Source organism: Sorex fumeus, unplaced genomic scaffold (assembly GCF_029834395.1).
Source record: "Sorex fumeus unplaced genomic scaffold, SorFum_2.1 ptg000128l, whole genome shotgun sequence".
Lineage (NCBI taxonomy): Eukaryota > Metazoa > Chordata > Mammalia > Eulipotyphla > Soricidae > Sorex > Sorex fumeus.
The window spans coordinates 13,144,267-13,215,528 of NW_026606185.1; the positions used below are offsets into that span (position 1 = coordinate 13,144,267).

At 50.9% G+C, this 71,262-nt stretch overlaps 1 protein-coding gene across 1 annotated transcript; it reads right to left on the reverse strand.

Moving 5' to 3' along the window:
* Positions 1-7,048: 7,048 nt before the first annotated feature.
* Positions 7,049-51,929, reverse strand: IMPA2 (inositol monophosphatase 2). The gene is made up of 8 exons (XM_056138202.1): positions 51,773-51,929; positions 34,525-34,658; positions 27,778-27,882; positions 25,557-25,602; positions 22,727-22,835; positions 9,590-9,698; positions 8,850-9,001; positions 7,049-7,451 (listed from the first exon to the last, which is right to left on the reverse strand). The coding sequence occupies exons 1-8, from the start codon at positions 51,860-51,862 to the stop codon at positions 7,336-7,338; spliced, it is 861 nt and encodes a 286-aa protein (XP_055994177.1). The 5' UTR covers positions 51,863-51,929; the 3' UTR covers positions 7,049-7,335.
* Positions 51,930-71,262: the final 19,333 nt, after the last annotated feature.

Sequence of the window (71,262 nt, forward strand, 5' to 3'; positions counted from 1 at the left end):
GGCCTGGTTATAAGTCAACCCTGCTGATTCTGGACGTCATATTTGTAGTGGATTACTTGCTTTTCTATTTCCCCTATAACCTTTTCATATTTAACTATAGAGCAATGTTCTTTGCTTAAAACAGAAAGACTGTTAATGCTATACTGTTAATATTTGGGAGTTGCTTGGCTCTGAAATACATCCATTCCTGGGCCTCTGTCATAACTACTTGACTCAGGCTTTGGTTGTCTAACACTTCAAAAGGTGGAGAGTGGGGGTCCTGCCGTGGGCCTTGGATGGACCCGGGGTGAGCAGCAAAGCTAGCCTGGTATTGAAATGGGACAGTCTAGAAAGCATAAAAGCACAGTCTTGATGAAGCTGTTATGACTTAAGAGACAGGACCCTGTGGGGAAGGACAAGCTGAACTGGCCTAAGGATTTAGTCTGGGATTTACGGTAAAAGCCTTGCTTGCTCTCAGAGCCCAGAGAAGCAAGTTTTGGGACTGCTATCTCTTACTGTGTTTGCCCAAATAACTGCAAGTATTAATAAAAAGTAAACTTAATTGTTTAGTTACTTGTAGCTAGGGAAAGAAAAAAGCAATATAATGCTTGTTGCCCCTGGAAGAATCTCTCTGTATAGACCCTGGGACACAGTGTCCCCTTGAGTTAATCCCATCGGGAGAGTTGTCTCCGTCGAAATTCTTTCCCTCTGTAAATGATCAGTCATGCCTACATGCAGTCCTATACCTCATGCCCCCTCAGATGTTCTATAAGAATGCTAGCAGCTCTGCACTAAATGGGCCAAGTGGACCATCATCCTGTGGTCCCACGTCTCTTTGTTCCTCTGCGTGGAAGGCCAGGGAGGCAGTTCTCGGTCACTGAATGCACTGCGCACCCAAATTTTGAATTCACACCATTAGATTAAAATACTTTGTAAATTAAAAAAAATTTTTTTTGCCACACCTAATGGCGCTCAGGCTTCAGGGACCACTCCTGGCAGGACTTGGGATGCTGGAGATCAAACCTGAGTGCAAGGCAAGTGCTTTACCTGCTGTACTGAATCTGGCCCAACTGTGTAAAATTCTTAAGGATGGGGACTATATTTTATTTTGGGAGGGGGGAATAGAGTGAACTATGCTCAGGGTTTATGCTTGGCTCCAGGCTCAGGGATCACTCCTGGTGGTACTCAGGGGACCACACAAGGTGCTGGAGATTGAATCAAAGTTAGACCCTCTTCTATCTTCTCCAGTCCCAGGAATTACATTTTATTATATATAGCTCCAGAACTTACTCAGCATCACTATAGAAATTTAAAATGGAACCAAATGTCCAGGAATGGTGCTACGAGCATTCCACGTATATCTTATGCCTTACTCCACGGGAGGTGTTGGAATTATCTTTTAGAGAGGCTGAAACAAAGACACAGAAACAACAAAACAATTGCCTAAAGACTCTCATAGCTAGAAAGTGATGTTGGGGGGGGGTATCTGAATAAATGGTCTGGGGTTTGGGGTTTGTATTTTTCCACACTCTGTGATGCTCAGGGCTTACTCTGGCTCTGCACTCAGGAAATCACTCCTGGTGGTGCTCAGGGGACCATATAGAATACTGAGGATTGAACCTGGGCCAACAGCATGCAAGGCAAGTGTCTTACCTGCTGTATCACCATTCTGGCCCCTGAATAAATTGTTATCAGCATGTTGAATACCATGGAGGGAAGGTTTTTCCTAGTATTCTGGGAGGATGTTAAAAACAAATAAACACAGTGTACGGTATCTGCCATTGATTTATTTAACCGGCATCACTCTATTCCCACAAAACCAGGCATGTCCGTGTCCAGACCCGTGACTCTGCATGTTAAATATAACTAAAATACTTAAGTGGCCTTTCCAAAGTCAGCACTGAGGTCGTGGGAAACAATTAAAAACCATATTAAATTTTGGCAGAATAAATTGTTTTTTTAATCTTAAAAAAATTTTTGGGGTCACACCTAGCGATGCTAAGGGCTTACTCCTGGCTCTGCACTCAGGGGTAACTCCTGATAATTCCTGATACTACTTGGCAGACCATCTGGGATGCCAAGGATCAAACCTGGGTTGGCTGAGTGCAAGGTAAGTGCCCTTGCAAGGCAAGTGTTATGCTATCACTCTGGTCCCTTGTTTTCTTATTGAACTTCAATTTTACTTCATATCTACTTCATACCTTTACTTTGGTCTTGGTGAATGTGGGCCTTTCTTTGATTACGTGCATTATGGAAAATAATGGCATTGACTGTCATAATGGTTTAGTCCTGTTACCACATGCTCATAGATGAAGGGTTGAGAGAAGTACTCGAGCTAAATTCACCTTTCAGGGAGAACTCTAGCTCAGGATGAAATCCGGAGCCTAAATGATCTGGGAGGAAAGCCCAGCATTTGAGAGAGCCAGTTCCCCATCAACCATGCAGTTTGCCGGCATGGACAACAGGGGGCACTCTGCCTCGGGACTCAGCATTTTGTGATCCGAGTTTGGCACTTGGCTGGCATCACACGTATCGGTGCCCCATTTAGCTCTTTTTCTTCTGCAGTCGGTTGCAGGAGGGCTCTGAGGAGATGGCCACGGCCCTGTCCACCTGAGGTCTTCTCTAATAAGGAGGGGGACCTGTCGGTGAGCAGAGGCTGCAGGAGTAACTGCTGCGGCGTCTGTACACAGACCTGTTCTAGCACATTCTCTGTTCTCCTGCTGCGTTTGGAGCAGCCCTTGGCACTGCCCATTTGGGAGGGGCCCGGGCTAACCATGCCGGTAAGTCCCAGTGGCTCACCGTCACCCAGCAGGTCTGGTGTGTGTGGAGCTTTGCACAGCATTACGCTCCCAGCCTGCGGGATGCCGTGATTAGCTCCAGGCTCTGTGGTGCCTGAAAATCATCTCAGCTTTTACGCCAGGGATTTAGTTCTTTGGTTTTATTTTGAAAAATCTGTTCTGGGCTGCAGATGAGGCTCACTGGTAAAGTACGGGCCTCACAGTATGGATGAGGCCCAAATTGGTTCCCCCGTGCTACCATCAGAGGCTGGAGAAGCAGCTCAGAGGTGAGTGCAGGTTGGCATGCGGGAGCCCAAGGTCCATCCCTGGCACCACATGGTCCATGAATGCTTTTGGGAGTAACTTTTGAGCTCTGGGCTGGGAGTAGTCCCCGAGTACTGCTGCGTGTTGTCCCAAATCCCAAACAAACAAATCCAATAAGCCTCAAATCTCTTTATACCTTACACTCATGGTACAGAGTATCAGGATGTATACTTCATTTGGTTGAGTCATCGGCCCACAAACTGCTTGCAAGTTGTTCCTTAAGGCAGACAAAGCCTGTGTGAGCTGTGTTATAAATGAGGTGTCTCTCGCTTACTCCAACAGTTGAACCAGATCTTTTGGCTTGAAAATGTGTGAGTGTGTGGTGGTGGTGGTGGGGGGCGGGGTGGACATGGGAAGGGGGCATACCCAGTGATGCCTAGGAGTAACTGCTGGATCTGTACTCAGTGATTACTCCTGGGAGTGCTCGGGGAATATATAGGCTGCCAAGTATCAAACCTGGTTGACTGCGCGCAAGGCAAGCATCTTACCTGCTACACGATCATCACCTGACACCACCTGAATTTCACAGCCCGCAAGGGCAACACAGGCTCCCTGAAAAAGGTCCAAGATCAAGTGACTTTCTCAAGGTCACATGCAGCTGAACTCAGGGTCCAAACCTGAGTCCCTCTGGGCTCGATGCCAATTAGTGGTGGAAAAGGAGGAAAATCTTCCCTTTTCCTTGGAGACTCATGATAAAGCCATTGAGACCTCTTGGTCTTGGGACACAAGATGTTTCAAGTGAAAGGAGAGACAAAGGGGGCGATAAGGTGAGCCCTAGCCCGAGGAAGTCAATCAGATAGGGAATGGAGCCACCAGCCAAACGTCACTCTGTAAGGCAGTCAAGAGGAGGTGAGAGGCTTCCCAGTGTGCAGTGATGCTTGTGGCTTCTCCTGGGAGTCATGCTGTGTGGAGCTGAGGGCTGGGTCTCCACACGGCAGTGCTGGGTGGGGGCCTGCGCGACAGGGATGGTACTGGGGGTCTAGAGCGGCCCTGCATGTGCTCCGGCCTGAGCTGGCTAACTTTGCAGGCAGTGCCCTGGGGTTCTGGGGAACCATGCTCCGGTGCCAAGGGTCTCAGTCCCAGGATGGCCAGGCCCCATGCTATGGCCTGTGGCTCCAAGGTCACGACACCTCCCTTTTCTGCAAAGGAAGGAGTGACTTAGCTGAGGCCCAGTGTACCCAGGTTGGCCCCAGGCTCCATGCGATGGAGCATGGGGGAGGGGTCTCCCAGGTCACTGCTACTGTCAGGCCTTCCCGTGTGCTATTTCTCTGATGCAAACCCCCACATGTGGTAGACATGGTGGAGGCGGGGGACGACACACAAGATGAGGGGTGGACCTTCCGGTTCTGGCCAAGCGTGGAGGGTCCCAGGCCACTCCAGCAGGGTGGTCCCATCGGCTGTGGGCTGTGGAAAGGAGTCTTTCCTCGGGCAGACATGAGTAGGCTGAAGGTGGGGGGCGGGGAGGTGCTACTCCAGTGGGATTTCTGCTGTTGTTCTGGGTAACGCCAGAGATGCTCACAGCTTACCCCTGGCTCTGAGCTCAGGAATTACTCCTGGTGGGGCTCAGGGGACCACAGAGGATGCTGGGGCAGCACCTGGGATGGCTGTATGCAGGCAAGCCTCCTCCTGATGCACTATTGATGTACCATCACTCCGGCTCCTGGAGTGGGATTTCTGCAGAAACCAAGCATTCCTTTGAGGCGGCATACTGCTTTTATGTAAACAGAAACGGCAGGGGAAATAAATCAGCTTGTCTCCAGCCCTCATGCTGCTCTTCTTCCTTACATGGGTTTCTAGGTGTCCTGCAGGGCCCTGCAACTCGGGACCAGGCCTGGGGAGCTGCACTCAAGTGACCCGGACTCAGAATCACGGTGGAGGGAGTGAAGTTCTGCCACAGACGGTTCTGAAAGCCAGGTATGAGCTGACACTGCAGCCCCCAGGCCTGCCAGCCGGCTCTGCTCACACCCGCACGGAGAGGCCACGCCCGAAGCAGGCGGGAGCAAGTCGGGTCAGGCCAAGCTCTGCTGACCCAGATCCAGCAGGCCTGGGGGGGGGGGCGGGGGAACACCCCACTCCGCCCATAATCAAGGTACTCTTCTCCCCCTTCCTCTTTTGATTGACTTTATATGGGGGGGGGCACATACCTGGTGATACTCAGGGCTTACTCCTGGCTCTGCACTCATTAATCACTTCTAGTGGTTCTCGTGGGATGCTGGAGATGACCCCAGGTCAGCTGTGGACCAGGCAAGCGCCTTACCCACTGTACTACCGCTCTGTTCCTACCTTCCCCTTGGGGAAGTTAAACTCACTGCCTCATCTTTTTTGTCTTGGAGCCACACCTGACGGTGCTCAATGCCTACTCCTGGGTCTATGTTCAGGAACACTCCTGGCAGTGCTTGGAGGACCACGTGGGACGCCAGAGAGGAAACCTGGTTGGCTGTGTGCATGGCAGGTGCCCTCCCCACTGCCCTGGAGCTCCAGCCCATGCTGTTCTTCTTGAGGTCACCTGCATCCGAGCCTAAGAGTGACCTCTGCACCTCTGGGCTCTGGCTCTACTCGGCCTCAGTCCAGGTTCTCCATCCATCCCACGGCCCCGAGCATCTGACACAATGGTGGCCTGGGGAAAGGGGGATTCCCCCAAGGCTGCCACAGGAACCCCTGGGAAACTGGAGACCAAAACCAAGCTTTGTTCTGGTCCCCCCAAGCGGGAAAGCAGGGAGACCACAGTCACAGAGGTGGGATGGGATGTGCAGAACAGAGCCTGGCTTTAGGGTGCGTGGTCAAGCCACCCTCTGCAGTGTCAGCCAAGAGAACAAGTGGCTGATGGGTGGTCTGCGATGTCCACTCACGCAATCACGTGCCAAAGGAAGTGAGCGTTAAGTGGACTTTTCTCTGCTTTAACTTTCTGAACCCAAAGGTTCATGGACAATGCATCAAATAGCAATAAATGCTGAAATTCTAGATTTTAGCAAGACACTTGACAGGATCCTGGGCCAGCCTGAAGATGAGGAGGGAATGTGGACTGGCAGGGAGGTGGGCAGACCAAGATGAGCTGTTCTGAGATCCCATGGGTGGGTTCAGAAACAGCAAGAGATCTTGGGGGAGGTGGTCACAAGGGTATCTTCTACCCCCACTGCATGCTCACGGCTCTTGATTAACAGTCAAGAAACTAAGATACTTGCAGCCTGGAGCCACAGAACAGCAGGAAAGGCACTTGCGTCACATGCAGCCAGCGAGGGTCGGTCCCTGCACCACATCGGGTCCCCTGAGCTCCATCAGGAGTACTCCCCAAGTGTACGGCCAGGAGTAAGTCTTGAGCATCACTGTTGTGGCCCCCAAACCAAAAAAAAGTAAAGAAATAAAAAAGAAAATAAAGACACATGCAGAGTGCCAATGTTCAAGAAGAAAGCATCTAAACTCAATCGATTCAACCTGCCATAGCTGAGGGCGAATGGTGAGTGAGGCAAAGCACAGAATGGACAAACCAGCCTTGTGCGGGATGCCCCGGAATGATGCGCCGACAGCAGCATGGGAGGGTGCGCACAGCAGGGTCCGAGTCAGGGCCTATCCACAGAGGGTCTGCAGGACCAAAAATACTTATTGGATCAGTTGGTCTAAGGATGTTTGATGCCAGGCTGCGCGAGCACCGCCACCTTGGGGTTTTCCTGGGCAAATCTTCCTAAGCCCTGGATCCCACACTGGCAAGGACTGTGTGGCGGACGCTGTTCCTTGGATTTATTGCATTTGGGGGCAGGCCTGAGAACAAGTCCACGTCCTCGACGGTTCTAAAGCCGCATTACCTGAGAGTTCCCTTGGGGGAATGAGGGTGTGTGCGTGCAGGTGTGTACATGGGTGATGTGTGCATGTAAATGTGTTTGTGCATGGATGAGTGTGTGCATGTGTGTGCATGCACATATGTGTGTGCATATATGTGTGTGCGTGCATGTGTGTGTGTGTGTGCGTGTGTGTGTGTGTGTGTGTAGATGAGACAGCACAGTCCAAATGTCATCTGAGATTTGGGTTCGGGCCCTCACAGAACAATTTCAAACAACCTGCTGAAGGTTGTGTGAGATCACTGAGAGCAGACCCGAGAGGAAGAGTTGGCACTCCGCAGAGCCACAGACAGGAGTGCTTGGCTCTGCAGTGGGGTGGGGGGGAGCCGTGGGCACTGGGTGGGCCGTGGGTGGAGCTCGGGCTGCTCAGGCGCCTCCTGCCGCGCCCAGGTGCTCTGGCGTTTGTTCTGTCCCGTTCCCTGTCACTGGTCATCATCCCGCCCATAGTTAATCGTCTGTAGGGCCTGAGCTATGAGTGACGCCAATTCCTGGGTGCCAGCTGCCACCACTCTGCAGGACATGAGGTCGAGGGGTCCGCCTGAGGACAGAGAGGGAGGAGCAGAATGAGTCACCCCAATCATGAAAGTCCCTGGCTGCGCAGATGCTGGAGAGTCAGTGGAAGTGTTCAGTGCTGAGGGGGTGTGGGGTACTAATTTTTAAGAGCAGATTCAGGAAGTTTCTCTTGGGGCCAGAGAGACAGTACAGGAGGTTAGGATGCTTGTCTTGCACACAGTTGAGCCAGGTTCAACCAGGTTCCCCTCATATGGTCCTCTGAGCCCCCCAGGAGTAGGCCCTGAACACAGTCAGGTACGGTCCAAAAACCAAAACAACTTTTACAAAGTTTTCCTTACATCTTCTTTTTGGGAGAGGGAAGTTGTTTTGGGGCCACACCTGGCTGTGCTCAGAGCTTACTCCTGGCTCTGTGCTCAAGGATCACTCTTGGCATGCTTGGGAGTGCATCTGTGGTGTCAAGGTTCAAACCTGGGTTGGCTATCTACGAGCAAGTCCCTCCCTGCTGTACTGTCTCTCTGGTCATGGCTGGTTGCTTTTTAAGTGAATCTAGTTTCCTTTGCCTTGTCACCTAAGGGGGACACCATTATGTTATTTCATTGGTCTTGTGCTTGGGGCCACATGTGGTGTTGGGGGAATCAAACTGGGGTCAGCTGTGTACAGAAGCATGGGTTGGCCCTTGTATCACACACTTGTCCCCTGCCAGGTGTTTAGACCTTTTGCTGTTGTTTCCTAATGCAGTTAGGCCTCTTAGAGAAGGAGGAGGCAATAAGCAAATGATACACGATTTCCTGTCCATGGGAGAGCCACAGTATTTCCAAGGAAACACAGCAAGGAGAGACTAGGATCTGAGAAAGGGCCCTGGCAGGGCGAGAGTCAGCATCAGGCACGAGGCCTTGCACGAGGCCAGCCTCCAGAGGGCCCCAACCCCTCCCCCAATACAGGATTCACCCCACCTTTATGAATTCCTTCCAGGCAGCAACACTTGCTGTGCCCGTGTGCAGGATGTCCCTGGGGGCTGAGGGGTCGGGGGGGGGGGGGGTTGTGCCAGGTACACCCGCCCTTCTGTACCAGGGTCTCCTCTGCAGCACTTCCATCCCGGTGGGGACTGGGGACATTACTGAATAAAAAAAATAAACTTTTTTTTTTTGAAGAGGCGATGCTATTTCTCAAATAGCTTGGGAACCCTCTGCACCTGGTCCCTGTCAACTGGTGGTGTCACTCTTGTCTGCTGTCTGTCCTGACCCTGGCTGGGGTCTGTCTGTCAGCCTGGAGGCAGCAGCAGGTGGGAAGGATGGGAAGGGGAGCGGGCACAGACCCTCGGTGGCTCCAATGCTTTCATGTTGGCTCAGTGGGGGTATCGGTCCTGGTGGGTGACTAGGGGACTCCCCACCAAGACTGGTGGCTGAGGGCCAGAGGGGCTCACCTGAGGTGTCCATCACCACGCCGCCAGCTTCTCTGATGATGACCGTGGCGGCGGCCAGGTCCCAGCAGTGCAACCCGAACTGGTAATAGGCATCCGCTGCCCCAGAGGCCAGGAGGCAGAGCGCCAGGGTGGAGCTGCCAATCACTCGGACCCTGGGGGCGCCAGGAGGACAAAGGAGGACCGGTGACTGTGGCCTGGGAATGGTGGGTGTGGCCCTGCCCAGGCAGCCCCAGCAGCAAGCCAGGAGTGGGCTCCTCCCCAAATATAAACAAATATGGGCCTAAGTGATAGTACAGCAGGTAGGGAGTTTGCCTTGCACATAGCCGACCCAGGTTTGATCCCCGGCATCCCACATGGTCCTCTGAGCACTGCCAGGAGTAATTCCTGAGTGCAGAGCCAGGAGTAACCCCTGAACATCGCCGGGTCTGATCCAAAAAGCCAATAAAAAACAAATATGCAACCAAAAAAAAGAAAAAGTAAGCAAGGCAAACACCCTCCCCGCTGACTTATGGGGGATCCCGGACTTAGTTTTCTGAAAGTCGTCCAGACTCAAGGCTCTCAGCACTGACCCGCTGTGAGGCCGAGAGGGGCGCCTGGGAGTGAGCACATTCCCAGGCAGGTGGTGGGCCAGTGCCCCAGCAGCTGTGGGCAGATTCCAGGCTGGTGCCCCAGAACTGCACAACCTCACCCCTGGTGGTGGACGAAAGCAGTGGCTGGTACCCCCATCCCCACTGCTGTACCCGTGAGCTTTGGCGTGGAGTAACCGCTCCATGTTGCTCAGGAACAGCTTCAGAGTCGTCGGGTCACGCTTGGGACCGATTTCTGTAAGCACCAAGGCCTTTGAGAGATCTGCAAGAGAGGAAAGTCAAATTCTGATGCTAACAGATGAGTCTCAGAGTAAGCGCCACCCTCCCGCTCTCTGTTTTTTAGTTTCTCCAAGAGCCAAGCTGAAGGAGGGGTGGCCCCAAATTTGCTCCTCTTTCCAAGCTGGGGGTTTGTTTTGGGGGCCACTCCCGGTAGTGCTCAGGGATGACTCTTGGTGGTCCAGGGGACTCTGTGTGGGGCTGGGGATGGAACCCCGGCCGTGCAAGGCAAGCACCCCACCCCAGTCCCATCTCTCAGGCATTGTGACATTTGAAATCCTTCCTGGCACTAATACATGTGCTGGTGGGCACAACAGCAAGTCCCTGCCTTCAGAAGCCTGGACCACTCCTCCCCAAGGCTGAAAAGGTCAGGCACCTCCATGGGCAAACAGGGCTGTGCCCATGACAAGGGGTGTGGTGACGCCGTTGATGCGGGCAGCAAGAGAGGGGCAGGGCTGGGTGATATATTTCCCGAAGAAGTATTGAAGCCAAGATGTGATTGAAAGAAGTTGCTTTGTCACTATCCTGAATGCAGGAAGGCCTGAACTCCTGGGAAATACAAATATTAAGCTCCTCCAAAATGCAGAATATGGGGGGACTCAACCCTCAGAAAAGGAAGTGCTTCGAGAGGAAGAAGGGTGGGGGCTGGAGAGATAGTACAGCAGGCTTTCCTTGCATACGACTGACCCAGACTTGATCCCTGACACCCCAAGCACCTATCAGGAGTAATTTCTGGTTGCAGAGCCGGGAGCTGACCATCATGGGGTATGGCCCTGAAGCAAAAGACAGAAGAGGGCTGGAGATGACCAAAGGCTGCTTCTCTTCTTCCACTGACCCCCCGGCCCCCGGAGGGAATCCCAGGGGACCACTCTGTCCCGGGGAGCCACTTCCCCCATCTCCCAATAACACGGCTGAGACTCTGCTAAGCAAACCCCAGCCCCATGGGGCCCCAAACGGAGAGGGTGTGTTTCCGGGAGTTTGGTGGGGGAGACACTTCTGCAGGAAAGGGGCACAGGTGGTGCTCAGAAGACTTGGATTTCAAGATTTAAGGGTAGAATTTGTTCGTTTTTATTGGGGACACACACACACACACACACACACACACACACACACCCAGCAGTGCTCAGGGCTTACTCTTGGCTCTGTGCTCAGTGATCCCTCCTGGCAGGGCTCAGGGGACCCTATGTGATGCTAAGGTCAGAATTTAACTCCTGGAAGTATCTCTCTGGTCCTTGTGAGCAGAATGCTTGAGTTAAGCAGTTTGGTTGGATGGCCTAAGCATTTAATTGCTCTGCCCACCAGCACATTTATTAGGAAATTGTGAATTATAAATCTTTTCATTGAAACTGCTCTCTAGAGGGATGACATTGTGCAGAGGCTTGGTGGGAGGCATGACTTCCTACTACATTATACCATGTTTTAAAAAAAGAATTGGACAGTGTGCAGATTATGTTAGCCAGGGGGCACGGGGGGAGAGGGGGAGGATGAGAAGTCCCAGGAGAGGCCAGTGGTGGGGAGGGAAGCAGGGACCCTACCGCCTTCTTAGTTCCTTATTTCAGATCTTACACTCCCACTCAGAGTCACCACAGCCACTTGGGAAATAGTTTGTGGTTAATCTGTTACCTGCTCTTTTGCTTGTAATGGTGTGTCACGAACACCTTCCACTAGCTTCCATATCCTCATTGACCAACCCAACTCTCGTCCACTCAGGGAAGGGCTGTCCATAGCAGCCCCCACCCCCTACACCCCACACAAACATTTGAAGTTCCTGCTCACCCAAACAATGTGGGTTCGCTTTCCATGCAGCACTGGGCTATGGTGTTAACGTTATTTTCAGGCCAAGAACAACAGAAGTGAGCTCTCTGAATCAAGAATAAGTACATTTTTGAGAGACTCACAAATAAATCTTGGAAGAGATCAACAAGCTGCAAAGATCCCTCCAGACCCCAGGTCAGGCTGAACCTCATATCTGGGCACACCAGAGGAGGGGGGCGGGTGAGTACCCCCACCTGCCCCTCAGAGCCCCAGCAGTTGAAAACCTCCAGAACCCAATTGCCGCCATGCTCACAGCCGATCTCCACAGGCTCAGATGAGCCTCATCCATGAATGAATCTACTGAGAAACTCAGGTATGAGGGTTTTTGTGGATGAAATCTCCAGGCTCACACGGAGTTGGGAATGGGCCCCTCCCCTCCTCCTCCCTGTGCTTTAGGAGCTTGGCAGTTACGCCCACGAAGTGCCTCTGGCACCATACAAGCTCATTAACTGATATCTCATACTCTACACCACTGATGCACCAGGAGTAAGTAGCCCACGTTGGACAGGAGAGAAGGTGAAGGCAACCAATCTCAATTTAAAAAATCTTAGCACAAAAGGTTCAACCTGTAGCAACTTGTTAGTAATCTCTTATAAAAGGGCTCGATGGCTCCAGGGGTGAGATACAACAATACTCACATACTTTCTTCTAAGGAAACCCTTTTTGACCATTTTTAGAGAATTATTCATAACAACCAATACAAAATAAATTATTTAGGGCCTGCTATTGGGGCAAGCTTGGGTGGTGGTTGGGAAAATTTGAAATAATGGTGGTGGGATTGGTGTTGGAGTATTGAATGTAATAAACTATTGTGATTTATTTATTAAGATTTTTTTCTAAATTGCCCACCCAAATATGTTGTACCAGTTTTTTTTTTCTTTTTGGGGGGTGGTGGTTGGACAACCCCAGCAGTATTCAGGGCTTACTTCTGGTTCTGCACTCAGGAATCTTTCTGAAGATGATTGGGGAACTGTATGGCGTGCTGGGGACTGGGTCAGGTCTGCTGTGTGCAAGGCAAATGCAGACCCACAAACACACACTAGATATGATGCTGGACTATCGAAGTCCATAACAGGTATCCGTTTCTCCAGGATAAATACTTTCAGAGTGATTTTCTCAGACGCTTAAGGTCAAGAGAATAATCTACCTCTCCAGGACATTTCCTAGAGCCAAGATCTCAGCTGCCCTGGAGAGGTATCAGGGGGACAAACAAGGACTCCCCACAGGGGAGAGAAAGTCAGATGATTCCCATGGGAGAGAAGCACCTGCTTTCCATCCAGTTCATGAGATGGGGTCTCTTGGTCCCAGGACCAGCCCAGTTGGGCCTGTGGGAGGAATAGGGGCTGCAAGACGAGACCAGGGCGGTCTCCAAGCAGTAGCCTGGAGGAGCAGCTCAGCACTATCAATGAGAACTGCTCACCTTCAAACAGCTCATTTCTTATTTTATTTTCACATCAATAAATTACTTTAGAATAACACACTATAACAAAGGAGGGTTTAGTACTTCTGAGACTCCAGGGAAAGGTTGGTTTGGGGTCAGGGTGTGGCTCAGCAGTAGCGCACAGGCCCTGTCCGGGAGGTTCTGGTTTAATTCCTGGTCCTGCACACACATAAAAACAATCACATCAGAAACCTGTGTAACAGCCACCTAGCTTTTTGTTTGTTAGTTTTGGTTTTAAAAAGTTTTTGGCCTCCAAGCCATGGAGTAAACCTCCTGGTACTTATCTCGGCTATTCTTCGGTGTTAGTCTCCTGTTTTGTTACTTTATGTTCCCCAGATGAATGCGATCTTTCTATGTCTGTCCCTCTCTTTCTGACTCATTTCGCTTAGCATGATACTTTCCATGTAGTACCACTTGTATGTTAATTTCATGACTTCATCTTTTCTAACATAGTACTCCACTGTGTAGATGTACCAAAGAATGGGCACTGGCGGAGGGATGGGTACTCGATCATTGTATAACTGAAACCCAAGCACAAAAATTTGTAAGTCTACAACTGTACCTCAAGGTGTTTCACTAATAAAAAAAATTTTTTTTTCTTTTTGGGTCACACCTGGTGATGCACAGGGGTTACTCCCTGGTTCTGCACTCAAGAATTACTCCTGGCAGTGCTCAGAGGACCATATGATATCTGGGAACCGAACCCAGGTGGGCTGCAATGCAAGGCAAACACCCTACCCACTGTGCTATCAGCCCCTCACTAATAAAAATTTTTTTTAAAAGTTTTGGGGTATCTAGAGTGATAGCACAGAGGGTAGGGTATTTGCCTTGCATGTGGCTGACCTGGGTTCGATTCCCAGCATCCCAAATGGTCCCCACAGAACCGCCAGGAGTAATTCCTGAGTGCATAAGCCGGGAGTAATCCTTGTGTTTGGGTGTGTCCCAGGTAAAGGTAAGGTAAGGTAAAGGCCCTCCCGTTGATTGTCGATTTGCTTGAGCGGGCCCAGTAACGTCTCCATTGGAGACTTTGTTGTTACTGTGTCTGGCATATCAACTACTCTCGGTAGCTTGCCGGGCTCTCCGAGAGGGGCGGAGGAATCGAACTCGGGTTGGCCATGTTGGCCGCTTGTAAGGCGAATGCCCTACCCGCTGTGCTATCGCTCAAACAGCCAAAAAAAAAAGTTTTGGGGTCACCCCTAGTGATACTCAGAGTTCACCACTGGCTTGGAATCACTCCTGCAGTGTTTGGGAAAATGGATGGGGTGGTCCTGGGGATCGAACCTGGGTAGGCAGCGCACAAGGCAAGTTCCCTCTCTACTGTGCTATCTCTCCTGCCCCCAAAATCATCATGTTTTGAATCTCTCCAGATCTCTGAAACAAAGAGCAAAAAAACAAAATGAAGCATTCTATCCACAAGGCTCACCGACGCCAGAAACACAAGCAGACGGGGCCAGTCTCCACAGCTACAAGGCGGGCTGCACCGGGAGGCAGAGGAAAGCAGGCCGAGCATGTGGTGGAACTGAAACAGTCTTCAGATCCCCAGCGGCCACTCCCCGAGATCCGGGAGCCCAGTGTGAGGATCCACACACATTGACAGGTGGTCCCGGGCCAGTGGGGGGCTAAGCATGGGCTCAGGGACAGAACACATCTGCCTGTCTAGAACTGACCTGGTGGCCTGTTGGGGTAGGACCCTGCCGGGAAGACAAGCTACTCATGAGGAATAAATTCCAGATCCAGAATGGACAGGCATAACAGGGACAAAAGAAAAGAGACAATCAAGGAAATGGTGAAAGGGAACAGAGTTGAAAATGAAAACAACCACACAATACCCAAGGGCAAAAGCAACTTGTTGAACACATCACAGAGATGAAACAAAACAAACAACAACAAAAAAACCCAAAATAAAAAACAATGGCTCACAAAAAACACAGAAGAGGGGGCTGTAGAGGTATGAAATTACAAAAGTGGCTAGAACGTCCTTCATGCTGGCCGCTTCCCAATCATTGATCTATCTGGAGGTTGCCCAGGACAATGAGCCTTCAGGGACTCGCCAAGGCTAAAGTCTTGGCCTAGTATCAAAGAAGATGGTCCACACTGTACCAGGAAAGTCTCTTAGAATATTCCTAATTCCTCCCCTTTCAAAAACGACATATCTGTGTAAAGGCCTGACTGCCCTTACCCAGCAAAACAATATATGACAAAAGATTCAATACAGAAGTAGCTGGGAGACTCTAGTAGTCCTCTCGAGACAGGCATTAAAGGGACCTGGAGAAAATGTAAAGCTATGCTTGAAATTCTTCTTACAAGAATTTTACTTCAGAAAATAATTCTTTTCTGTGAAAATATACTGGGCCAGAGAGAGAGCTCAGTGTGCAGAGACCGTGGCTGACCCCTGACACCACACAGTCCCCTGAGCACCCCCAGGAGTAGCTCTGGAGCACCACTAGGTGTGGCCACCATAAAAACAAAACAAAAAGAATACCTTACTTGGACCTGCCTTGCAGACAGAAGGCTGGATCACAACACAGGCCCACATCCTGCAGGGGGCCAGAGGGAGCTGCCTCTGGGGCCCCGGCATAGCAGTGATGGCTGCAGCACACAAAGCACAACGACAAGGGTGTGCAGGCTCCAGGTCACATGGCTCCAGCACATGTCCTCTTGCATGTGGGAGGCGCAGGCTGGACCCCCAGCACTGCAGCTCCCATCCCCACACTGGGTGCAGCTCTGGGCCAGCGCACGGCTAAGTTCTCGGGACTGACTCCTACCTGGCCTATTCAGCTGGACTAAAGGGCTAAAGAGCACTAGGAGTGACCCACCCCCCAAGACTCCTGGGCACTCCTGGGGAGATTCCCCCACCCCAGCAAAAGCGCACAAACATCACAACCAAGCATACGACAGTGGTCATAGCAAGAACAACATGCCAAGGGGAGGGAACAATAGGAAAAACATTAATGACTTGTGGGAATATAAGAGGAGCTTTTAGCTCTTAAAGAGAAAACAATTTGAAATATCCCACTTAAACTTCTAATACAGGGTCTGGAGAAATAGCACTGTGTGTGGCATGCGGCCCACCTAGGTTTGATCCCCGGCATCCCATATGGTCCCCCAAACACCACCAAGAGCAATTCTAAATGCAGAGCCAGAAGTAAGCCCTGAGCATTGCCAAGTGAGGTCCCAAAACCTAAATAAATAAAGTTCTAATACATAAGTATCAGGGCTGGAGCGATAGCACAGCGGGTAGGGCGTTTGCCTTGGGCACGGCTGACCCGGCCGAGCCGGGTTCAATTCCTCTGCCCCTCTCAGAGAGCTCGGCAAGCTACTGAGAGTATCTCACCCACATGGCAGAGCCTGGCAAGCTACCTGTAACATATTTGATATGCCAAACACAGTAACAACAAGTCTCAGAATGGAGACGTTACTGGGCCCGCTCGAGCAAATCGATGAACAACGGGAAGACAGTGCTATAGTGCTACATAAGCATCAATAGTTGCAACATACATATAAAAGAGTTCTTCTTTCCAGAATGTCAATGAGTTGGCTCTCGGATCCCCAAATCTAAGAAACGTTCTAGTAAGAAGTGAGATTCATCAATCAAAGTGACTGGAGAAATAGGCACAAAGACCTGGTGTCTAACTAGGTGTCAAGTCTAGATTAACCAGTGGAACAAAGAATAAACTCTGAACAACGATTTCATGGTGACACAACACAGCTCGGTGGCTCTGCCAATGTACAAAACAGTCACTGAAATAAGCAGATGGTAAGGGGAAGAGGGATCTGCTAGGTAAAGCTTGCCAATTGCCTTGGAGTTACTGAGTTTAAAAAAAAAAAATATATATATATATATATTATTTCTAAATCACAGCCTGAATTATACGTAGAGAGGGAAGAAGCTAAAGCCAAGCTGAGCATTACTAATACTAGAGAACCAGTAGACAACAAATCCCCATCCCTGAAAAAAACAGAGATATCATAGAAAAAAAAGTAAATAAAAAAAAACTGGGATAATACAGCAGTTAAGGCACTTGCCTTACATGTGTCTGACCCAGATTCAATCCCCAGCATCCCATATGGTAGCCCAGTCCTGCCAGGAACAAATCCTGAATGCAGAGCCAGGAGTAAGCGCTGAGCATCAGCGAGTGTGGCCCCCAAACAAAAACAAACAAAAGAAACTCAAGTTTCCATAGAGGCTGGAGAGACAATATCATGGGTGGGGTGCTTGCCTTGTATGCCACTAGACCTGGGTTCAATTCTGGGCACCCCATGTGGTCCCCAGAGCCCACCAGGAGTCATCCCCAATGGCAGTGCCAGGAGTAATCCCTGTGCACGGCTGCATGTGGGCCAAAAACTAAAACAAACAAAAACATCAAAACAAAAACGAAAAAACCAAGAAATTCACTGATGCTGGAGAAATGTGCAGTGGGTAGGGAGATTGCCTTACACATAGCTGACTCTGGTTCCATCCCTGGTACCCTATAAGGTTCCCTGAGTCTGCCAGGATTATTTCTTGAGTGCAGAGCTGGGAATTAACCCTGAGCATCACTGGGTGTGCCAGCTGCCCCCACCCACTGCCCCACAGAATAAAAAAAAAACCTGCTGGAACATAAAATATATACCTGGTAAATTACAAAAGTTATACCAATATAGAGAATGAAAAGAAACAAAAAGTGCCTTACCTGCTGTACTGTATCTCAAGCCCCTGGAAAAATATACTTTTAAAAACATGATTGGGGCTGGAGAAATAACACAGCGGGTAGGGCATTTGCCTTGCACGCGGCCAACCCAAGTTCGATTCCCAGCATCCCATATGGTCCCCTGAGCACTGCCAGGAATAATTCCTGACTAACCCCTGTGCGTCACCAGGTGTGATCCAAAAATGCCAAGCAAAAAACAAAAAAACAAAAAAAAACAACATGATTATAAAATAACACCAGATTTTAAAAAGAAATCCTTCTAAATGAGAAAACAAAGTGAAACAGTCTATGTAAATGAGCATCTTTAGTTGATGGCAGAAGAAAGATTACACTTCATTCAGAGCCTATGGATCCTAGAGGGAATTAGTGAAGGATGAAAGAATTCCCCTAAAGTAATACAAAAATAAAACACTATCCAACTGACCAGGAGCCAATATCCACGCTACATTTGGAATTCACAGAACTCAACAGGACAACCCCTTCAGAGAGTGGGGAAAAAGGTTGGAAAGATACTTCTCCAAAGATATACCGATGGCGAACAGGCACATGGTGGGGGTGGGGCTGGGGGGAGAGCTCATAATCACTTATTCTCAGGCAAATGCAAATAAAAACAACAATGAGCTAGCACCTCACAGCTGGGAGCATGATCCCCATCAAAAGAGCCATGAACAGGCCCAATGCCCACAGCCACTGTCCTGGCAACTCTCTCAACAGCCCTGCCCTGCCCAATCCCGACCGAAACTCCCAGGAGACGTGGGAGTTTCCATAACTCTTATGGAATTGCCACCTTGTGGACTCTGGCCCAGTCAGTTCCACAGATCTGGAACTGTCTGGACCGCAAAACCACATACAATACTTCCTGAAGCGATAGAAAACGTAATAAAGTCTTAGACAAGAACTTAGCAACCCTGCAATCAGATATAACAATGTTCACATAAATTTATTTTCTAGATCTATTGATTTGAATATTGCAACTTTGTTATCTAATCAATTTTAATCCTAGAATTGTATCAACAGTTACTGCTTTTTTCTACATTAAATATAAAAACAAACAACAACCCCAAAAAAAGCCAGCAACAAGAGTTGGAGCAATAGGACAGCAAGTAGGGCACTTGCCTTACACGCAGCTGTCCCATGTTCGATCCCAGGCATCCCATATGATCCCATGAGCACTACCAGGAGTAATTTCTGAGTGCAGAGCCAAGAGTAATCCCTGAGCATCGCCAACTGTGCCCCCAAAATAAAACAAAAAAATCCAGAAACAACACATAACAAAAACCAAAACAAAATAGAAAATCCAGAAACAATATACAACAAAAAACAAAACAAAACAGAAAATCCGGAAACAACACATTTTGGTGAGGGTGCAGGGAAAGGGAGAAAATGGAAACTGGTGGAGCCTCTCTCGGAAACTGTTGGAAGAAACATAATACTTTCTCAAAGTATCAAGGCTAGACATGCCATAGGATCCAGCACACTATAACTAGAACACAGAATTGCTACTTTGGAAAGAGAAAGGCAGGGCTGGAGCAATAGTAGCGTGGTAGGGCACTTGCCTTGCATGCGGCTGACCTGGGTTCGATTCCCAGAATCCCATATGGTCCCCCAGCACCGCCAGAATTAATTCCTGAGTGCATGAACTCCTGTGCATTGCCAGGTAGGACCCAAAACGCAAAAAAAAAAAAAAAAAAGTCTAACATATTTTCTTTCTTTTTTTTTCTTTAGTTTTTGGGTCACACTGAGTGGTTCTCTGGGTTGCTCTCAGCAACACTCCTGGCTGTGCTCAGATTCGAGGAATGCAAGGCATGGAACCCAGGCCAGCTGCGTGCAAGGCAAATGCCTACCCACTGAAAGCACAACGTATTTCCTGTGACCCAGAGCCACAGACAGGTCTGGCAGACACAAGCGACTGCGAGGCCCACCTTGCGGCCTTACAAGACCATTTTCTACGAGATGAGACACTTGGAAACACAAACACTCAATGACGTTGGGAGTAATTGCTAGTTTTTGGAGAGGTGTGACATGGGTATTCTGGTTATGTTTTCTATGGGATCATCCATGTTTTTGAGACAGATACTGAATTCCTGGCTGGAAAGTGATGATGGCAGCTAGAGGCGATGGAAGCTATATTTGTACCCAGCCACTATTTGGGGCGGGAGGAGCTGGCTGAGGTGTGGGAGAGGCAGGGTTAGTTGTGGACCTGACTGGACATCACTGGGCAATGTCTTGGGACACTTCCATCTAAGCTGGACATATCTAAAACTTTGAAAAGAATTCTGGTCTTTTTCTTTAATCCTTAACTGCATCCAGTGTAGGAATGGGGTTTTTGTTTTTTTTCTTTCCATTGGGCTAGAGCTATAGCATAGCAGATAAGGCATTTGCCTTGCACGTGGCCGACCTGGGTTCGATTCCTCCATCCCTCTTGGAGAGCCCGGCAAGCTACTGAGAGTATCCCACCCGCATGGCAGAGCCTGGCAAGCTCCTCATTGACATATTCAATATGCCAAAAACAGTAAAAACAACAAGCCTCACAATGGAGACGTTACTGGTGCCCACGTGAGAAAATCGATGAACAACGGGAGGACAGTGACAGTGCTACAGTGCTTTCCACTGTGAGTTGAAAAGATTCCCAAAAAAAAGATGTAACAGGGAAAGGAAGGGAAAGGCAGAGAGAAGAGTTGGTGATGGTGAGAGGAGCTGGTGATTGTGAGAGAAGAGTTGGTGATAGCTGTTTCTCCCAGAAATGCCTGGTGGCAGGGACAGTTGGAGAGAATACAGGGACTAAGGCATTTGCCTTGCACATGACTGACATTGGTGTGATTCCCAGCTCTGCATATGGTCCCCTGAACACCAGGGCTTGAGAGGAAGCCCTGAGCACTGTCAGACAACAAAGCAGAACAGAAATGTATCCTCATTTCACCACTGGTCACAATTCATTGATCCAGTGTTAAGTCTTAGGTATAATCTTCAATAATGACCGTCATTGTGAGCCATATGGACCAGGGATGATTCTGAGACAAAATTCTGAGACAAAACTCTGATAATTCTGAGACAAAATTCCATTTCACAGTCACACGTTTCCTCGTCATCTCGTCTGATCTCACGCACGAGGCCCACAGGCTGAGGCCGAGAGCCAGGTGATGAGAGACTCAACACCAGGTCTGAAGGACAACATGGAACAACTCTCTTGCCAAAGGCTCCCTCGGTGTCCAGAGCAATTCGGTTACCCAACGAACAGAGAACAGCCAGGGGAGAAAACAAGACACGGGACTTAGAAGCCAGGATTTTTAAGAAATCACAATGAGGTTTGGAATGCGAGCAGCAAACAGAAGGCAGGGATCAGGAAGCCAGGTCCTGCCCGTGGGTGGCAAGGCAGGGGACGGCGGCCGTGAAATATGGCACGTATGTCCAGCAGGCAGCTGACCCGTGCCAGAGTGCGTGCATGTGTGTGAGTGAAGAGAGCTGAGTGTTACAATGGAGTGAATATAGAGCAAAGGTCACCAGGGCGTTAATAATATGCTCCCTCACCACTGGGTTACACAATGGGGCCACAGCATGGCTGCTGGCATGCGTGGCTGTAATTAGCGCTACTTTCCCCCCACCGGAGCTAGCCAAAGAAAACAGCAGGCGGAGGGGGCGGGGCAGTCCTAAACTGCTGGAACCTCAGGGAATCCGCAGCCTCAGCCTCTGGGAGAGCCCCTCGCGCCTCCCCTGATGCAGCTCAGCCGGCTCTGAGGTCACACCTACCTCTGTCCTTCAGATGGGGGCAGGGTCGTGTCCACCCCGCCCCCACCACCAACACACACACAACACACCCTGGTTACAGGGTTCACAGCACCTCCTGCCTCAACCCTGGGATGCTGGATGGCTCTGTCTGAGGAACCAAGAGTCACAGCTAGAGCGTTGGGCCTCGCCTGGGCCTCTCCTGGGTCTGGGTCACCTGTCCCACAGGTGTCAGAGGGGGCAGGGCACAGGGAAATGGAGACCATGAAGTGACTGCACACACTCTGGTATGAGTGAAGGGAAGAGGGAGGCTGAGGGCACGCAGAAGGGAGGGACTGACCCTCATTGAAGGAGGGACCCGGAACTGCATGCTGAAACTTGGCAGGGGCTCCTTGGCTCAGCCCCTTGCACTGCCTAGGGACTCTGGAACACCCAGCTGACTGGAGTGGGGACCTCAGGAACCTCATTTCACGCTTGCACTTTTCTAGCCCCTGTGGTACCTGTCAGTTGTGGAGCACGATAAAATATCACCAGTTGTTATTATTATTATTGTTGTTGTTGTTGTTGTTGTTTTGGGGTGGTGCTCAGGGTTACTCTGCACCCAGGAATTACTCCTGGCAGGGCTCAGGAGACCATATGTGAAGCCAGAGATGGAACCCGGTTGGCTGCATGCAAGGCAAGCGCCCTCCCTGCCGTCCTATGGTGCCAGCCCCAAGCATCATGAGGTTAATCAGTGGGCCATGAAGGCCACGGCAGCTTTGGTGAGGTCGTCCTGGCCTGGTGGCAAGGACAGCTATGATGAGGGCCAGCTCCCGAATTGGCACATGAGCTGCTGCTTCTCCAAGGCCAGCTGTTCTCTCATGGACCCCGAGCCCACAGTGGCTGCCCAAACCCAGGACCCCTGTGAGCTCAGGTGACCTACGTCTCCCCAGGGCTCCTGACTGCTGAGACCAAATCCCCACTCGTGGCAGCATCTTTGAGCAGTGAGGCTGCAGGACACACATTCAGAACAGAACGAGGCTCTTGGCTGTGGGCGGAATAATATGAGGACGCAGGAACTGACTCCTTTCTGGTGCAGCAGGGACACAGTACCCCCTCAGTGAGACTGACCCTCAGCAGAGATTTCCACCACATCCAATTCTGTTTTTTCAAGGGGCATATCTAGCAGTGCTCGGGAGTCACTCCTAGGGGTATCAAACCTGGGTCAGTCGCATGCAAGGCAAGTGACTGACCCGCCATTGGGTCAGATGGCTCCCTCCAGCACATTCTTACAAATGAGACACAATGACGTCTCCCTCCACATTCCTCCATCCGAAAGGCATCAGGGGGCAGGGTGCGACCCACCTGTCTCCCTGGAGACCTGCAGCCGCTGGCCATTGCAGAAGGCGCCCTGGCCCCGCCGGCCCGTGTACAGCCGCTCCTCAGTGCAGTGGTAAATCACACCGAATTCCAGCTGCAAATGCAGGGCGGAAAAGAAGACAGATGTGGTTAACCTGCTGGACTTTGGCAAGAACGGGGGCCCCAGGAAGAAGGTGTCTGGGGCACGCTGATGGGTGCAACAATGCAGGAAAACGGTCTGGGTTCAAAACTAGATCTAGACATGAAGGTAACCATCCCTAAAATAAACAATTGCGTAGGAGAGTGAGCTCGGGGGTTAAGGCACAGCCATGCGCCGGGCCGACCCTGATTTGGCTCCCAGCACAGCTGGTCCCCCAGAACTGTGTGTGGTTGGGGGGTGTCCAAGTGGTCACGAGCATCCTCAGGCCCACAGTAAGCACTGGCCTGAAGGGCCAAGAATCACCAGGTGTAGCCCCAAGGCGGTCCTGAGCCTGGCCTGGGAAATGTCCCCCCAATAAAATAAACTAAAAATAATGACATTCAGGTCAGAGAGATAATCAGCAGAGAGCACAGACTGCATATGGGAGACCAGATTTTTTTTCTTTTCGCTTTTTGGGTCACATCTGGTAGTGCTCAGGGCTGACTTCTGGTTCTGCACTCAGTGAACACTCCAGGCAGGGCTCGGGGGACCATATGGGGTGCCGGGGACCAAACCCGGGTCAGTCACGTACAAGGCAAATTGTGTACTCTGTCTCTGGCCCCAGGAGGCCAGATTCCACCCCTGGGGGACATGGTGTCCCGTACACCGCAGGAGTGACCCCAGAGAACAGATCTGGGGTGAGCCCCAGAACACTGCCCAGTATGGCACCAAAACAAAGTATTTGAAAACACAGTAAGATGAAAAAGACTTATGGAAAGTTAACGTCTTACTCACGCTTGAGTAACTTAAAGTTACAGCAAAATCTTATTTTTGGTACTAGGGATTAAACCCAGTACCCCGCCCCCTCCCTCCCTCCCCCCCCCCCCCCACACACAAGACTAGTGCTATACCAGGAGACACATCCCTGACCCCGACCTCAATTTTTAAAAGGGGCCCACCAGGTGGTGTAGGTCCCACACCGCAGACCTTGGGGGCTGAATCAAGGCCTTGCCTCGAACATGGGCGACGGGGGCTCCACAGCCCCCAAAGCCTAGTTCTTTAGGAAGGATCCCATCCGATCCTGGAAACGAGAGGGTTCTGATCAAACTGCAGAGGAATCCCCGGTCAGCCGATGCACAGAGTCAGAGGACCCCAGCACCCAGGGCATCTTTAGGAAGACTGAATCCCAGAGGGCTCATTCCAGCAACAAGGCGGGGGGGGGGTGGGGGACCGCTCCATTGGGAATGGGCGGAAAGGGTGAGGGGGAAGAACCCCTAACACCATGGGCCTTCTCCCAGGCTGGGGCAGGGTGGCAGGAGGAGAGAGCCTTGGCTGGGGCCAGCTGCACCTGTGTCCCTCACAAGAAGTGAAGAGAGGCCCAGGGAAAATGCAGCGAGGGGGATGATCTCCAAGCTGTGGTCCAGGGGAGAGAGGATGGTCCAGCCAGAACTGGGAAGCTGCCCCAGCACCCAGTCGCACTCACCCCTTTCACCGTCTGGCCTTAAAGGAGCTCCCAGTCAAGGCAACACTAGACTCTGCTGGTCCCCAAATGATGGGGGTAGGGAGGTGGAGGATGCTCTCCAGGGGGGTGGGCCCCTTGGTTGGCAGGGTCCCGGACCCTGCGAAGGGTTCCCCTGAGCACAGAGCCAGAAATAAGCTTTGAGCACGGCCAGGTGTGGCCCACATCCCAAATAAATAAAATAAGGACCAGAGATATAGTACAGCTGGAAGGGCATTTGCTTTATGCGTGCGGTCATTCTGGGCTAAACCCCCAGCACCCTATATGGTTTCCTGAGTCTCACCAGGAGTGATCCCTGAACACAGAGCCAGGAGTAAACCCTGAGCACCGAGCCCAACAAAAAAAGTAAGTAAGAGAAAATTCATGCTTATCTGCACTTAAATACTTGTTCATGGGTATAAACTTTTCTTCGTTTCTCAGTTAGGGAATTTATTTACTGAGGGCTGAAATGAAAAACAGCAATTAAAGGGGGCCTGTTCTGAGAAACACCAGACACTCCCTCTTATTAATTAATTGAGGGGGGTGCTCAAGGGACCATGCAGGGGCCAGGACCGAGCCAGGCCTCCTGCGTGCAAAGCATGCATTCACCCTGTGGAGACCTCCCTGGCTCCAAGTCTTCTTTAAAAGGAGCAGGATAACTACAAGGAAATGAAGTTTTGTCCAAGGTCACCGCACACGTTGACTGATACAAGTTTAAGCCTCGGTCCCCTGCCTTTTGCTCAGGTCCCACAATATTGCTTAGTTCCAAGGGTCTATGGGAATCCCAAAAGAGTCACGTTCTCAGACTCATTGCCAGGCACAGATGAAGAATAATGACGAGGACACTGGGATTAAAGATGTCCTCCCAAAATAAGATGTCCTGCACTGTGGGACCAGCTCCCACGGCCCCGAGGCCAGATGGACAACTTGAACCGTGTTCAGCACTTCCCTTCCACGGAGCATCATCCAGAGAACACAGGGGAAACGGGGTCAGTCGCTAGGGTGCAGGCGGCTGGGAGCTCCCCCCTGCTTCCAAGGACACAGCCTGGACGGTCCTCTCTGCCGTGTTGACTTCCCTGACTGGAAAAACACAGGGCCGGAGGGGGCCCATCCAGATGCCAAGGAGAGAGAACCAAGGAGGGCACGGAGGGCAGGTGGCACCCAAACCCCAGCTGGAGCCGGGGGACCCCACAACATACCTCTTGGTTCACGGCAAACCCAATGCTCACAGCCACAGTTGGGAATCTGGGAAGGAAAACAGAAAGGTTTGTACCGTGCGCCCTGGGGGCCCTGGGGATGGGCAGGGCGTCCACAGCAGGCCAGGCCTGTTTGGCTTTGTGTTGTTATTTTTTTCAACAACCACTTCACACAACCTCACGGAGCGCTTCCAAGTCAAACAGGCGTGGCGGAGGGTGCTGTCAGAGACCCTTGACAGGCGTCAGCGTCTGGCAGGCCATGGGAGAGGGGAGCAGGGAACCGTGACCAGGCCTTCCCGCCCCAGAGGCGGCTGCAGCCTCTCCAGACAGGGGACAAGCAGAGCCCGGAAACAGGCCCACCCACCCCAGAGTGGAGAGAGGGACCCGGAGGACGGACGGCCAGCCGGTCGAAGCCCCCGGGAGGACAGTCGCCCCTTGTCCAAGTCCCATGCAGTCACAGCCTGTAACAGCAGAGTCTGCCGGGGGCTGTATCGTGTGACCTTTCGGTTGCTGCCCAGTCTTGAAAATAATCTCTCCTTTATGTGGATTTCCTCGGAGGCTCAGGCTGGGCACTGACAGCCTGGAGGGAAAATACAAAATCCCATCCCACGGGCCCTGCTCAGCGCTCTGCTGAGTGCGAGGACATGCTGGTCTTCTTTGGGCATTCCCAGTCTGCGTGGACACAGCCTCCTCTCGGGGTCGCCCCTGTGTCCCTGATGCCCTCAGACCCCAGGCAGCACGGGGCAGGAGGCCTTCTCGAGAGCGATTCCTTGAAGGCACGAGGTGAAAACTCCCCCACTCTTCAGTGACAAAGCAGATGGCACAGTCCCAAGAAGGGGCGACAATGCCAGCCAAGGGCCCAGACACTGTGGGGGGGGGCGCTGAGGGGTTCTGTGGTGTGGGTGTAGCTAGGGGCCCTCTTGAGGGGCTGTGTTGTTTCGGGGGTGTTCCCTGAGATGGGACCGGCTCCCGGTATGCTGGGGCCTCAAGGGGCCTTGGCTCTGGCTCTGGGAGGTGTGTGCTCACAAGGTATGCTCTGAGGGGGATCTCTGGGAGGAGTGTGTGTGTGTGTGTGTGTGTGTATGTGTGTGTGTGTGTGTGTGTGTGTGTGTGTGCATACGTGCATGCATGCGTATATGTGTGCTGTATTCTCAGGGGTGTTCTCTGAGGGGGCATGTCTCTGGGTGTCTGTGTGTGTGTGTGTGTGTCTGTGTATGTGTGTTCTCAGGGGTGTTCTCCAAGGGGGCGTGTCTCCTGGTGTGTGTGTGTTCTCTGAGGGGGGTGTCTGTGTGTGTGTGTGTGTGTGTGTGTTCTAGGTGGGGGATCCCTGGTGTGTGTGTGTGTGTGTGTGTGTGTTCTCAGGTGGGGGATCTCTGTGTGTGTGTGTTGATCTCAGGTGGGGAATCTCTGGAGGGTGTGCTCTGGGGGTATGTGCTCACAAGGGGGATCTCTTCCTGGCCGGCCAATGGCCAATGGCCAATGGACACTGCTCTCTCAGCAGCTGTTCTCTGAGTGTGGCTCTGGGTGCCTGTGTGGGTTCTGAGGGCTGTGCTCCAGGTCGACCTCTCAGATAAGCCCTCTCAGGAAGGCTGGGCTCTGGAGGGCACCAACTGGGGCAGGGGCACACGCCTGCCCATGGGGTCAGGCTCTGAAGGACTCTGGGGGCTGCTCTCAAATGGGGGGTGCTCTTGAGTGGGGAGTTGCTAAGGGGGGGACGAGCTCTGGGGGTGGGGGGTAGTGCTGCAGGGAGGTGGTAAGAAACACAATTTCCCATGCTGCCTGAAGGGATGAATGGGCCCCTCGAGGACAGAAACCAGCCAGCCGGGGAGTGTCTCCCCTTCAGCTCAGAGACGCCCTCGCCCTCTCTGTGCAAAGCCCAGCAGCACCAGAGCTCCTGCCTCAGGGGACAGGTGGGGGCCCCAGCCAGGTGCCCCATGCTCCTGCAGCTGTGGGGCCACATGAGGTGCTCCTCCTCAACACAGCCCAGTGCTCCAGACACAGGGGCAGTGTAGACGAGCACAGATCTCGGTGGTTGCGGAATTGCATGGCTCTGCTCTTGAGAGCACGAGAGTTTCACTGAGGCCCTGCACCAGCTGCTGGTTTGCTCATGTCCACCTGCACCCACGATGTTGCTCTGGGAAGGACCAAACACTCACAGAGGGGGACACTAGGGACAGAAGAGGAGTGGGTGCCCTCATGGGGGTGGCCAGCACTTAACACTCACCTGTGCACAAAGTTGCAGGTGCCGTCAATGGGGTCCACAATCCAGGTGGGGTCGGGGGTGAGCACGCACTTGGCCCCCGTGGCCGCAGCCTCTTCCGCAATGAACCTGTGTTGGGTGGGAGGAGAGCCTCAGTCAGCGCCGAGACCACGGGCAAAGCTCCCAAGGTGCTCTGGGCCCAGAAGACTTGCGGAGAGTTGCCAGGGAGGGGGGCTCCCATCACTGTTCCTGGATGGGTGGTCACTGACCGGTCCATGGTGACCCGAGGGTCAGATGCCAGGTGTGAGTTCGAACTGAGTGTGATTGCGATGCATGCATTTGAGGCTGAATCACTGTCTCCCGCCCTGGCCGGCCAATGGCAATGGACAAACCAAGGAGGGAAGGGGGGGTGGGCACCAGGATGCTGGTTAGCGATGGCCATTTGTTCAAGTCTCACTGAGTTACTCATGAAGGGCTGGAAGTAGCAATTACACATAGGTGTGGTTGCACATTATCAGAAACAATGAACAGATTAAATCCCTTTCTTCAGGGGAAGTTCTTCTGGGAGATACTCAAGGACAAAATCTCATCCAGGTAGGAGATCTGCCAAGGGAGGAATTCCATCTAAGGGTAATTTGCTTTCCCCTTTCCTTATGGGAAATATCCATTTAAATAATCATCTTAAATTTACTTAATTAAATTTTCTAGTTATTTTGTATAGACACAATAAGAGATATATTAAGTTTAAAGGGTGGCTCTCCCTGCCACAGAGGCAGGGTGGGATGAGGGGGTTGGGGGTGGGAGGGATACTGGGATCCATGGTGGTGGAAAATGGGCACTGGTGGAGGAATGGGTATTTGATCATTGTATAATCAAAACCCAAGCACAAAAATGTGTAATTCTACAACTGTACCTCATGGTGTTTCACTAATAAAAATATAAAAAATTTTAAAAAAAGGTTTAAAACCTTTTTTTTGAAAAAAAAAAAAAAGGGTGGCTCTCCTGGGGACAGCTCGCTATATATTCCAAATGACAGTCCTCATGCCAGGTTAGTCTTTCCTAACCCCAGCAGGGGTTACTTCTTTTTGGGTCATGACGGAGTTTGTTCCATGACCATGCTCTTATTATACTTTTTCTTTTTGGGTCACACCCAGCAGTGCTCAGGGGTTACTCCTGGCTCTGCACTCACAAATTACTCCTAGCAATGCCTAGGGGACCGTATAGGATGCTGGAAATTGAACCCAGGTAGGCCGCGTGCTAGGCAAAAGCCCTACTAGCTGTGCTATTGCTCTAGCCCCTTTATTATACTTCTTAGAGTCCTTAGCCTGCCCCTTTTCGATGCCAGGTAGCTTGCAGCTTGCCCTGGGCTCATCCAAGTCTCTCAAAATGTGAGACCCCCATTTTGCCCCATTTTGGGGTGTTAGGAAGTAAGGGCAACTGAGGTTTGAGTCAAGTAAGTATGACAAGCACCCAGGAATAAATTATTCGGAGTCAGTTAACTCCCAAGTTACAAAAGCATAGCATCGTCTTCCTGTGTCTCTACAAAAGGACACTGCTCCTAACTACACAAAGAACATAAAGGAAAGAGAAAAGCAGTATTTCACTGGCACATACAAAATCCAGAGTCCTCAGACGAATTTGACTTTACAAATCACGGGTCTGATTTGGGAAGTTAGTGATTAACAGAGAGGGGAAGGAGAGCACAGAGACGTCAATGATAATACAGAAGAGTGGGCGTGCCCGGTGGTACTGGGTGTGCTAGGGAGCACTGTGATGGGAGTAACTCAATAAACCTAAGCCCTGTGGGAGGAGAAAGGACAAACCCATGTTACCCAACACTCCCCTAAAGGCCCCTGCAGCCGATGCCCACCAGCTCCTTCACTCACGGGGGCACCGAGAGCAGCATTGCCAGCACAGACACCAGGGAGGTGGGGCCAGGGGAGGGGCAGCAACACATGTCCCTGGGAACTGAGGCAGCAGAGATGCTCTCCTTCAACTGTGCCCAGGACAGAGAGAGGCTGAGGAGCACTGGCAGGGAGGAGGACTGGGGTGACGCCCCCCTCCCCCAGCAGGCTGCAGCCTGGGGGGGTGGGAGTCAGACAGGGAAAGGAGCCCTAGCGTGATTCCCCTGTCAGTAACAGAGCCTGAAAGGACAAAGGGGGCGCCTCCACAGAGAGGCGGGGTGGGCACTGAAGGGGGGTGGCTGGGGCAGTGCACCCTGGGGCTTAACCACAAATAACTCTGTAATTCATGGTGACTCAAAACAATTTTCACAAAGGGCTGGAGAAATAGGACAGCAGGTAGGGTACTCACTGCCTTCCACTCAGCCAGCCCAGATTCGATCCCCGGCACCCCACATGGGCCCCTGAGTAGCACCAGAAGTGATCCAAAACTCATTTGCCGAGCCAGGAGTAACCCCTGAGCATCACCAGGTGTGATGCAGAACAAACCGACAACAACAACAAAAATAACTGTTGTGTGTCTTTTGTGTTTTTGAGGAGCTCAGCCTCTACCCATGGAACTCAGAGGTGCATGAGAGCAGGCACAGAGCCCAGGTTGTGCAGTGCTAAGTGTGCACACCGGCCTTGGAAACCTCCACTGCCCTGGGCCGAGGGTTACACATCACTCCAGCTGCCACCTCCCAGGCTGTGCCCGGCCTGACCTTTCCTCACTTCAGACAAGGAGAAAATAGAAGCCAAGGGCACCTGCCTTGGCATTTCCTGCCCATGGCCAGGGAATTCCTTTCCCCACAGGAATCCTTTTCCCTGCAGCGAGAGCACCGTGGGGAGGGAGCTGGCCTTGCACGTGGACAACCAGGTTCAATCCCTGAGCATAGTCAGATGTGACCCCCCACCAGAAAACAAAACAAAACAGAACAAAACAAAAAAAATCTTCTCTATTTTGGCCCTTGGGGAGACACGGATTGAAGGGGATCAGGACAGGCGGCCTGCCCACCCCCTCCGAGGGCTCGCCCCCCCTCACGCGTCCAGCAGCACTTCCTGCCTTCAGCTCCTTCTGCACCCTCATGATCAACAGATCCCTCTGGAATAAAGGCCCTGGAGTCCCCTCCCTGGAGTGGACCTTTGATCTGTCCTAAACCAGACTGAGACCCCCAACATCTCAGCCCCCTCTGGGGAAGGCCACGCCCGCTATCTCTGGTCACTTCTCTCAGTCGCGGGCACCAAGACCCCAGGAGATACCCTCCCCATCCCTTGGCCCCCTCCATCCTGCAGGGTCTGGCCTCGGGCCAGCACAGCAAAGGCCCTCTAGGCTGCAGGCATGTGCTGTGATAGCCACTTCTGTGAGTTGGGAAACTGTAGATGCCTCTGGGAGGTGCCATTGGGAGAGAGAATCATATTCTTGGGGTGGGGGGAACACACTCAGCCAAAATCAAAAAACAAAAAGCGTGTTGTCTGACTACCTGAGTCATCGGGCCCCAGGCTTTGGGGCCCGCAGTGCCATCTCACCAGCGCCGGGAGCTGAGCCTCCTCAGACGAGCCACCTCCACGTACAGACCTGCTGGCAGCGGGCACTTCTTCCACCACCCCGGCCCCTTCTAGCTGCCCTGAAGTACCAAGCAGGAAACGGCAGAGCACTGAGAGTGCTGAGCCAGAGCCCGACCCAGTCCAGGCCCTGAAACACCACAGAGCAGTGAGAGGAGTGAGCACAGTCACGCCCAGGCACTGCCCGGGCAGCCTAAACCCAGAGTCGCTGCCTTGACTCCTCTGCTCGGGCACCTCCGCCCCACTGGGCCTGGCAGCTCCTGCCCCAGGGATTCTGATTACGCTGCTCACGGGCACCAGGTGGGCAAGACTAAGGGAACAAATCTGCGATGAGAACAACACGTGAAGTAAGAGGAGCCTTGAGGCGCAGGGTGTGGCCAGGGGGTGGGCAGCGGGAACACAGACAAGGACCCCGGGGAAGACCCCACTGTGACTCCGTGGGGTACTCGCTCTGCCAGTTCTCCGGAATCAAACATGGCGCAAAGCTCTTCTCCAGCGATGAGATTTCCCTTCCCTGCGCAGGCTCGTAATTGCTTCTTACAGAAAAGGGTCCCGGGTTGGAACGGCAGTACAGCTGGGAGGGCGCTGGCCTTGCACACTGCTGACCGGTTCCGGCCCCAGCACCCCAGACAGCTCTCCAAGTCTCACCAGCAGTGAGCCTTGACTTCAGAGCCAGGAGAAAGCCCTGAGCACCACTGGGTGTGGCCCAAAAACAAAAAAGAAAAAAAAAAAGAAAAAGAAAGAGTCCACACCCTAACACACCCTAAAGATAACTGAGGAGCTAGTGGGTGCCACGGCCTGGGGCAGAAAGAAACAGCTTGGATACACTCTTTCCAGGTGCCACGAAGAACCTGGCATTTCCTTCCTTCCCACTGTTTACTGATTTGGGTTCTCAGGCCACACCCACGAGCACTGGCGTGGCTCTGTGTAGGATAACTTTGGTTTGTCCTTTCTGCCTTGCCACAGGGAGCTTAGGTATATTGGCTTACTCCCATCACAGTGTTACCATCCCTCTCTGTTTATTTGTAACCTCTTTCTCTGTGCTCTGTTGACTTGTAAACATTGCTTTTCTCTTCACCTTAAGTCCTTTGCATAGTTCATTCAGAGCAATGTCCTTTTTGTAGAGACACAGGAAGACAGTTAAGGCTGTGCTTCTGTAACCTGGGAGTTAATTGACTCCGAATGACATTCACTCAGGGGCATCTATTCTCTGGACTTCAGCCTCAGTGACCCTTTCTTCCTAGCACCCCAAAAGCAGGGTCCCGACAAGGGACTGGACGGACCCAGGGCAAGTATGAGCTACCCTGGCATTGAAAGGGCCTGGCAAAAGCACCTTAATACTTAACTATAAGAGCATGGTCATGGACAAATTCTGTCATAATCCAAAAAGTAACATCTAGAGTAGGACTCTGTTAGGATTAGGAAAGATTAATCTGGCCTGAGCACTGTCAACTGAGATCTACAGTGTGATGGCCCCAGGAGAGCCACCATCCAAATCTAATATATCTCTTACTGTGTCCATACAAAATAACTACTCTTAAGAAGTAGAATTAAGATGTTAATTAAGATGTTAATTAAGTTATTAGACTAAGGAGAGGAGAAACACCCTTAGGTGGTATTTCCGCCCTTGAGCCTGATAGGTGGTCAAGAAGAAAAGAGCTTTCATATGTTGATTATGCTACCAGATGGGGTGTGGTGTCTACCCCCAATGTTGGGAGTTGGAGAGAGAGAGAGACCAGGGCAGCAAGATGGAGCGTGGAGAGTCTAGCAAGAGGGACAGAGGGAGAAGAAATGTGGGGGAAGAATGCAGGAGCAGGCATGTGGAGAGACGAGAGACGCATCTGTGTGATGGAACACGGAGAGATGAGTGGGAGAGACAGGAGGAGACGGGAATGAGGGGCAGTGTGAGACTAGAATCGGGAGCTCAGTGAGACTGGGGCAGCGTGTGGGGAGAATGGCATAAATGGCAACTAATCAATCAACTGGCTTGGCCCTCGTTTCCTCCTTCAGCCGCCCATGGCATGGGTCGCCCCAGGTGGGGAGTGACCCGAGACCACCGCAGGAGGCAAGAAAGAGAGCCACAGGGGGCTCTCCTAAGCCGCCTGGAGATCACACAGCTCTGGAGGAACACAAGGTGCTGGTGATCAAGCTGGGGGTCCTAGGAGAGCAGCAACAGGACAACGGGAAGGGTGGCACCCTGGATGGGATCCCCAGCACCTAGTATGGTGCCCCACCAGAAGTGATCCTGAGTGCAGAGCCAGGGGTAAGCCCTGAGCAACACTAGGTGTGACCCCTAAAAATAAAATAAAACTAAATGAGGAACTAAGCTAGCATAGTTCTTTATGCATAGATTTCCCAAAAGGTTGACAACTTCTACTCCAGGGGCCAGAAATAAAGTAGGATGGAGAGGGCACCTGCCTGGCAATGCAGCCAACTGGGGTTCCAACACCTGTAACCCATTATGCTCCTCTGAGCCCCACTAGAAGTTATTTCCAAACACAGAGCCAGGAGGAAGCCCTGAGCACTGCCACATGTCCCGAAAGCAGAACGTCCACCCTAGAGAAAAATGGGGCTCTCAAAGGCCCTCTGAGGGTCTTTCCTGGGGCCTGCTGTGGCATTGATGGGAAGAAGGTGGCAGGGGCAAGAGAGAGCGAGAGAGAGAGAGAGAGAGAGCACACACAGGGGTTAAGGAACTTGCTTTGCATATGGTCAACCTTGGTTCCATCCCAAACACCCAATATGGTCCCCCAAGCCCTGCCAGGAATGATCTCTGAGCACAGAGCCAGGAGTAAAACCTGAGCACAGCTGGGTGTGGCCAACAAAACAAAACAAAACAAAACCAACCAACAAAAGAACAAACACGTCTCTGGGTACCAGCAGGACAACCCATGTGGAATGAGTCCTCACCCAGGTGACAGCATCATTCGGGGTCACCTTCCTGCAGAGTCCACCTGGGGCAACCAGCTGCCAGGAAGGACTCTCCTGTCAGTGCTCAGTGCCTAGCAGAGGGAAGAGGGTGATTTGAGTAGGCATGACAGACAGTGCAGCCTTGTCGGATGGACATGAGGGTGGGTCGGGCATGGAAGAAAGGTGAAAATGGGGTTCTCTGACTTGCCTGAACCAACAGAGCAAGGCGCAGCCTCCCCCACTTAAACCCCGGCCCTCTGATGAACCGAAGGAGCTACTTATGGGGTTGGGAGATTCTCCTCACACCCGTCCCCCACCCCCCATTATTGCTGAGCCCCTCCCCTCCAAGAAATGTACTTACCTGTGTGAAGGAAATTTATTCTGCAGCTCAGAAATAATTAAATCTTCCACAAGGTGATCTGTTTCTGTCACTAGGTCTGCAGCTGAGGTTTTGGTAGAGACCCGTTTTTCCTCCGAAAGGGCTTTCCTGATGATCTGAAATACAAGTCCAGGGTAAGTTCCCAAGCAAGCACCTTGTCCCCCCAACACTGCCGCCCAGCTTTAAGTTGGTGTGCGTGGGTCCCGCACAATTCGCTCCCCCTCCCCAGCAGGCCTTTGGAGCTATTAATGTTACGCCCAGGTCCATCTGAGTTTCCAGGGAGCCGTAATTACCCACTGCAACTTAATTTTCACAAGGAGAGCAGGGCTCCTCGGGGGAAAGTCGGTGTGTCCTACTTAAAGAACTTACTTACCCCTGAAAGAGAAGAAAGACAGTGATTTGAAGAACCTGAACTTCAGCCCATGGGAGAGGAAATAACAACTTTGCCCCCTAGAGGCCCATGATTTTGCATTTATGAGGCCCCCGTGTCAAGACTTCTTTCCCCTAGTTTACTATAGGTGGTACAAGCGATGAAATGTGCATGCAAACAGAGACTGCACATGCGAAAGCCGAGAAACGGGAAAGCTGAGGCAGATTCGAACATTTCCCGGGCCCTGCAGATGGGCACTGAGTTCCCCACAGCCTCCAGGGCCTAGAGGCAGGAGTTACCGGCGCCTAGGGGTAAAAATGTGTGAAGAGTGGAGAGCACCAGCCCGCAGTGCCTCCCCAGGGCTGAAGCCAGCACCACAAAGGCGGGAAGCCCGTTCAGGAAGGAGGGATGGCAGCTCCTCAGTCACAGGATTCTCTCTCTCTCTCTCTCTCTCTCTCTCTCTCTCTCTGCACCTCTGTCTCTCTCTCAGTCACAGAATATCTCTCTCTCTCTCTCTCTCTCTCTCGTGCTTGGCTCACACTCAGTGATGCTCAGGGCTCAGGGGTTACTCCTGGCTCTGAACTCAGTAATTACTCCTGCGCTGTGCTCGATCATATAGGATTCTGGGAATTGAACCTGGGTTGGTGCCACATGCAAGGCAAATGCCCTCCCCACTGCACTAGCTCTCAGGCCCCTCACAGGATCCTTCTTACGAAATCAAGAGTGAATACACTCCAGCTCAGACCTGTCTTGTTAGTTCTCTCCATTATGGGCGTCTCACTTCCCACAAATGACAATGTCAGCACACTTCAAGTGGCCTCAGAGCCTTCGCCTGGAAGCAGAGCATCAAGCCCAGGCCTGAGTGACTTTTTAAAGCACCTCAGCTTTAAAGCACCTCTGCAGAATGGACATCCTTTGCGCATCCTGACACTCTCTGGCTCGAAGGAAGCATTTACAGTCCCGTTCCTTCTTCAGCCCAAGTAAAAAAGAAAAAGAAAAAAGAAAGTGGACAGCAAAAGACTGTTCTGGAAGTGGGTAGGAATTTGGAAGAAGAAGCCAAAGAACCCTGCCGCAAGCAGAGAGAGCTGTCCCCTCCTTCAAGTCTGCCCAGCAGTTCCCTGATCCCGGGGTCAGCTCAAACAACACGCGACATTGTTTCTGTGCACAAAAAACAACAGACAAACATGACAAGACACAGCATACAGTAGTCCAGCATTAAGACGATCCATTAGCTGAGGAGGAATCCATCCCCAGTGGGGTGCAGCCACCGGGCCTTCCTGTTCTTCTAGTTGCAACATCCTGTTCATCACTGCCAGGCTAATCTCCTTCACACACCCATTCACACACAGCAAATTTCCAACAGGTGAATCTGCACAGGTTCCTTATTTCTAACTTCTCAAGGTCTAGTTCCTGGAGTACCTGCTCTAGCCTCTGAAAATCCCTACTTGGGGGCAGAGACAGGTTGGGCCTCACCTGGTGATGTCCAGAGACTATTCCTGGTCTGTGCTCAGGAGTGAGCCCTGGTGATGCTTGGGGTTAGGAGTGGGGAAGCCCAGGAGCTACCAGGGACTCAAATTGGAACTGGCAGGTTGCAAGGCAAATGCCTAACCCCCTGGCCCATAATCCCCACATTTTAAGGTAGTTCAGATTTCCAGCCTATAGGCCAGTTGCTGGGAAGTTCATATCTCATAGGGAAATTCAATGTATGCATTCCTGTGTGGTCAGCATGTGGTCTGTGTGTATCTATGACATGTGGCAGGTGTGACATGCATGGTGGACATTGTGTTGTATGTGTAGGAGGGGTGTATGCATGCGTGTGTGCATATGTGTGTGCGTGTGTGTGTGTGTGTGTGTGTGTGTGTGTGTGACACAGAACGCTGTGTGAGGCACACCCAGTGGTGCTCAGGGATCACTCCTGGTGGCAGCTGGGGGGGGGGGGGCAAATGGGTTGTGGAGGTCAAACCAGTTGGCCACCTGCAGGGCAAGGGCCTTCACCCCTGTACCATCACTCCAGTCCCCCGGGGTCTTACTGAAACGAAGACTCTAGCTGAGCAAGTGTGGGTTTGGAGATCTGTGATTTGCATTTCTTTTATTTATTTTTAAAATGGTTTTATTTAGAAAATGTGAGGGGGAGGGAGAGAGAGAGAGAAGCAGCCAGGAGGGAGTGTGATTCTTCTCCGGGGAGAGGAGAGCTGTGTAGTGAAAGAAATGTATTCCTCACCCCAACTGCCAGGCAGCCACCCCCACCAGGGATCTGCACTGTGGAAGGCTCCCTGGGGACTTGCGGGATGCTGAGGGTGACCTTGAGAAGCAGGAACTGGGGCAGGTTCTCCAAACCGATGCCCCCTGCTTCCATGCCCACCTGCAGGGCGGCTGGCACCGCAGCTCCGTGGGGGCTCCCACCCTCCCTCTTCCTGAAGCCCCTTCGCTTCCCCCTCAGCCTCCTGCCGGAGGTGGTGCTGGCGCCTGTCCCACACCAACTGCACTCCCAGGTCTTCAGTGTTCACTTCTTTTCTTTTGTGGGCGGAGTGGGAGGATATGCCTGGCGATGTTCAAGGGTTACTCCTGGACTGTGGCGGTGCTTGGGGGACCCTATGGGATGCCGGGGATCAAACCCAGGTCAGCCACGTGCCAGGCATTCGCCCTACCTGCTGTGCTGTGGCTCTGGTCCTCAAGACGCCATTTCTGAGTTCTTTTCCTTTCCACATCATCTGCCACCGCTTACCTGTGTGGTTCAAACAGTCTCCAACATCCCTCCTCCTCCTATCCCTGCTGGGCACCGCCCACCTGCCTGGGTAGCCGCCAGTCTGGTTCCTGGCCCTCTGGGCGGTCAGCCTTGTCCTGCATGAGGGGCTCCACAGCCAGGACCCCCACCCTGGGTTCACCCACTCCAAGTCCTCCCTTAGACAATAAAGCTTGTACAGATTCCTATCTGATTGTTGTGAGGGCCACACCCAGGGGTGCTCAGTGGGGCAGGTGGGGTCAGGGATAAAGGTCAGGTCCTACACATGGGTTCTACCACTGGACTTCACAGCCCCAGCCCCCCTCCCACACCCTGCCAAGTCCCTTCTGCCTGCAGTGGCTATTCTGGCTCCCTTCTGTCTGACTGTCCCTGAGGCGTCTCCTTGGGACGCTGTCTGCAGGGCCCTCTGCCTGGCCAGCAGCTAGCTCCCGTCAGACAGAGGCCTGGCGGCCCTCAGCCACTCCAGCCCATCCTCTGACAACACCGCACAGCCCCCCGCACGCCCCTGACAGTGCTGCATCTCCCTGTTCCACACCCACCACCGCCCTCATGCTGGCACCCTTTCCACCCCAGTTTCATGAGTGTCTGCCGATCTAAAAGGAGGCAGGAAGAGTTCCTGGCAATTTCATCGGGGTAGGGGACAGGGCCCCACACCTGGAGTTGCTGAAGACTTACTCCTGGCTCTGCACTCAGGGTTTGCTCCTTGCAGGATTTGGGACCACGAGTGTGTCGGGATCGATCCCAGGTCATGCCCATGCAAGGCACACGCCTTCCCCACTGTACTATCTCTCCGGTCCCGGGAAAGAGATCCACCCCTATCCACCCCCTTCAATAGCAGCCATGGAGGATAAACATCAGGGCTGCAGTCAAACGCCCCTTGGAGACGCTGGGAGCAATCACGGAGATTCCCAGAGCCCTTAACCTTCCTTATTTTTAGTGGCAGTAGGATCTGAAACATTTGAGCGGTTCGAAGAATAAAATGAGAAACTGAAGCTAAGAATCTTGGGATGTAAAGTGATCTTTATACACACACAAACCTTTAGCTCCCTAAACAAGTTGCTAGAACATGCAAGTTTCCAACAATACGTAACAGTGGCAGGGCTGGCCACCGGTGCCAGTGGCCGTGCTGAGAGGGCTGCGTCAACGGGTACCATGTCTCAGCCTGTTTGCCAGAACAGCCACCAGAAGGCAGCGCTTCTAATCTGTGTGTGAGTGCTTGGAAGGCATTCATGAGATGTCTGAAGAACATCTGAAGAGCATGAACCCCAACAGCCCTCTCTTGCTCTCTGATCAGTCAGCTGTCTGACTGGATTGAGGAACGGGCCGACCTCAGCTGCCATGTTGGGCACCCAGACTGAATCAAAGAGAAGATCCAGTGCTGCCTTGTCAGCAGGCCCAGCAGGCTGGGAAATAATTGAGCTGGAAGCATTACGGGGTGGGGCTGGGTCTGGAATGCAGGTGTGTGCAGCAAACTCTGTGGATGTTTTGTATTCTAATAATTCTGTTTCTATTTGGTATACGCTAGCCAGGGTTGAAGTATCTAATGAAATATAAAATGAAATATGAGGAACTTGTTCCATTTGAAAACCTCCATTGCCTCCTCCCCTCTCCCTACCCCCATCCCTTTTTTAACATCAAACATTTTTATAATGTTTTAGATGGAAGTTGTTCTTTGTCAATTACTGTTGGTGTCAGCCCTTCAAACTAGTCGTTTCCACTTTTTCTAGTACTCACTATACTAACCATTCTTCAGGATCAGGTGGGAGGTGGATGACCATATAATTATGTTTTCAAGATAAAATCTTAGTGAAAGACACATAAATGTTCTTTAGTTATATTTTCAAATATATGTGTATATATAATGATTTGGTACCAAAATAAAAACCCTACCATTTATACCATATGCAAATTTAAAAAAGGATGCTAAAATAGTAGATTAAGGAAAGTTTAATACATATACCTTGAATAGTATTCCTCTGTCTGATGTGTTGTGTTTTATCCAAAGTATGTGAAAGTTCTCACAAAACTCAGCAACAACATCAAGAGAGGGGCAGAGAAGCTGGAGTGGTAACACAGAGGGCAGGGTGTTTGTTTGCTTTGCATATAGCCAACCTGGGTTCTATACTTGGCACCCCATACAATCCCCTAAGCCTGCTAGGAGTGAACCTGAGCACAGAGCCAGTCGTCATCCCTGAGCACAGCTTGTTATGGCCTCAAAACCAAAAAAATAAATGAATGGGGATAGGAGATAAACAGACACTTCCATGAAGAGAACATATGGAAGGCCAAGAGCATATGAAATGCAAATCAAAATAATGACCTTTGTCAAATCAAAACCACACCAGCGTGGGGCCGAAATGATAGGACAGTGGGAAGGGCATTTGCCTTGCACACGACTGACCTGGGCTTGTTCCCTGGCATCCCATATGGTCCCCTGAGCACTGCCAGGAGTAATTCCTGAGTGCAGAGCCAGGAGTAACCCCTGAACATCGCCAGGTCTGCCCCCTCCCCCCCAAAAAATCCACACCAGTGAGAATGCCCTATATCCAAAAAATAGCAAACAACCAGTAAGATGGCAAAGAGGTGGTAAAAAAAAGAGCCTTCTTCACTGCTGGTGGAAATGCTGTCTGCCTCAGCCCCTGTGGAAAACCTCATGGAGATTTCTCCAAAATGTAAGAGAGCTTCCTTACAACCCAATGATTCTCCTTTTTGGCGTCAAACCCTGAAAATACTACTTCGAAAAGGTATATGCACCCCTACATTCACTGTACTCAGGATATGGGAACAACCTAAACGTCCACCAAGAGACCGAGAGATAAAGAAGCACACACTTACAGCTGGAGACTGCAACTGTCGAGTGATGTGCAGCTCACCGCAACCTGGGTGGGGCTGGTGGGCAACGTGCTGAGTGAAACAGGTATCAGTTGGTAGCAAACTCTGGGTGCTGGAATCCAAGCTAAGACCCTCCCCGTAACTGGGGGGGAATAGACGAAGGAGTATGGGCCGGGGGTCACTTTAATGGTGTTGAGGTGAAGTGACTGTTTACACCAAGACCATACACACCTCTGTAAACACATTGCCTTAATTCATAAACTTTCCTGCATTGGGAGGAAAGGTGCAAATGGGAGTATTTTAGGCTTCACTTTTTTTTTTTTTTTGGAGGGGTGGTGTGGGCCATGTCCAGTGGTTCTCAGTACTACTCCTGGCTCTGTGCTCAGGAGCCATTCCTGGCAGTGTCCAGGTGTGTGGTGCTGGGGTCAGCGACGTGTAAGTCCAGCACCTGAACCCGTGAACTGTTTCTCTAGCCCTGAGATGTTCCATTTTAAAGATAAATCTACACCAGGCAAAGAGACAGCACAAGAATTGCGTGAATGCCTTGCATGTGGCCCACCTAGGTTTGAACCCAGCACTACAAGGTCCCCCAAGAACTTGATTACTGGGGGCCCCACAAGCACACCTAGGTTAGCCCCGGTAACTGCCGGCATCACCGGGCACAAGCAGTACCAACGTCTCCTCACGCAGAACTTGAGGAGGTGCCCCCTCCATCGCCTCCCACCACTGAAACTCTGAATCAGACCGAACGCTCTGTCCCTCAGCCACAGTTGCCAGGGTAGGGGCGGCTGGAGAGACACTGAGAGGAGATGACCACAAATCAATCACCTGCAAAAGCGTTCTCCTGTGGCAATTACCTCTCAGAGATATTATTTCTTCTTATTATTATTATTTGTTGGATTCATTTTGGGCCAACACCAGCAGCGCTCAAGGCTGAGCTTTGAGATCAGTACTCCAGTACTCCTGGCTCTGGGCTCAAGGGATCACTCACTCCTGGCAGGCTTGGGGGACCATATGGGGAGCCAGGAATTAAATCCAGGTCAGCCAAGCACAAGGTAAATACCCTTTAGTCCAACTCTAGCCTCCCCTCTCCCAGAGATTTTAAACATCCTCTTTCTGCCATGAAGAAAGTAAGTTAGCATATGCTATTTTCTAATGCTTTTCTGCTACTCACTAAGCAAGCACACACTTTACAGACCCTCCCTGGCCTGGACATTCCCCTAATGTGTAATGTGTGAGAGGCGAGTCTTCAGTCACCAACACCTGAATTTTCAGTCAGAAAGAAATCTGGTGGTTTTTTTTTTTTCTGTTTGGGTCACACCCGGCAGTGCACAGGGGTTACTCCTGCTTTGAACTCAGGAATTACTTCTGGAGTACTTGGGGGACCATATGAGATTCTGGGAATCGAAGCCAGGTTGTCCACAAGCAAGGCAAATGCCCTAGCCGCTGTGCTATCGTCCCAGCCCCCAGAAAGAAATCTGAAGTTTGATCAGATCAGCTCTAGAATCAGGCGCATCCTGACGCACAGCTCTGGCCTATCTGCTTGGCTCTGTGTTACCTACTGTCCCTGAGTCTTCCATACAATTGTCACTAATCACTGTGGGCTGGACTCTGAACTTTGCTTGCACCAGGGTTTCCAAAGGGCAGTAAGTCTGTCCTATGATAAATCAGGAAAACATGGTCCTGAGAGTTCTGCCATGTTCTAAGTTTCTCAGACACAAATGAGTATGGTGTGATGATGCGTCACCCGGGTTTCAGAGTGTACAGATAGTTCACATGCTTTGTCCTGGACGTTTCTGCCAAGGTGTGCTGGATGAGGTATTTGAATCAACTGATCAGAGCAGATGGTCCACGAAATGTGGGTGGGCTGTACTCCATCTGCTGGAGGCCAGACAAGAAGAAGAATGTCTCTGAGTCAGAGAAGCAATTCTCAGCAGAGTGCCTTTGGATTCGGTCTGCTCCGTCTCCTCTTCCTGCCTGCTAAGTCCTGGAACTGGGACCCAGGCTGTCCCTGGGCCTCCAACTCTGATTGGTTCTTCTTCTCCAGGGAACCCTCACTCAAGTCATCTAACCAAGCTTATCAGATACCCAGGTGCTAATGCGCTGTCATGTGTCCACAGTTCCTATCTGTTCATCAGAACCTTAATCACCAGGACATCGGGCTAGGCAGGTGGAAGCGTAAGTGGGCCAGGATGCTCCATCTCCCAGGTTCATCTGCCAGCCCGTGCCCGGGCTCATAAGTTGCCACCTCTACTTTCCACAATTCCAGCACCTTCAACCCACCCTTCTCCTGTTGCTCCCAGCAGGCCCTGCAGCCTTCATGCAAAACCCAGACAACAGTCTGTGCTCCACCTCTGTCACCCGTCCCTCTGTGCCAGCAACCAGCTCAGGCCCTAAAGCTTCTCCCGCACACCAGCTCTCACAAGCAGCAGTTTCCTAGAGTGCGGCCGGGCCCCACCAGCAGTACTCGTGCTCCCTGGAGAGTCAGGACTTCATTGCTGGTGCCTGATCAGCCGCCTCTGGCACGGATGCCAGCAAGGGAGGTAGCTCATACCCGCTCAGGGCCGGCCCTCTCTGCCCCACGCACCGCGCACAGCGGTCCATCAGACCAGCTGGCTTATGTGTCGTGTTGATTTTTCTTCTCATGTCAGTGATGAGGAAACCTAGGCATGAAGAAATTATCTGGGTTGCCCACCACCAGTCAGCTACAAAGCATGGGAAAAGATTCCAAATCCAGTGTTCCGAGGCACCTGTGGCTAAACGCACAGCCTGCGGACGCAGCGGGCGAAGATTCCTCAATTCCTGCCTCCTCCTGAACTCTGTCCAAAGGGATGGGGAATGGCCGTGACACAGGTCCCAATCAAACCCAGGACATCACCCGGGCTGGCCCTGGGCAGTGCAGGACAGGACAGAAACGTCTGCTTCTTGGTGACACTCTGTGGCTCGTCGACCCAGCCTGTGACTGATGTTACCGATATCTGAAGGGCCTTTGGAAGCAAAACGCTTCCCCGCCCCTACATGAAAACTATCCATGTGACCTGGGCAGACATCCAGGAATCCTTTACTCCTTGATCTCTTCTGCTCACAGTGAACCATCCCTGACCCAGCGAGAAGCCAGGCCCATTCTGAGCAGGGCACCACCTACAGCTTTACTTGCCCAAGCTGCCAGTCCCTTCATGCTGCTTTCAGCGCCATTCCCTAGGGTGTACACTGTCTATCTTCTCTCTGCCTCGGGCCCCTGCCCAATCCCTCTACCCTACCCAAGTACAACATTCAACTTCTCTAGATCATGACTTCTTAAACTGTGGGGTCAGGTAACCAAATATGCGGGTCAAATTACAATCTTTGCTTCAAAATAACTTTATGATATTTGTTTGGTTTTGTTTTGGGATCACATCAGGCGATGCTCAGGGGTTACACCTGGCTCTGCACTCAGGAATTACTCCAGGCAGTGCTCAGGGGACCATATGGGATGTTGGGGATCAAGCCTGGGTTGGCCTCGTGCAAGGCAAATGCCTACCCGCTGTACTATTACTTCAGACCCAGTAACTTTATGGTTTTTTAAAAAAACCGTTTGATGTCATTTACATACCCAGAATTGCATAAACACTTCCTGGGCAAAAAAGGAAAAATAGTAAAGAAATAGCAAAGGGGGCACTGGAGAAATAGTACAACCTATGGGCACATGCCCTGCATGCGGCAGACCGTCTGATCCCAGGACCACACCCTTCACCAAGCACTGCTAGGAGTGAACCCCTCAGCACAGAGCCGCAGTGAGAACCACCAGGAGTGGCCAAAAGCCCCCCCCCCCAGCCCCCACCACATAGAAGCTGCAAGCAGAGTTTCAGAAATTCTGAAAAGTAGGTGACGACACTACCATGTTGCCTGCGGCAGGAGGGGGAAGGGGGTAGGGCATTAGGCCACAGCCAGCAGTGCTCAGGGGCCGCTCATAGTCTTTAGCTCAGGGACCTTGTGGTACGAGAGAGCAAGTCTGGGTCAGCAGCCTGCAGGACAAGCGCCTTATCCCCTGTACTATCACTCCAGCTCTGCTCTGAAAGACACAGCTCAGGCTGATAGTGTAGCAGGAAAAGTGCTCGCCTCACACACAGCCTGCCCAGCTTTGAGCCCCAGCCCTGCCATGAGAGAGCCTGGAGTAAGGAGTAAGCCCTGCGCACCACTGCCATGGCCCCAGGACAACACACACACACACACACACACGCACGCACGCACGCACATACACATGCACATGCACATACACATGCATGCACTCACATGCACACACACACATGCACGCACATACACATGCACACACGTGCACATCACACACATGTACACACGCACGTGTACATGCACACATGCACATACACACGCATGCACGCATGTGCGCACACACGCACACACACACATGCACGCATACCACAACTCAGGTGTGACAGACTTCTAAAGAAGCTGTACTCAGTCTCCCCTTACATACCCTCTGGAGGCAGGTTTCTGACTAGAGCAGCCAGTGGGGTGGGGGAAGAAGCCTGGCCCTGGGGCTAGGAGCCCAGTAGTGGTCACAGAGGCCTGACACTGCCTTTACTCCAGGAAACGAGCTTGACTGACCCTAGACCCCTCTCCCCAGGGAGAAGGGAGACATGAGCCAGATTGGCTGCAGGGCCAGGCGCCATGGATGGGTCTGGGAGCCCAGAGAAGTCTGGATTCAAAGCTCTTCTCTTCTCTCAGTCTCAGGCTCCCGGCCTTGGAGCTCAAGGGCAATCTCCCATCTTTCCCAGCAAGCCTCGAGTTTCCAGCCTGCGGGCTCTGCTCCCCTCCAGCCAGTAACCTGAACTACTGAGCACTTCATCTGCTTTAGAAAGCAAATATCACTCAGCACAAAGGCCCATTCACTGTGCAATGTCGGTCAGGAGACCCCACCCCAACCCTAGGAGAGTCAGGTGGAATTTCACTGGGCCCAGTGGCTGACCCTCTGGCTGGGTCACGGGAGTGCGCCTGGCTTCAGAGGCCACACAGGTCTCCCCAAAGGGGAAGCTGCCATGAGAGAGCCAGGAGTAAGGAGTCTCTGGGTCCACCAATGTCTCCCAGGAGTTCTACCTTGGTGAGGATTTAAATGTTGGGTTCAGAGTGTTTTTGTTTTGGGGCCACACCTGGCAGAGCTCAGGACTTACTCCTGGCTCTGTGCTCAGGGATCACTCTTGGCGGGGTTCGGGGGACCACACGGGGTGCTGGGAATTGAACCCAAGTGCGCCACCTACCAGGCCAGGGCCTTACCCCCTTTACTATGTCTCTGGCCCCCAGAGGGTTTAATTGCAAGATGGTCTTTCGCATGGGCTGACCCTACCCTTGGTGGAAGTGGGACGCCTGGCCTTGGGGCACAGAGATAGAGGCCCTGGAGGTGGGAAATGGTGGAATCGCATCTTCCTTCCTCCCGCAGCCACGGGCAGAGGCCAGAGAGCACGCAGTCTTTCCGGGGACCCCGACTTCTGGGAATCGTCCACAGCAGAGCCAGGAACTTGCTCTGCGGCGGCCCAATGCTGGAGCACAAGGGGTAGCCCGGCCAGTCTGGGCCCTTCCCTGTCCGGGACAGCACCCGCCAGGCCCTCTGCAGGCCAAAGCCTTCCTGCTGGTCTTTCCTAAAGCCAGGATCTCCACACCTCTTCTCTGGAACCCAGGGCTGGCTGTCCCCTGCAGAACCTCACCTTCCACCTCCAAACCTGTTCCTCCCACAGTCTCTCCGCGGGAAGAGGCAGGTCCCTTCAACCAGTTTTTCAGGCCCGAACCCTTGAAGGAATCCTTCCTTCACACCCTGCTTCCTTGCCCAAAGAAAACCTGGCACCTCAGTGTTTGAAGAAGGATGGCTACTCCGCTTCCCTCTGCCCGGCCTACTGTCAGCCCCAGGCTGGTTCCCCAGGGTCTGTTTCACAGCTTCCTATCAGATCATCTGTCTCGGCCTCCCTGGCGGAGGCCCCACACGGCAGCCAGAGTGACGGTGCCTATCTCCCACTGGGCCCCACCCAGGGCTCTGCCCAAAACCTCAAGTCACACTCAAGCCAAAGTTTTTTTTCAGAGTTGCTCAACAAATATTTGGTGACTGGATGAGAATCAGCGGACTGAGCCCAGGCTTTGCACGCGGGAGCCCCATGTTCTATCCCTGCGATGCCCGGTTCTCTGAGCACTGCCAGATGTCACCCTCCCCCCTCAGGAAAGAAAAAGAAAGACAGCAATAAAAAGGGGGTTTGAGGGAGCCAATGAGCACAGAGACGGCGCTGAGACCCATTAGTCACAGAGGAGGGCGGACAGACGGAAGCCACACTGAAACACCACCTCCCACCCATCCGAGAGGCCAAAATGGAAACGGTCGGTGAGCAGCAGGTCAGCTCAGGTTGGGACATTCGCTCCAGGAACCCACGGATGAAGCCCAGACTGATGACATGATCATTCAACTCCCATTATTCACACATCCCCAGCAGAAATGCAAATACACCATCAAAAGGCTTAGACAAGAGGCATCAAAAGGCTTAGACATGCCTGGCCAGGGCCCAATTCCCAGCACCACCAGAAGTGACCCCTGAGCACAGTGTTAGGATGCAGCAGAGCCCTGAGCACAGCTGGGTGTGGTCCAACTCCTGCCCTGTCCCCCCAGAAAGTCCAGGCAAGATGATTCAAAGCAGTATTATTCAGAATAATTCTAATTCGCCAGTTTCCTCAAAAGCGGAATGGGGGGGGGGGAACATCATAAAACCCTCAGTATCAAATTATGTGCAGTGGATCATAAAAGGCTGTTGCCAACCCAGAGCCTCAGCACCAGCTGCAAATTTTGGAGAAAGACGAAATTTAAACCCCTCTCTAGATCAGGAGGATCAAACTGTGGGCTGGGTTTTGACCTGACTTGGTTTTGACAAGAGTCTGGGGGCTTTTAGAGGAAGTAAGAAGGGAGGACTTCTCACTAGCAAATCACTGAAGGGCTTGATCATACTGGTGGGAGCATTAACAAGTGAGATTGGAAACACAGCATGGGGTAAGGCATTTATCGTGCATGCAAACACCCCAAGTTTGATCCCCAACATCACATACGGTTCCCTGAGCACGGCTAGGAGTGATCCCTGAGTGCAGATGTACTCCGTGTGGGGTCTCCCCCAAACAAAGCCCTACAGTAAAGCAGGAAGCATACAGAAAACTAAGCAAACGGGGAAGGGGGGGATAAGCCTTTCTTTGTTTGTTTAAACATTAAAGAGAATACAAGTTGTAAAAGTACAGAAAGAATATGTAATAACCCCTACTGCCTGGGTCACCCATGCATGATTAGCTGCATGGGACCAGGACAGAAAGCCGGAGCCCCATGGTACCAGACAAGGAATAGACGCATGACATGATACAGCCTCTAGAACTACCACTTAGAAAACGAGTGGGACTGTTGGGGAATAGACAGTCACCCCCGCAGAGGGAGGATGATGTGGGGCAGGGCTCTGCTTTTTGGACAAAACTCCTTTAAGTAACGTCTTATTTTATTTTTTGGTTTTCTTGCGGGGCGGGGGGTGGGGGGATACAGCACACCTGGCTATGCTCAAGGCTCACTTCTGGCTCTGCACTCAGGGGTAACCCATGGTGGCGCTCAAGAGACCATGTGAGGTGCGGTGGACAGAACCTAGGCTGGCCATGTGCAAGGCAAACGCCTTAGTTGCTCCGGTCCCACATTTTATTAAGTGAGTTTCTTGTGAGATGACCAGAGAGAAGAGGACAGCTGCATATTGAAAGCAACACCATGCTGCAAGCGAGTGAGCCCAGTGGGAGACCCGGGCTCAGTTGGGAAAGCACCCTGATTATCGGGAACAGCAGATTGAGATGAGGCTGTGCAGAAAGAACAAGGAACAGTCTGTGTGCAGGTCTCTGAAGGCTGGGCACAAGCCTGCAGGGATAGTGGGGTTTGTGATGAGCACAGACAACGGGCAGGAAGCATCCGTGAGGTAGCACGCACACCTCCTTTCCAGCTTTGCCAAATCCATCCTTCTGATAACAGTTCCAACGACTTTCCACCCTCCATCATATTTTAGGTGAGGTTACACCGGAGTAGGTATGGGTATCTTTGGCTTAAAGCAAAGTGGGGCAGCGATCAATTAATTTGAGGTTTAATGGGATTTTTCTGTGGGGTTTGCAGTCACACGTGTCCAGCAGTCATCAGCGTCCTGAGCAGGACGGCCTCCCAAAATGCTGCTACTTCACTGACTGGCCTTGTGCGACATAAACGGCAGTATCAGAAACCAAAGTGGGATCATGGAATGAGACAAAGCTTCAACAGACAGGGCCAGAATGCTGATTCCATCACATCTTTCTTAATGACATCTTTCTTAATTCTCTTTCTTAATGACAAGTTTGAATCCTACAGAAAAACTCTCCAAAAGTATGAGGACAAGCAGCCTTCCTATAGCAAAGCCTAAATATTAACCTTTCAATTCTCGTCATAGAAAACCTAACATGGTACAGAGGACTAAGAGGGCCCAAGCACACACAGAGTCTGTGCCCCTGACCCTGCAGTATCATCCCACCTCTATACACACTTGGATAATTTGTGGGGGTCCACCCCAGGCACTGCTTGGGATATGTTCTACCCTTGAGTACCATCCTGGGGCCTGAGATTTCTCTTATTCTAAATATTTCTTGTAACTAATTTTGAATTTATAACTTTGTCCTGCGGGGGGGGAGGGGGTGACACCCAGCCATGCTCAGACTTATCCCTGGCTCCCACTCAGGGAACACTCCTGGTGGAGCTTGGGGTACAGACCATATGGGGTGTACAGGATGGAACCAGCATCAGCAGCGTGCAAGGAACGTGCCCTGCCCACTGTACTAACATTCTGCCCCCCCCCCCCTTCTTTCCCTAAAGAAGGAGCCTAAATTCAAGCTCAACAAAATCTGGATCTATCCCTTTTAGGACAATTAAGAAAGTATGATTTGGTGGTGGTGGTGGTGGTGGTGGGGCACAGGAAACACATTCAGCTGTGTTTGGGGCTTACTTCTAGCTCACTCTGTGCTCAGGGATCATGCTGGGGCAGCTACAAGTAAAGCAAGAACCTTAACTACTATACTATTACTATCTCTCTGGCCCAAGAAAACACCATTTTCTAACATACTTTTGTTATTTATTTATATTTAATTTTCTATTTTTTAATGAATCACCGTGAGGTACAGTTACAGACTTACAAACTTTCATGTTTACGTTTCAGTCATACAATAATCGAATACCCATCCCTCCACCAGCGCCCACTCTCTACCACCAATGTTCCCAGTATCCCTCGCATCCCCCCACCCCACCCCCACTCCCACCTCTATGGCAGGCACATTCCCTTTTACTCTCTCTCTCCTTTAGGGTGTTGCGGTCTGCAATGCAAGTACTGAATGGCCATCATGTTCAGTCTATAGTCTACTTTCGGCACGTATCTGCCATCCCGAGCAGACCCTCCAAGCATCATTTACTTAGTGGTCCCTTAGCTGCTTTTCCCCCCAGCACTAACATACTTTTATTACACTTAAAAGATGAGAGGCGCCCATTTCAGTGAACAGTGCAATGTTCACCGCTACAGCTTGTGAGCAGAACTGGAACTGGGATAGAAAAGGTGAAGCCAAGAGATGGTGAGGGAAGCAGGCAGAGGAGAAACCCTCAGTGGGCCTGGGGTCTCAGTGTGGTCAGAGGCATGAAGATGCAAATTGTATGGGGCTTACCTGACCCCCAGCCAACTCCCAGGAAACCCAGGGGAACAAACCTTTGTCTCTTGGGAGCTCCCCTCTCCTTTTCCCCGCTCCCCCACCCATGCAGTCCCTTAGTCTCAGGAGAGGAGAAGAGGTAAAGAAATACAGCAGCACATCCCCAGCTACTGGTGAGCGAGGACGTCTATGGGGCCAGGAGGCCAGAGTCATCTCGGCTAAGGGGCACTCAGAAGGGCACTCACCAGCTCCCTTCTCACTCTCCCCAGCTCTCTAAGGGCACCCCAGTCTGCACCCCTTCCGGTAAGAACATAAGACAATCTGCTCTTCATGGCACAGGTTACCGCCACTCTGTATCTGTCCCCGCTACAGACCAGCGGGCGGCCCGGGGCTCTCTCCCTCTCTGCCAGGCAGGCAGGAAGCGTCAGCATAATGCCCGAGAGGACCCGGCCTTCCTGACCAGACTCCTAATGGCAGAGCCTCATTTCATCCCTGCCCTGCTCCTAAAGAACAGAAAGAACAAAATAGAAACAACTCTTGTTGACAAGTGGCTGTGCCACATCCCAAGTTCTTGTAGGGGCATAGCTGTTAGAAGAAGATTAAAATTCCTTAGGAAAGCTGTGTGGTTGGGCCTTTTTGTTTTTTGGTTTCCCCCAGGAGCTAAATTTGAAGTCGCACAAACCTGCATGTAACTCTCAAAGGTTCGCAGTTGCAGAGCAGGAACCCTAAACTGGCTCCTCCTCGGGGCAGAAGCCTGTGACTAAATGCCCTGATGTGTTCACCCTGGGGAGGAAGTGAGGGGCCCCCGAGGGAGGCGGGAAAGGGGGAAGAGGAGGCCTGGCAGCCGCTGGCTAGAAGCAGGGTCGGGGGTCTTCTCTCCTCCAGCAGGAGGGAAGGGGGTAGAAGCCAGGCACTTCCTACAAGGCTAAGGAACTCCCCTACAAAATCGGCCCCCTGGAAAGTGTGGGATGTGAGTGGTGTTTACAGCCGGGCGGGAGGATTTTGTAGTATCTTCTCAAACGTAAGGAAGTTCAGAGCTCGATTGTAACACCAAGGAGAAACTGGTGCACACCGTGGCCCGTACCACCATGGGGTTGCCGGCCTTTGTGCTGCCCTGCGGCTACAGCCCCAGCACCCATCCGGGGGACTTGCAGAGCCATTTTCCGACACCTGCAGCAGAAAACGCTGCTTGGCTCCAGACAGCCCAGGGTCCGCACCGCCCCTCCTGTCCATCTGTCTTCGGCCTCCAGAACAGCAGAACGCACCCAAGGACCCTGATGAGCAAAGCAGGGGTCAGGCGTCAACAAGCCCCGGACAGGCTCCCAGCGCTCACGCACAAGGCCAGCCCGGGCTGAGGCGCCGCGGGAGACAGGGGCTCGTGCACGCGGGGCCGGGAGGAGGCTGCGGGTCAAGCCTCGGCGAAGCCTCACGGGCTCGGGAAGGACGAACACACCCGCCTGTTCAGCACGCGGCCCCACATTCTGGCCGCCGGGTCCTGGGGCTCCCCAGGCCCTCGGAGGGGCGGTCGGGGTCGCGCCCGGGCACCTGGCGGCCAGCGGTGGGCGTCCCCTCCCCGCGCCGCTCACCTGTCCGGCCTGCAGCGCCATCTGCACGGCCGCCTGGAAACACGCCTCCCAGGGGGCCGCGGCCGCCGCGCCCGCGCCGCTCCGCTGCATCGCCGCCCCGCCGGCCACAGCCGCGCCGCGGGAAGGGCTAGTGTCCAGCGCCCCGCCCGGCCCGGCCCAGCCCCGCCCATCCCGCCCAGCCAGCTCCGCCCCGCCCACGCCCCCGCGCGAGGCCGCCTCGCCTCCGCGCGCCCGCCGGGCCCCGCCCCCAGCGTCAGCCCCGCCCCCGGCCCCGCCCCTCCGGGCCGGCCGCTCTGCTTCCTGCCCCAGCCCCGCCCCCAACGCCAGCCCCGCCCCGCAGGTCGCTCTCTCAGCTCCCCGCCCCGCCAGGCCCCGCCCCCAGTCCTTCCCCCAGAGCCAGCCCCGCCCTTTCGCTTTCCGCACCTCCAGACACCGCCCCAACCCGACCTCATTATCAGCCCCGCCCCTCCACGCCGCTCGCTTAGCCCCGCCCCTCCGCGCCGCTCGCTTTGCTTCCTGCCCCGCCCCCAGCCACGGCCCCAGAGTCAGCCCCGCCCCTCCACGCCGCTCCCTCTGCTGCCCGCACTCCAGACCCCACCCGGCCCCGCCCCCATCATCAACCCCGCCCCTCCGCACCTCATGCCCTGCTTCCTGCCCCGCCCTCAGCTCCGCCCCCAGAGTCAGCCCCGCCCCCCCGAGCTGCAAGCTCCGCTTCCCGCCCCAGCCCCGCCCCATCATCAGCCCCGCCCCTCCGCCCCTCTTGCCCTGCTTCACGCCCCGCCCCAAGCCCCGCCCTCCAGAGTCAGCCCCGCCCCTTCAGGACGCTCTCTCTGCTTCCCGCCCCGCCAGACCCGCCTTCAGCCCCTCCCCCAGCGCCAGCCCCGCCCCTCCGCTCGGTTCCTTACAGAGGCCCCGCCCCCGGCCGCGCACCGGGTTCTGGCCCGAAGGGGCAGTTTGCTGGGCCGTGGGGACTGAGGCACCTGCGAGCCGGGCATTGGACGTGCGCTGTACCCGATGTACAGTGAGTGCGGGCGCTTCCATTCAGCTGGAGCCGCCTCGGACAGGGCCCCACGGCCCGCGCGCGTGGCCTGAGGGGCGGCCAGGTGCTAAAGCAGATTCTTTCAGCGCCTAGCCACGGCTGCAGGGCGCGCAGAGCGCCACTGTTCCGGAACGTTCGGGTGCCAACTAGGAGCTTTCATGCAGGCTAAGCAGCAAACACTAGGATGACAGTCGCTGGAGCTCAGAAACGGAGCTCAGAAACGGATGCGGAGCCTGAACCGGGTGGCTAACCTCTCTGTAATGTGCAACGCTCTTTTTTGGCCTTGCATTCTTGAACGCAGGCACACTGGCACACTAGCACCACTACACATATATACGAAAGCATTTCCCGAGAGGGTAACTCCGTGGTTTCCAGGAGTTTAATTTCAGAAGCAGCTCTTTCCTAAAAAGGTGCTGAGCAACATAAAATTATTCTGCACGGGCACTTCTCAGAACTAGGAAGAACAATGGAAATTTGTAGGAGACTCGAAGGGAATTTTTAAAAACGTAAAGTTGACTTGATGATGGGATCAATCATTTCTTAGTTTTAGGGTGAAGTCTTGCGCTTTGCTGCACCATAGATAGAAGATTATCTTGTTAGGAGGAGTAATTCAGGAGCAATATATGCGATATAAAGAAACAAATCCAGGAAGCAGGCAAAGCAAACCTTTAAACCACAGAACTGAGGTTACCACGATGGGAGTGGGGGGGGGGGCGTGGAGGAAAGCAGAGGAGAACTGGATCCTCAGGACACTAGGGGAGATGTTGCAGAGCCAGTGTAGGTGTAGAGCCGACAAACTACTGTGAACTCAGTGGAAAACAAAACAAAGTAAAAACAAAAGTCTTAAACTTTTGTCTATGAGCATTCTCTGTACCTTGTAGAAAAACTTCAGATGTATGATGCAAGAGACGAAAATCACTATCAAGTCAACTTAAGGCCCCAGAGCTGAGAAACTGGTTTCAGGCACTTCTCTATCCTAACCCATTTGTTTTTGTTTTTGTTTGGGTGCCACACCCAGCGCCCCGGTTCTGCACTTGGGAATTTTACCTGGCAGTGCTTGACAGACCACATGGGATGCCTGCAATGGAACCTGGGTGGGTTGTATGCAAGGCAAGTGCCCCAGTAGTATCTATCCAGCCCCTCTGCCCTAACTCACTCATTTTCTTCATCCTAAACTCAGAAAACTAGACCTGGAATTCCCCCAGCTCCCACCACAGGGAAACTTGGAGTTGTGAAGGGCCTGCTCAGAGTTATCTTTTTCATTCAGATTTTCATGATTGTTAAGATAGAGAGCTAGATTTCTGAAAATACTTGACTATTCCAAGTGCTTCATTTTTTTCTTTTAATTTTTATTTTTTGGGGGGGGTCACACCTGGCGATGCACAGGGGTTAATCCTGGCTCTACATTCAGGAATTACCCCTGGCGGTGCTCAGGGGACCATGTGGGATGCTGGGAATCTAACCCGGGTTGGCCGCATGCAAGGCAAACGCCCTGCCCGCTGTGCTATTGCTCCAGCTCCCGCAAATGCTTCATTTTAAAATTAAATGCATTTAGGGGATGGAGCGATAGTACAGCAAATAGGGCATTTGCCTTCCACACTGACAATCCAGGTTTGACCCCGATATCCCATTATTTTCCTCTGAGCACTGCCAGGAATGAGCCCTGAGTGCAGTGCCAGGAGTAAACCCTGAGTACTCCTGGGTATGACCCAAAACCCAAAAATAAATAAAACTAAGCACATTTAGTTGTTCTTCATAACAGGTTTTCTCTAGATAGCACTTTTCAAAAAAAAAAAAGTAAAATTAGGAACTGGTGACATTTCTCTTTGACCCTTCTTAGCTCCCCTTTCTCAACATCTTCCCCCTCTTCCGCCCCCCATCCCCACACTACCACATGCACATATTTTTTCTTGCCCTAGACCAATCTGGGAGGTCAGTTCTATCAGTTATATGAGCTAAGTCATTTATAATAAACTGGCTTTTTTATTTTTTATTAGTGAAACACCATGAGGTACAGTTGTAGACTTACAAATTTTTGTGCTTGGGTTTCAGTTATACAATGATCAAGTACCCATTCCTCCACCAGTGCCCATTTTCCACCACCATGCATCCCAGCATCCCTCCCACCCCCCAACTCCCTCATCCCACCCTGCCTCTGTTGGCAGGGCATTCCCTTTTGTTCTCTCTCTCCTTCTGGGTGCTGTGGTTTGCAAAAGAGGCGTTGAGTGGCAATCATGTTCGGTCTATAGTCTACTTTCAGCATGCTTCTCCCATCCTGGAAGGATTCTCCCAACACCCTTTACTTGGTGCTCCCCTCTCTATCTGAGCTGACTCCTCCCCCAGCATGTACGGCTGGCCTCCAAGCCATGGAGTGAACCTCCTGGTACTTATCTTGGCTATTCTTGGGTGTTTGTCTCCCATTTTGTTACTGTATATTCCCCAGATGAATGCAATCTTTATAAGTCTGTCCCTCTCTTTCTGACTCATTTCACTTTAGCATGATACTTTCCATGTAGTACCACTTGTATGTAAATTTCATGACTTCATCTTTTTTAACAGCTACATAGTACTCCATTGTGTAGATGTACCAAAGAATAAACTCTTATTAGGGGCTGGAGCAATAGTATAGTGGGTAGGGAGCTTACCTTGCTTGCACCTGAACCGGGTTCAGTCCCCAGCATCCCATAAGTTCCTTGAGCATTGCCAGGAGTGATTCCTGAGTGCAGAGCCAGGAGATACATTGCCCCCCCCCCAAATAAAATAAACTCTTATTATGGACTGCAGCCTATCTAAATATCTAGAGAAAAAGACTTCATAACTTCCTTGCTTAGAAGTTTCCAAATATCTTAAACAAGAAGCATGCGGTTTTTACTAGTTTAAAGTTTAGAACCAGCCAGTTTTTTTCCCCCAGTTCAAATATCAACCTTGTCTCTTCCTTGTTTGGGTTTGAGCAAGGAACAAATAACTTATCTTTCTCACATTCCCCAACTGTAAAGTATTGTTTTGTAAGACATGTGCCTGGTGTGTGTTGGTACTACTACTAGACATTTGTCTCTGGTGTCATCTCCACCAATTAGCATACTGTTTGGCCAGTAACAGGTTTTGTAGAAGTATCTCGTAAGCACTGGATACTGAAATCAGAGTTTTCTATTAGAAAACCTAGTTTCTCATGCTTTCAGCACCTCCCAAAAAAGTTGTTTTTGCCTTCCCTTTTGTTATTTTTACAATGAGGGTTGCACACATGTGTCGGTGGTGCTAACTGGGCATTGCTTTCTTTTTTTTTAAGGGGGGCCGGGTACATCTGGCCGTGCTCAGGGCTTACTCCTGGCTCTGACTCAGGAATTGCTCCTGGTGGTGCTCAGGGGACCATATAGGATACTGGAGATTGAACCTAGGTCGGTCATGTGCAAGGCAAATGCCCTCCCCGCTGTACTATAGCCCCAAGCATTACATTCTGTGTCTGTTTGCATTCATACTTTGGGTCTCAGGGTTTGCAGGAGGCCCAGGTTGGTTGCAGTGTAAGTTTTTTGTTGCTGTGTTCAAGAGATGGGATCAACCCTCCTGGATGCTGCTAGGGATTGAGCCTTAACTGTCTCAAAGTTATAAGGCAGGAGCTCTGCCACTAAGCTATTCATGGATCCTGAGTTTCTTCTGCTTTTGTGATGATTCTCAGTGGAAACATAAACTCTGTATAACAGTCTACATATCATTCTTCAGAGCCCTAAAAAAACACTTTGTCTTTGGTAGCTCCTTGCTACCTGGCTCTGCCTTGAACTATCTGCTGACTGCCCCTTGCCCTGGGCACTCTGAACACCAGGAGGCAGTATTCTGGGTCATCAGTGGGACAAGGGCCAAAAAGAGGGCATGGAAGCAGTTCAAGGACTCCTGGAGTGGGTTGTCTCTTCTGCACTGTGCCCTTTAATGCCCTTTTATTTGCCCCTGAATTTGGTTCTTGCTGGTTTGGGAGTCCTTTCCTCTCATGTGCTTTCCAAGTGAAGCAAAAGTATAAACACAGCATCAGATCAAGTTTTTTTTTTTTTTCTTCTACCTCCCTCTCTAGCTTCCCCCAGGTTACTTTGAAATATGATCCTCATTCCTCAGAGTCAGGATATCCTGATTTGTGCATTTGACAAGAGTTTTGGTCTACAATATCTTCTAAAAGTTCTGAAAGTGCCTTGGACAGGTCTGACCACTCATTGTCTGAGCAGAAGCGGGGGTACCCCCACAGCAGAGCACAGGAAGAAGCCAAGGACCACAGTCCCCAATACTTGACCAACCAGTGAAATGCCTGGGCCCAGAGATGTTTGTAGTAAAGGCCTCCAGGGTTACCCCAACAGTGCTCAGGGCTAAAAAAACAAAAACAAAAACAAAAAACAGAACTATACTCAAGAGAGCTTATGGGGCCACATAGGGCCAGGAATCCAACTTGAGTCCCTAGGTCTCTGACCTTTGAACTATGGCATCTGACCTAGTCTGAACACTTGTAACCTTTGGTGTGGAAATTTGGTGCTTTGGACTGAATTGTGTCTCCCCAAAAGCTCATGAGTTGATGTCCTAACTCCTGGTTTCTCAGAATGGAGACTGAATGGAGGTTGTAACAGTAGTACAGCAAACAGGCTTTGCACCCGAATTTGGTTCCCAGTACCCCACATGGTCTCCAGGCATTGCACTCAGTGATCTCTGAGTGCAATGCCTGGAGTAAACCCTGAGCACTGCTGGAAACACACCCCCGCTCCCCCCAAAAAGTGAGTGAATATACGAATAGGGCCTTATGGAAGAGAATAAGAAAGGGGAGGTCATATAACATGACTGAAGTCCTTATGAAGGGGAAATTTGGGCACAGATAATGAAGAGGAAGAAAGTAATCTGCAAGTCACCTAAGGCAACCTTATCTCATACTCAACCTTGATCTCAGACTGCAAGCCTCCAGAACCATGGGGGAATATTTTCCTGTTGAAACCAACTGGTGTATAGTGCTGCCATGCAAGTCTAGCTGGAATCAAAGTCTACCTGGTGCATCTCTGCACTTATTCCAAGGAGGCCTTGGAAGGGCCAGTGGGAAGCATTGCTCTCCAGGACAGAGTGGGTCCTGCCCCGCCCCTCTGGCTGCTCAAGGTCATAGAGTCAGCGCTGAAGTCAGAGTACTGAAGTTAGGGCCACAGTTTCTCACTCACCAAAGTCAGATTGAGGATTAACAAATTGATATCACTTTGTGCGTGTACACACACACACACACACACACACACACACACACACACACACATTCTATCTTAGCTGAATACTCTTTTTAAATTCTCTGCAGGGGCAGGAGTAATAGTACAGTGGATAGGGCGTTTGCCTTGCACTCAGCCAACCCGGGTTCAATTCCCAGCATCCCATATGGACCCCCTAGCACTGCCAGGAGTAATTCCTGAGAGCAAAGCCAGGAGTAATCCCTGTGCCTTGCCAGGTGTGACCCTAAAAGCAAAAAATAAAAAAAATTTTAAAAATTAAAATTCTCTGCAGGAGGAGTCTGAGAAAAGTTCAGTGGGTAAAACTTGCTTTGTATGCAGCTGACCTTGATTTGATTCCCAGCATTTCATATGGCCCCAGAGAACCGCCAGGAGTGATCCCTGAGAGCAGAGCAAGAAGTAACCCCTGAACATTGCAAGGTGTGGCCCCCAAATAAGACAAAATAAAATTTTCTGCAGGATTATTTATACTCATTTGTTCCTACAGTAAAATTGCAGATGCTTTTCCTCCTTGTGATTTACACTTAAGAAAGGAGTTACTTGAGTGGCCTCAGGACAACTCTCACTGAGTGGGGCTTTATACCATATATTTCTCAAGAATTCATAGGTGTGCTGACTTTCAGAACTTTGCAAACATTTCCAAAGTGTCTTTTATTCATTTATTTTTAAAATAACATTATTTATTTTTGTTTTTTAGGTCCCACCCAGCAATGCTCAGGAGTTACTCTTGGTTCTGCAGTCAGCAATCACTCTTGGCAGTGCTCAGGGCATCATCTGGGATGTCAGGGATGGAACCCGGGTTGGCTGAGAGCAAGGCAAATGCCCTAGGGCTATACTATTGCTCCAGCCCCTCTCAGGTCTTTCTTAATTGTCATGCACTTGTGTATTAATTTCACACTACAGTGATAGGACATTGTAAATCGTCACCGTGATGTGTCTGTGACCTTAGCATTTTTCAAATTTCCAATGCATTATTCTCTAGTAAAGCCCTATTACTTGCTTATGTTATAACTGAAAGTCCATGCCTGTTGCTTTTTTTTTTTTTGTAGGAGTACTGCTACTTATTCAGCCACTGATTAGCTGATTGAATTGTGCATGAATTCCACCTTACTTTTTTTTTCTTTTTTTTTTTTTAGTTTTATTTATTGAATCACTGTGAGAGCAGTTACAAAGCTTTTGGGTCTAAGTCTCGGTCATACAATGAAACACCTTCACTGTACCTTCACCAGTGCCCATTCTCTACCACCAAAAACCCCAGTATTACCCCACCCCACACCCTCCCCCTACCTGTGGGACAGATGATTTCCACATTACTCTCTCTCTACTTTGATCACATTTAATATTTTGACACCAGACCCACCATTATTTTATTTGAGATTTTACCCCAACACTCAGATCTGCTTAAAAGACAATTTGTGTTCTATTGCTGGTTATGAATAACATATGATGTCGCGTGGCAGCAGTAGGGCCTTGTGATTTTGAAATTCCGAAATTATAACACTTAAATCTGGAGGGATTTCTGCCAAAAGCCACTGGGTTTCGAGATTTGCTCCTGAGTCTCTGGGATCATGGCCGTTGAGCAGCTTGATCAGGAGCCAGAAAGGCTGTTTGTGGGCGATGACTTGGGGTCTTGTTGGGGTGGGGAGGACAGGCCCGGCTCCCCCTACCCATCCTGTGAGGCCCAACAAGTTTCGTCACTGTGGGCCCACGTCTGACTGTCCAATGGCCTCTGGAGGATGACGGCCACTGAGCCGCCAAGGGGGAGCAGGCGGAGTGACAATACCCTTTCCTCCCTGGGGTGGCCCGGCGACAGTCACATACTGTGGGGTCCAGACGCTTTTCTGCCAAAAGCCACTGGGTTTCAAGATTTGTTTCTGAGTCTCTGGGATCATGACCGTTAAGCAGCTTGATCAGGAGCCAGAGAGGCCGCTCGTGAATGATGACTTGGGGTCTCGTTGGGGTGGGGAGGTCAGGACCGGCTCCACCCCCATCCCGTGAGGCCCTGCGTGTCTCGTCACTGTGGGCCCAAACCTGACTGTCCAGTGGCTTCTGAAGGATGGTGGCCACTGGGCCTCGAGGGGGAACAGGCCAAGGCATGAAACCTATTCCCACCTGGGTTGGCCCAGCACCGTTAACCTACTGCAGGGAGCAGACACATTTCTGCCAAAAGCCGCTGGGTTTTGAGATTTGTTTCTGAGTCTCTGGGATCATGGCCATTAAGCAGTTCAATTAGGAACCAGAGAGGCCATGCCTCCAATTATATAGCTGAGCCGAAGGTGGTTTGTGGGTGTGTCTCCCACATACCTAACTTTTGGCTGTTTACTTTCTTGGTAAACTTTGCCCCAAGTTTTTGGGGTCTGGCCAAAGGCACAGCAGCAATTTTGGGGTATCTGAAAGGCCTGTTGCTCTTCTTAAACCATTCCACTTGCCCTTGCTCCTTTTCTTTCTGGAAAACACCCATCTGTTAAACATATTAAGAGTTTTGTTTCCTTTATTTTTCATATTCCGCATCTGAACAAAATCATATCACTTAAGACACATGGTGGTCTGTATGCTGTTTTCACTAGCTGTCCACAGAACCACAAGTTAGTCAGATCCATTGCCACATATTCTGGCAAGACAGTCAGTGGGTACAACAGCTCTAAGTTAAGATGGAATGGATTATTCACACCTGAAATTGTACCAACAGTCGTGTGGAATCTGACTCTACGTGGTGGTCATTGATCTTCTGGGGCCACATGTCCAGGCCCATGCTATACCTAAACATAATGCAAACAGAGTCCCTCCTAACGTTCGGTGTCCCTCTTAATATTTTGACAAGCCATCTTGGATCAAGGACTCCCTCAAGTGCATACTATTATTTCTAAGTAACACTTACTCTCACTTACACTCCTTTTATTTCCTTCTATCTGTCTCTCCTTTCTACAGTCTTCTCTTTGACGCCCAAGAGAACCCTTCTGTTGGTGACTCCTGCTTTTACTACTCAAGGGACAAAAATGTGGCAGCCACTTTTCCCTGGCACTGGAGGTCTCCTGGGGGTCTTGCTGGAAACCACTATGAGAGTCCCCTGGACTCCCTGAACACATCTTAGGAACCACTCTTCCTCCAGTGTAGAGATAATCTGTGCTCATGGATTTGGAGAACTAATGTTACTAGAATGTTTATATTAAAGTATTCTACAGATTTAATGCAAATCCCTTTCCTGATTCTGATAGAATTCTTTACAAGAACAGAAGCCCAAATTGCAAAATTTATATGTGTTCTCAAGGATCCCAAATAGCAAGAGCAATCTTGAGAAAGAGTAACAAAACTCGGGGCACTGGATCACCTGATTTCATACCATATTATAAAGCTTAAGTAATCAAAACAATATAGTGATGGCTTGAAAACACTCAAAGGTCAGTAAATTAGAGTACAGAGAGAAACCCACACATATGTCAACTAACTAATAACAAAGGGGGAAGTATGATCTCTTCAGTAAATGTATCTTAATTAACTGAAAATGTGCTGAAGACTAGACTATAAAATTAGAAGCCATAAAAATTCTAGAAGAAAACAAAAGAAGTAAACTTGTGAGAGATAGAGAAGCCAAGGCAGAACCATGACAGGCCCACATAGAAGCCAGAAGAAGCTAGGCCTAGGTTTTAATTCCAGAATTCCTGGAATTGAGTCATGATTTCCCCGAAGTGAGATAGCCATGGTGAGGTCAACTAAGAGTTACCAATCAGATGCATGTAAGGAAGCGCCCCCATATAGCCCTTATGCAACTTTTATGCAACCCTACATAACGCCAACTTACAACCAATCAGCTAAGAACAAGTAGTGGCAAGCCCCTCAGACTGCGGCCAAAAGGGTGGTTCCCGGAAAGTCCCTTTTATACCATAATGGTTATTCTCTCACTTTTGAGACTCAGGGCCGCTCTTTCTGAGAGCCACTGTGTCGGTGAGCCGGACCAGGGCCCTAGCTTGCACTAGCCAAGCTAGCCAATAAAGACCCTTTGCTTATTGCGTCACAACTTCTCTTCGTTTGAGTCCTCAGGGAGATCTCAGCCCGTCTTAACACTTGATACTGTTTTCTTGATTGGGCACCACACCTGACTGTGCCCAGGATCCCTCTTGTCAGTGCTCAGGGATTGAACTGGGGTCACCTGTGTGCAACCCTTACCTCCGGATGATTTCCTTGGGCCCTTGAAGGGTTTTGTTGGTTGGTTTATGGATTGTGTGTGTGTGTGTGTGCCTGTGTATGCAGCTGTGCTGTGCATGTGTGTGTGCGTGCTGTATGATCAGGTCACAGATCCTGATCATGACACAATCATACTTCAATAATTGGTGCCATCTTCGTTCTGTTGACTCTAACCCGCAAGGTCTCCTATAGAGCAGACACCCCCCTCCCAGTCTTTCCAAGTTCACACATCTAAATTTCTTCCTGCTAACATTCTTGAGGTCACTGACATTAGCAGAGAAGCTGGCGTTTCACGATCATAGGCTCAGTGGTACCTTACTTGATCTCTCTCTGGTTTCTCTGCCAAGTAGCAAAAAGCTAAACACACTAATTTCCAGGACAACTCTGAGAAGTCACTGGTGTTTCAGACTTTTCACATGTGAATTAGGGGCTGGCGAGTGCATGCTTGGTGTTCAGGAGACCATGGTTCTAGATTCCTGAGCACCTCTGGAAGGGACTTTAAAGCACCACTGTGGGTCTCGGAGAGCCCGGCAAGCTACCGAGAGTATTCGATATGCCAGACACAGTAACAACAAAGTCTCCAATGGAGACGTTACTGGGCCCGCTCGAGCAAATCGATGATCAACGGGAGGGCCTTTACTTTACTTTACTTTACTTTATAGTGGGTAGGGTGCTTGCCTTGCATTCGATCCCTGGCATCCCATATGGTCCCTTGAGCACTGCCAAGAGTAATTCCTAAATGCAGAGCCAGGAGTTACCCCGGAGCATTGCCAGATGTGACCCCCCCTTCGAAAAATCAAATTTAATACATAATCAGTCTGACTTTGAGCTGTCCTCCTATTTTCTAGTGGTGGTGAGGGGGCGTCCATATGAAGGAGCTTCTTAGGAGGATGATTTGAATGTTAGGAGGGTGTTGACTGACCCCAACCGTGTCCAGTCCCTGAAGTCATTCTTGCTTCTACTCTTCCTTCTTCCCAGCTGACCTCTTCGAAGTAGGTGACCCCAGGCCACATGACCCTTCCTCACCCCTTCATGTTTGGGGTCACGGACACTCCCTTTCAAGTCACTGTGACTGTGGGAAAATCCCCAGAGGAAGTTCCACACTCCCACTACGTCCTCTCCCCTTGCGCATTTTCTCCTTGACGGGCTGACTCACGTCCACGTACATGTCACCGAGAAAGAAGCCAGATCCTGCCACAAAGGGCCCTGGCTTCCTGCCATTTGCCAGGAAAAGCAAATGGCAGCCCTCCCCAGCCCTGATCTCCTAGGAGAGGGGGTCTCATAGACTTCGCCCCCTTCTTTTTCAAAATGTTTGCTTTGTCAGAAGACACCAAATGTGTGAGACTTTGTTCTCAGTTCTCTCTATGCTTGATGCTTCCACCTGGCCCTCAGTTCAGGACAATTCATGCCTGAGTTCACTAAGTTGCTTGGGTTGAAAATGAGTAAAGGTGCTAACATACTAACAAACTCTTCCAACTGCATGCATTTAAAAATTGAATTACTCTCAGTAAATGTTTCTCTCTGGGGCTGGAGCTATAGCACAGCAGGTAGGGCATTTGCCTTGCAGGAGACCGACCCAGGTTTGATTACTCCGTACCTCTCAGAGAGCCCGGCAAGCTACCAAGAGTATTCCACCCACACGGCAGAGCCTAGCAAGCTCCCTTTGGCATATTTGATATGCCAAAAACAGTAACAACAAGCTTCACAATGGAGACATTACCGGTGCCCGCTTGAGCAAATCGATGAACAAAGGGAGGACAGTGCTGCAGTGCTACAAATCTTTCTCTTCCTTTTATTTTTTTAATTTGTTTTTTGGTTTTTGGGCCACACCTGGTGATGCTGAGGGATGCTCAGGAATTACTTCTAGTGGTGTTCGGGGAGCAAACCTGCATTGGCCATATGCAAGACAAACATCCTCCCTGCTGTTTCATTGCTCTGGCCTTGTTTCCCTGCCTTTTAATGAAAAGTTTTATGCTTTATGCTCTATTTGCAAAGTTCTCTCTCTCTCTCTCTATTAAATTAAGAAAATAGTATTCCATTACCCTGGAGAAAGTTTGTGTTATAGAATGATAACTGGGGCCAGAGAGATAGTACAGCAGGCAGGATGTTTGCCTTGCATTCTGTTGACCTGGGTTTGATCCCTGGCACCCTATAGGGTCCCCAGTCAACGGAGCGATCCCTGAGAGCAGAGCCAGGAGTAAACCCTGAGCACTGCTGAATGTGCTCCCCTCCCAACAAAAGAGAATGTCACCAACCTATTAGTAAGCTTTGAGAGTGAAAGGCAGAATGAAACTGCTGTATTTTATCCAATTCTCAAAACACTCGACGTTGGAAGTAATTGGACCAATGACCAACACATTCATCTCAGAGTTTTATTCTTTGTTACAAAAATACTGATTTCAGAGGTGTTGATGCAAGAGTTTTCTTTTCCAGGTTGTTTTGGAAATCCTTGAATGTGTTATCTCCTGCCAAGCCTCTTCCCCTGACAGATTTCCTTCTTCATTTAAAAACCCTTTCTTCATTTCCTTCTTCATTTAAAAACTCCTTTCTTGTAATAGCCTGCCTCTAGCTCCAAGGTTTCCTGTGAAGAAAGCCAACAAGCAAGCCTCTTCATCCAGCTGCATGGTTGGATTAAGGACTTTTTAAAAAGTCACATTGAATTGATTAAAATGGAATTCCTGGAACCTATCAAAACAGTCTAGATGGAGTTGCTAATGCCTGATCATGTATTAAAATTTAACAGTAAGTACCAAAATCATCCAAAAATGATGTTTTCTCTGCACAAACACCACCTGCATAGACCCAAAGTAAATCCTTGACTCCTAAGACTTTCCCTTCTGAGCACAGGGCAGGGTGATGATGGGGGGTAGGGTGGATGGGGGTAGATTAGGAGGGTGCATCATTGAGACCTGAGACTGGAAATAAAAATAAAGTTTCTTATCCCCATGGGAGAGGTCTCTTGTGAATACAGGGAAATTCTGCAAAGTTAATCTTATTTTTTTTTAAATTTTTTTGTTGAATCACTGTGAGACAAAGCTGTCCATGATTAGGTTTCAGTCATACAGTGCTCCAACACCCATCCCTCCACCCGTGTACATTTCCAGCACCAATGTCCCCAGTTTCCTTCACATCAGCCCATCACCCCACCCCCACCCCAGCCTGCCTCTGTGGCAGGTGCCCCTCTCTCTCTCTCTCTCTCTCTCTCCTCTCTCTCTCTCCACTCCCTCCCTTTTAATCCTATATATTTTTTTCTTGTATCACTTGTATCACTTGTCGTCCCGTTGCTCATTGATTTGCTCAAGTGGGCGCCAGTAACGTCTCCATTCATTCCTGTCACGTGCTAGTGTAGCCCAATGGTGTCTACTTGATCCAGGAACATGAAGAGCAAACTGGGTTCCAAAAAGGATTCAGCACAATTGACCATATCCACACGATGAACAAGCTCATTGAAGTTTCGTGAGAGTTCAAGATGCCACTCTGTCTAACATTCATTGATTTAAAGAAGGCCTTTGATTCTGTTGAGACTGAAGCAGTCATCGAAGCACAAACAGTGTTCAAACTCAATAAATCAGGATCCTCTGTGAGTTGTATTACGGATTCACCACCAGGATCTCACCATTCTACAAGGAAGTGATCATCGACTTAAAGAGAGGGGTTCAGCAGGGTGATACCATTTCACTGAAACTCTTCAGTGCCACCCTTGAGAACATCATGCAATGACTGGAATGAGAAAGAATGGGAGTGAAGATAGACAGTCGGCAACTACACCACCTCTGCTTCGCTGATGACATCGTTCTAATAACACCAAACATCAGCCAACTGGCACGAATGCTGACCGACTTCGACTATGGGTGTGGAAAGGTCGGACTGCAGCTAAAACTCATGAAGACAATGTTCATGAGAAACAGACTCGTTCCTGACGTTCCATTTGCTCTCAACGGAACAAACATCTCTGAATGCAGCAGTTATGTGTACCTAGGTCGAAAACTCAACATTACAAATGACCTGGCATCTGAACTGCGCAGGAGGAAGAGAGCGGCGTGGAACATCTTCAAGAGCGTCAAAGAAGTTGTTAAGAGGACAAAGAACCTCTGGCTCCGAGCACATCTTTTCGACCCCACCGTTCTTCCTGCACTACCATACGCCTGAGGGACCTGGGCCCTATAAAAACAGGATTTTTTACTTAATTAGAAAAAAAAGTCTGTGTTTCTTTCATGAGCATTGTTCTCAGGCTGCATGCATTCTGGAGCTTAATCTGGTTTTGGTTTGGCTGGGTGCAATGATTTCCTACATTGCTAACAAATGACATATTTCAGCATTAAAATAGCTAAAGTTCCAGGTTCCTTACTCAGCATCATTGTTTATTAACTCTATGTTGCCGCGTCCGGCGCTGCGGGGCCGAGCCAGGGGAAGGCCGTCAGGGTGAAAGCAACACTCGAGACACACAGGGCTCCGTCATGCAGGAGATGGTGAAGGATCTCTGTTTATTGTCTCACAGCACAGGTTTTTATCCCCCCTCCAGGTCAGGCAGGAAAGGGGAAGAGGCAAGCAGTGGGGTGGGATGAGTCACGCACTCTCAGTCAGCTGACAGCCCCCCGGCCCTCGTAACCTTTATGTGTGTCTCAAGGTAGTGGCTGCCACATCAGGCTTAGACATAACCACAGAGGACGTGCTAAACCGAGGGTACGCTCTAGATAAACATTTACAAGCTGGGACATTTCCCAGAACTGAGGCCGTATTGTTGATATCAAGAAGTTGCCCATAATGTGAGTGTGGGGGAGGCAGCAGATCAGGCATCCATTTTGTGCCAGGAGGCAACACTATGTCACACATCTAAACCTGTTTATTAACTTTGTGTCAGACAAGATTTGATTTTATTTACTTATTTTGGTTTCAGTGTCACACTCAGTAGTACTCAGGGCTCCCTCCTGGTTCTGTGTTCAGGGATCTCTCCTGGCAGGGCTCCAGGGCTCCGCTCGTGCCAGGAGGGCTTGAAGCCAGCTCAGCCACATGCAAGGTAAGTGCCTGCCCCCTTGCACTAGCCCTGGCCCCAGCACTGTTTACTTTAGATGAGAGTGTATTTGCCTCATGCTGCAGGTGACTTATATGGAATGGGGAGAAGTGTGGAGGCAGCCCCTGAGGGGAGTCTCCCTCTCCCCTCTTACCTACCTCAGTCTCCAGGGGTGACTGGGGAAGTGTTTGCCTGATGAGAGTCCCTGCATGGCACAGCCCTGCCTTCTCACCTGCCAAGAGGTGGTGGTCCAGATGCATCCGAGTTTCCCTTGTTCTGCCCAGCGAACAGTGATCCCTGGAGCCATGGAACTCAGGCTGCAGTGAGAAATGTCTTCGCAAGAGAAAGAAAAAAAAAGTCCGTTTCCATTTTTCCTCAGGTCTTCCAGGAATGTCCCCTTCCCTTACAAAATTTCAGGTGAAGACACATAGTGAAATAAAATAGGTTTTTGTTTTTGTGTTTGGTTTTTTTGGTGAGTGAGGGAGGGCGCACTCCTGGCAGGACTTGAGGAATGTTATAGGCGGCTGGAGGTTGGTCAGCTGTGCAAGAGGAAAGCCTCAATAAATTAGCTTTAATAGGGCGAGATAGCACAGCAGGGAGGTCATTTGCCTTGCAGGTGGCCAGACCCAGATTAGATCTTTGGCATCACATATGGTTCCCCAAGCACTTCCAGGACTAGTTTCTGAAGGCAGAGCCTGAGAGCCCCCTGAGCACTGCTAGGTGTGGCTCAAAATCAAAACAAAACAAAATTAGCTTTATTTTATAGAGAAAGGGAGGGGGGAGAGAGAGGGAGAGAGAAAGGGGCTAGAGGGAGGGACAGGGAGGGAGAGAGAGGGAGAGAGAAAGGGGCTAGAGGGAGGGACAGAGAGGGAGAGAGAGGGAGGGAGGGGGAGTGCATGCATTCTCTAGGTTGGAGAGTTGAGAGCACAAATTGTACAATCCTAGGTGAGATGTGGGCTACCGCCCCCACCCCCAGCCAATGCGGAAGTTCCCTTTTCAGAGCTAGTTTTACAGTCTTTCTCTCAAACTTTCCCCATGTGGGGCCTTCTCTGTAGTTACAAGAGTCCATTGCAGGTTGGAGAAATAGGATAGGGGTAGGGCCCATGCCTTGCACAGGACCACCTTGGGTCAAAACCTATAGTCCTGAGCACTGCCAGGAGCAATGCCTAAATGTAACTGGACCTACGCACCACCGAGTCTCTTTCCTCCCTACTCCCCCCCCCCAAAAAAAAAAAGGACTAAGGTAGAATTCAGAGACAGAGATGCATTCTGAGGCGATCATTAGGGGACAAGTCAGAGTGTCATGTGCTCCTGAAAACAAAAAAGGCTTTATTTTTTCCAGAGATAAAAGAAGGGGTGGGGTGGGGGGAACTTTCTTGGTCCCTAGGTTTCGGGCCTGCAGAGAGAGAGAGAGGGAGAGAGAGAGGAGAGAGAGAGAGAGAGAGAGAGAGAGAGAGAGAGAGAGAGAGAGAGAGAGAGAGAGATCTCACTGATCCACCAGCTGCCAGTACTTCTCAGATGCTCTTGAGAAGGTGTGAATATTTGTAGTAGGTCACAGCCAGAAGTGGGACCAGAGCGAACACTCTTTTGCAAGGTGAGCACATGGGAAGGTTCTGAAATTCTCCCAGCCGGATAATCAGAAATCAGCCAAAAGAGTCCCCTGGCTCAGGCCATCACCCTATGTGTCACAACTACACTGAATATATCTAAAAGGGTCGCCCCACCTCGTTTAATTGGAAACACTCCTTTTCAACTGATTTACAAAATTTAAAGGTTTATGAAGAGGTTGTCTAAAACAAAGTTAGAGCTAGTTTGCATAAAATAAACTTGTAAAAATTCAAGTGAAGAAAATGCCATTTACAGTAGGCAAGGTATGGATGGGAGCAGTGTAAGCATGTACAGAAAGAAGAAAATTTGCATGCAAACCAATAGTAAAGTACGCCCAAGGAAGGAGGAAGTCCTGGAAGTCCTGCTATTGGTGACAATAGGGATGACTGTGCAAAATAGCAGGAGTTAAAGAGGTGACAGGGAAAGACAGACCGTGAGTCATAATTCTTAAGTGCCCTCTGAATTGGTTGCTCTTGTTTGGTTTCTGGGTCACACCCAGCAGGCTCAGGGGTTCCTCCTGGCTCTGCACTCAGGAATTACTCAGGGGACCCTGTGGGATACTGAGGATGGAACCTGGGTCAGCCATAGGCAAGGCAAGTACCGTCCCCGCTGTCCTATCATTCCGGACCCCATTGTAATTTGTTGTTTAAGTCATTGCTCTGGGTAAACTAGCTTTTAACCAAATTATTTAGGGTCACACGAACATGCAAAATGCAGATGAAGAAGGTGTAGCACAAGCAGTGATATAGGACCAGACCAGACTTCCCCAAAGGCGCCATCTAAACTTGATCTTGGATTAATGAGACTTTTGGTGGGCGCGTTCCTAGTTTGGGGTAGGGGAGAAAAAGGTTCAGGGGGAAAGGGGAGTTGCCCAAACTGTTTTCTGCAGGCTCTCCAAAGACAAGTCCCTTTGGTTCCACTGTGACCATCGCCACGGAATGTCTGTCCTGTCACTTGTCCCATGTTCTCTGTGGAAAAGGCTGAGGAAGGAGAGATTGAAGACTGCTCCAAAGCCAGCAGGCAGAGTGACTCACAGCCACCCTGCAATGTCTTTAAGGATAAATATCCCATGCAGGGAGACAAGAAGGCCCTAGAGACTCTTTTTTAAGAGAAATACGAATTATTAGGCAAATATCACGGTCCTCCGTCAGATGGGCCATCCAAGAAATTGAAGGAGAAACACCCGTGGATCACTTAATCACTTAACTTCCCGTTAGTCGTCGATTTGCTCGAGCGGGTGCCAGTAACGTCTCCATTAGTCCCTGTCGCGTGCTAGTGTAGCCCAATGGTATCTCTCTTCGCTCCGGGAACGTGAAGGGCCTCAAACCGATTGTTCATGATCTTGACGAAGAAATCTGACCATCTGGTAGGTGGGTGGCCACGCGGTCTTTTGACATCCCGTGGAATCCAGTCAGTAACAGCTCTAGTCCAACGGTCATCTTTAAATCTCATTACGTGACCAGCCCATCTGATTTTCGACACCTTGGCAAATGAGACAGCGTCCCTGATCCTTGATCGTCAACGGATGTCAGAACTCCGGATTCTTTCTCTCATTTGAGTGAAACGTGATATTCCAAGCATAGCTCTTTCTATTCTTCTTTGGGAGACCTGAATAGCGTTCTCATCTTGTTTGCGTAGGGCCCAGGTCTCTGAGGCATATGTTAATGCAGGAAGAACAGTGGAATCAAAGAGATGTGCCCGGAGCCGGAGGTTCTTCGTCCTCTTAGCTATTTCTTCGACGTTCTTGAAGGCGTTCCAAGCCACTCTCTTCCTCCTGTGCAGCTCGGGTGCCAGGTCATTTGTCATGTTGACCTCTCGACCTAGGTAGACATAGCTGTTGCATTCGGAGATGGTCGTTCCATTGAGAGCGAATGGGGCGTCAGGAACAAGGCTGTTTCTCATAAACATTGTCTTCGTAAGATTCAGCTGTACACCCACAGAACAAGATAAGCGGAACTCTCTGAGACCTTGGACTCCAGGCTCGGCGGACCCAGGGACAGAGCTTCTCTGCTTGCTCCCACCACCACAGGTGACAAAGGGATTCTAATCAGGAGCCCCACCCTACCCTGCCCTGTCTGCTTCCATCAACCACCCAGGGATCGAATTGTGCACAGGAGACCCACCCTACCCAGATAAATACCCCACTGGCAGACTTCCACTCTTGACACTACTTCCACTACCCAGCCGTTGCCACACTCCAGGACGCTTTCCGGACCCGCGCGGCCGCTACACATCATAAGACACTAAATACCCATCTTCCGGAATTGTCGTACCATATTTGATAGGGTTCAAATATGGTAGCACCCACAAGGGTGATTAGAGGTCGCCCCAAAAGCCTCTATCCCTCTCGGAAAGACTGGCAAGCTACCGAGAGTATTCCGCCCACACGGAAGAGCCTGGCAAGCTATCCGCTGTGTAT

What these genes read in the sequence shown, in the direction of transcription:
- IMPA2 (XM_056138202.1), bottom strand. Translation starts at nt 51,862, where the DNA reads ATGCAGCGGAGCGGCGCGGGCGCGGCGGCCGCGGCCCCCTGGGAGGCG. An exon ending in TGGCGCTGCAGGCCGGACAG is followed by an intron (nt 34,659 to 51,772) that starts GTGAGCGGCGCG and finishes CTTGTATTTCAG; the next exon opens with ATCATCAGGAAAGCCCTTTC. An exon ending in CTCCACGCCAAAGCTCACGG is followed by an intron (nt 9,002 to 9,589) that starts GTACAGCAGTGG and finishes TGGCGCCCCCAG; the next exon opens with GGTCCGAGTGATTGGCAGCT.